Below are 72,089 nucleotides of genomic sequence, written 5' to 3'. Positions count from 1 at the left end.
AAATTATCTGACGTTAAAAAGATAAGCTGCACCCACTTTACCCCCTCGGTGTTCAAAAAAGAGCACATGACCACGTAGACAGCAGATAACGAAGGCTATAAAGATATGTATCGGCATCCCCTTCGAAACGGGACGGCAATAAATAGTCACCTAGCATGCTTGAGGGAATCAGATATTACATACATGCATATATGTCTAGAATTTCACCTCTCTTTCTATGATGTTTTCTGTCTTCATTGGAACCTCTATATCTATGTATCTCTACATAAGAAGCCCTTTGGTAACAGCGCCATTCATTGACAACTAGTGAACGATGCCGCAGAAGAGCATGGGCAGCCCACTGTAGAGCAAATATTTTGTACGAATTTGCCCAATGCCGTGGGACACCAGAACAAGCGGCACTGCTTTTGTTTTTAGCCTTCCTAAGGAGCCCGTCAACTAGCTCCCCACTCTGACGAATAAAGTTGTCTCTCTCTCTCTCTCGTTTCCCTACCAGCCTTTGAACACAGAGCTCCAAGCGTCATTAACGAAATATTCAGAAGCCCAACTATGTGCCGTGAGCACCAATGCTTTTACATGCGGAAAACAATGTGAGCGCAGTCCCACTTTCAGGATATTGCTTCTGCCGGTACTTATACCTGCCATTGCTCAGAAACGAAATGATAGACGGCAAAATTTACCGCGGGGCTAGTTGCTATATGGCAAAGTGAGTTTTGTTGATTTGTACAAGATACATGACAGAGAAAGATTCCTGATTGGTAAAGCAATTTGAATGATGTAGCGCAAAAACCACAGTAATTGTTGGTCATGCTATGCTGAATGTGCAGCTCTGGTCAGATCGTCGAAGCCAGCAGCATTGCGCTCGTCTCCAGCGCTGGTGGAAATACAATTCGTGCTGCGAAACACAATTCAGCCATCCTCCTCCACCTTGAGCCAGACTAGGTGCCTGTTGAAAAAAAAAGTTCCTTCCTCCCCCTTCCCCTTCCCAACCTTTTAAAGTTGCTATTTTGTACCTAGGCTAAATAAGCGAGCCCTGTGTGAGTGTCGCTTTCCGTCGCGTGTTAGTGCGCTGCATCTTACGTGGTTAAATTGTAGCCGATTGTCGCGGTCTAAAAACACTAGACAAACAAGACTCTAGGCTGCATTACAGCCGTCTATGCAAGCGAACAGTTAAGAAATTGAAACAAACCATTTCACTTTGAACACGCACACACATACCTCAAACACACGTGCATAATGAGTCCCCAAAAAACGATAATTTAAATTAGTCAAAGCAATATCAATAGGAGCGTCCCACATGCACCCTCGTTATTTAATAGACGTTTATGTGTGCACTGTGCAATAAACATATTAGTATACGGGAAAGAAATGCTAAATTAATCTTGATATCCAACACCCCATATACGTAGAGTTCAAGAAAACTTATAACACAAATAACATTAATTAGCTTGCTTGCTTTATAAAAATCCCGTCCCGCCTGGATTCCTGTCATGAGTAAGACGCCGGCGGCGCCATAAAAGAAGACAAAGACGATGTGAGCGGAGCGTTCTGAACGGCGCGAGCGCGCGAGGCGCGTGACCCGAGGCGTGATCGAGGGATGAACGGCGTTGTCTGAGCATTATCGACGTGGTTCCGGGCCAGGAAGGTCGCATCGCCAGCTCCGCACTGGCGACGGGAGACTTGGGGGTCTGGCCGAGTCCGTGACGTTGGCCGTCCACGGTGTGGCCGTCGACCTCGGCAAGTTCGGGCGAGGCTCCTGGACGAGCTGCAGCTTCTCACGGCAGGACCAGGCACCCCAGAGAGGCTCCCCCTTCTACGGCAGACCGGCACGCTCGATGATCCCCGGAACGCCACGTCGGCTCTCGGGAAAGGAGCGAGACGGAAGCAGCGGCCGAGGACGTCGCTAGGCCTAACCCGTCACCTCTCCCGGCCACGTCAGCAACAGCGACCGGGTTACCCAGGCTTCCGAGACGAGCCAGTTGAAAGGACCGACTTCTATGCAGCAACGTTGATGCGAAGATCGGCGAAACGGCCACATGGAAAAGGATGTTACGAGATTCCGGCCGGGAAGATACGAGCAACCACAGCTCCGTAAGAACGACTTTCTTGTATCGTCGCTACAGTAGGCCAGTGATGCCAGACTTTGGGGTAGGAAGGGCCTAGGACTAACGGAGGCGAAGTTAAGGATATTTATTGATTCATTAGGTTGTACATTTGTTGGCATTTATTTATTCATTGTGTTTTAGTTCAGTGTGTAGCTTGATTTTCGGTTTGAGGCTTTTTGGTTTTGAGTTCGCGTGTAAATAAAATCTGTTTGCTGTGTCGCCATGCGTCTTCCCTCTCCATCTCTCATAACACCCGCACGCCCCCGAGATCAGTGACACAAAAAACATCACAATTCCTTATTGGCTACGGTGTTGGGCTGCTAAGCACGAGGTCGCGGGACCGAATCCCGGCCACGGCGGCCACATTTCGATGTGGACGAAATGCGAAAACACCCGTGTTATTAGATTTAGGTGCACGTTAAAGAACCCCAGGTGGTCCAAATTATTCCGGAGTCTCCCCCACTACGGCGTGCCTCATAATAAAATCGTCGTTTAGCCAAGTAAAACCCCATAATTATTTTTAAATAAAAATTTCGTGGGAATGTCAAGAAGACGCCGATGAGTGCGGACGGGGGAACTTCGGCTCCAGCTTCTTGAAATGTTTTCGACCGGATATTTTGCACACCGCCTAATAAGTTGGTGTCACTCGACGCCGAACGTTCTCAGGATCACGCCGATACCAAATTTGCCATGGTGGGTGGACTTTTCCCCATTTTCAAGAAGACTGTCAGTGTGACCACGACGCGGGTGCGTTAAGCCTAGCGCTCTCCGGCGGAGGCCTGGCGGATGAGCCTCGCGCGTCGCCGATCGGCCACATCAAGATGGTGACGGCCGTGCAAATCACCGTGGAAGGGGAGGCCATCTCCTCCGATGAGTTTGAAAACAGCGCTGGATGGACTACAGGTGATTAGCAAGCTCAAGTGTGCTACCAAGAGCGCGCCCTGGCAAGGTGACCGAGCCTCGCCCATTCCACGTGGCGAGAAACGAAGCCCTAGTCCGGCTACTGTGAATAAACGTATCACTACTGCATCGAGGCTGCCCCGCTTGCCGAGAGAGCACATTCGTGTCATCGTTCGCTCCCGCGGAGGCCTGGACATCAAGAAGGTGGGACATCTTAGGGTCGCCCAAGCCCTAACCTTCGCCGCCAACCTACAAGCGATTGACGTCACGGAAGACATCATATACCCCAACATGAGGCAAAGTATCATGATAGTGAGCACCCCCTTGAGAAGTAATGCCATGGCGTACACAGGGGTGGAGGCAATCACCATCGTTCAAGCCAACTACGAGCTGAATGCTTACTTCACCGCCCCGAAAACTCATACAAGGGGGTGAGCCATGACGTCGATCCCGCCATAGAGCACGAAGAATTACAGCACTTCATCATACAGCCCAAGAACTCCAGCGCTCTCGAGGTGCGGCGAATTAAGAGCACAAGCACCGTCATCATTCTCTTGGACAGCCTTTAAGTGCCCGATCACATCAAATGCGGCCCAAGACTGATAAAGTGCTCACTCTACAGCCGACAGACCGACATCTGTTACGTATGCGGTAAGCTTGACCATCGAGGCGATGTCGGTCCGGCACCGGAAAATGTCATCTGTGGTAGAGCACTACACGGGCCGATTTTTGCAGCCCGGGCCCGGCCGGGGCCCGTTTTTACGTTTGACTGCCCGCCCGAGCCCGACCAAAAGTTTTATAACCAGACCCGGGCCCGTCCCGAGCCCGGAAATAATCACCGTTACCCGCCCGGCCCGGCTGGCCACCCCTTTACCTTAGGCCCGAGCCCGGTCCGAGCCCGGCCCGAGCCCGGCCCGAGCCCGGCCCAAGCGCGGCCCGACCCCGGCCCGAGCCCGGCCCAAGCCCGGTTCGAAGCCGGGAGACCGAACAAGATCACTGAGCGGCATCAAAAAAATAAAATAAAGAAGAGAATGAAATGAATTTATTCTTAAGGGATAACTAACATCTCATATGCAATTATGAACGCCATTTGAGCGGTCTGAACGCAAATACCAGCGATCGAAGTAGCACGAATGACCCTGCCAAGGAGTATCGCCAGCAGTTTCCAACGGCGCGACCTCGACGCGGCCCAATCCACTTCTATCGCAACGCCGCTACAATCGAAGAACGAACAACGACCTAGCCTGTATCCAGGTTGTAGGTGAGAATGCGCATCCGGACGCCAGCGTCGCTGATGAGCCACGACTACAGCCTAAAATGTTCTCACTGCCGAAAAGCTAATAGCAACGAGGTCTTATGAGGCCGTCGGAAGGCGTCCATCAAGTTTCCGGACAGGTCACTAGCCCTCGTGAAAGAGCTCGGCAACGAAGGCTTCACAGTAAAGTTTCAGATTCCCTCCAACATTGGTATTGCCGGTAACGAAAAAGCTGATGGTCTTGCATATGCAGCGCTCTATCATCCTCCCAAAGTTAGAGCCCCAAAGAGTAATAAAGTAAAAAATCTGACCTTGGACATGACTTCGGGTTGACTTTGGGTTGCACCACGTGTGCCCTGTGTAACGAAGCGACTTCCTCTAGACGAAGCCTCACTTCTATAATGCGCAAGAACAGGGTCTGCTCGTACACCCGCATGGTTATTTAAGACGAGGCGTATCAATTCCCGAACTATACGTCATGCGACGAGGCAGGAGACATTGAACACCTTCTGTGGTCGTGCCCGAAAATTACAAGATGGAAGGGACGCTCTCAAGGAGAATCTGTGAAAAAAAAGGGTCTTCCGCATGCCTGCCTACAACATCCTTTGTTCCCCGAAGGATCAGCTATAGCCCGTAGAGAAACTTCACGTCTCGTTATCGCATTCATAAGAGAGACTGGTTTGATGAACATGTGGTGAAACACCGCCGTGATATTTTAAAAGACGCTCGGGCGGAACAATTTCCGGCCTTGTTCGCCAGGCTGAACCGGCCCGTTGCTACAACCCACCACAACCAAGCTGCAGCAAGACGCTGGCGTCAGTGGAGCCGATGCAACATGCAGGAACATGCGTCGGATATAACGCAAAATGCTGAGCTCGGGCGTAACGAATCATTTCAATGGATTCGGGTATAGAGAACGAATTGCACCAGATATAGTGTAGCCTTTGTAAAGGTTTTAGGTAGACTGTGTGCAGGGGCAAGACGGACACCTACGACTTCCGAGAGGTCTGAGAGCTTCTTCATACAGCATCAGTGTGTTTTTTACGTCTGAGGTGTTTGCACTGGCATACATCCGCTAATTTTTAGAGGTATTTTTTGGTAGAGCCAATATAGGCGACATTTATAGGAAGATACTAGGGTGGTTTCTTATATTTAAAACAAAAAAAAAACGATGTAGGAAAGGGAGAACCGTTTTAGTGCCACGCAGAGAAAAAAACTGTAAATAGTCAAAACGCTTTCTATAGCATCACAAAAAAATGAACAAAATATTACCAAGTATTTTAATTTGGCTAACGAAAATTGCCGCTCTTCTGCATAGTATTAGACTCACATGTCTGAAGACTCATGACAAGAAATTGTCAGGAGTCTGCCTGGATTATGCTATGAACCTTGGAGCTGCAGCTGCGGTTGGCGGTTTCGCGTCCTGGTAAACCTGTTCTTTGTTACCTGGTGTTGTTAGCTGGGCTGCGAAGTATTTCAGGCCGTATCGCGTTTGAAACGTGGCGTTCAGGCGAAGCAACTGCAGGCATCTTTTACAAGGCTAGGTCCGCCTGCACCAAGCAACACCCCTCCTCCTTCTTCACCTTGTGTCTAGGGGTTGTTAGGCGTTTGCGCCAGGAATTGATGTCGCGAATGTAGAGTGCATTGGTGAGACAGTGAAAGCAGCAACAACAAGAAAGCGGGATGCTAGCTGTGCTTCTCACCCAGTTTTATCACCTTCCATCGCAAATTGCGCCAGCGCTTGTTGATCTCTGCATTGCACCGAGTGTATAGCATCATATCAGTGGCGTGTCAGGCAAGGGCCGACCTTGTGTTGAGCCCGAGAGACATGGCGAAGCGCCTCAGGTACAGTCCACTCTGATGATGCGTTCACACGTGCGACAAAAAGAAATGCCCGCATATGATGGTGATGATAATGTACATATAAAGAGGAAGTTCCTAATAAGTGCCGGTAATACTTTTATTTAGTCAACTATAAAAAGCGTCCCATAGCGTCCCATTGCTGGCTCACTGTTCATCTTGTTCTCCGTGTTCTTGTACACCTGTTCCATATGTTTCATCTGTTAAATACCTTGGTGTACTTCTTGACAGTGACTTCACCTGGAATTCTCACCTGGCGTATGTTTGTTCAAGGCTCCGGGCAGTGTCTCGTACATTATACACTATCAGATACTATACGCCACTATCAGTTCGCAAAATGATACTGCAAGCCTTAGGTTATAGTGTTCTTCGGTATGGTATTACGACGTTCGGTCACTGCGCGAATCGTTGGAAAAATAGAATTAACTCTATCCTTCTCTCCATTTTGAAAGTGATTAGTTATGATTTAAGACTGCCCTCAGGAACAGACCTTTTTAAATCATTACGATGCTCTAACTTTGATGCCCTTCTGACTGAGACGGCTGTCCTGAGGCATTTCTGGTCTAACAAGTATAAAGTTCCTTACGTCCCTACACGCTGCCTTCGACCTAAAAACCGTTTTCGGGTGATTCGCTGCTCCACCAGATATGGTCAGCGCACTCGTAGCTACTTTATACCGTCTTGCTTTAATCAACTACCCCCGAGTGTCTTTCGTGCAAAAACAAAATTCAAGCTGAAGCAACTGCTTCGTCGCATTCATCTCTAACTCTTCCGTGATATCTATTCTTTTCCTTCGTTTAATGCCGCTGCGGTATCAAAAACCTTAAGGTAACCATGTATTTCAGGCTGCGCATAGCTGTTGATGTATTAAAGGCATTAGAAATTTTTTCTTTTCCTCGAAAATATGATGGTGATCTATTATTGTATTTTTGCCATTGCATGTACGAATGGTCAACTCATGTAAGGCTGGGTGACGTTATATGTATTACCATCAGTGTTTTTTCTTCTTCATGCACTGCTGTACACGCGCGTCTAATGTCTGCATGTATGCGCGAAAGGAAAAAAAATGTATCTGCACTAGAGTGGTCCTAGGTAAATGAATTCCTGTTGTCTGCTGTCTGTCGGCTCTGCCCTTCAAGCCCAATGAGGCTTTGGCAGGCCAATTTTGTATTTGTTTCTGTACCAAATGTCAATAAAGTATTATTATTATTATTATTATTATTATTATTATTATTATTATTACTATTATTATTATTATTATTATTATTATTATTATTATTATTATTATTATTATTATTATTATTATTATTATTATTATTATTATACATGCATGGCGTCCACCGGCTACATTGATATACGTCATTCAGAGTATTCATAGCAATATATTTAGCGCGAACAATAGACAAGGACAGAGTGAAGGGGGACCAACTGCCAAAAAGTGTACCAACTCGCCCAACTATCATTACCGCTGCAGATCATTCAGAGTATCTTTAAGACAGCTGCAGTTTAGTTTTTTTTCAGTGTTGCTTTTCATAGGTCGCATAGATGTGCAACCCGCGAATCAGTCTTCCTGGAGTTTTTAACACCTTTGGAAACTAGCAGCAACTACCCGAATAATGCACATCCGCAGATCGCCTTTGTTTCGTTGTGTTTTCAATCAATTTTCTGACAAAAAAAAGCAGTGGTCACGTTTGTTTGTATGTAGGCCTTTTTTTCTTTTTTTCTTAGCGCGTTGTGGTGATACTTTTGCATGGTTCATTCCTGGCGACATGTTTAAACGTGACGCGGTTGGAGAAGTGACTCCACTGGACCACTGTCCGAGTTGGAGATATTGAACAGTTCGAATGAAGATAACACATAATTTCTCCTATGTTTTTTTGTGCCTACATTGTCTTTTTCGTTCATATTGCTGCTTCGTATGAATAATGTGGGCCCTTTGGATCCACTTATTACTGGCAAGGCGTGGGTGACGAGGAGGGGGAGTATGCCTCTGGAACGCTTGCTTCTGAGCGCCTACCTTATCATTAAGAAATATGGCCGCGGGTCGCAAGTCAGCACGCCATTTGTTATGCAAATCCATGAACATTCAGCTCTAGAAACACATGAACTTTATGCCAGATATGGTTACGACGATCTGTCGTTTGGGTGGAAATGGTATCTTGCAGTTTCCTTGGAATAAACCATTGCAAGTTCAGCATTTCTCCAGTGGCTTTTATTGTTGCTGTTCTCGTTTTATTTTGGATGCTTTTGTAACGTTAATTAATAACACGAAAACAGAAAAAGTTAAAGAAAAAGATCTTTAATGTAACGCCGATAACTTTGCCGTCATGCACGTGCGCGAGAGGAAATGAATTGCTGACTGCACGACTGGAGGTGGCACTGAATCACACATTATTCCGGCAAAAGCATAGAGATAAAGGGTCCAACGTTTCAGAAAAATGAAGATGCGAGCGCGCAATCTCGCACTTGAGAATAAAACTGCGAGCAAACGGGTAATTAGGTGCTAACGCATCGCGCAATGAGGATATATTCTCGGTAGATCCTCGCAAAATAAAAACGGCAGCAGGGAATTATCAAATCGTTAACGGATATCATTTCTTTAAAAAAAATTCAGATACCTGGCCTGAAGAGTGCCGGCTTACCTAACTAAAAAAATAATAAGTCAGGTATGGCCATTGAATGGTGCAGTGATCTTCAAAAGGAAACCTCATTAGCAAGAGAAAGCCGCATGGTAAAGAATGCAAGCGCGTAGATCAGCACCACGCTTACGCAGCAGTGTAAACTGTAAAACCTGAGCAGCACATTTGTCGGTCTTCCAAGCAAGGGTAGAAGAAGCAACTCCTCGCTCAACAGAGAAATTTAAGACGAGGGTGGCATAAATGCGTTCTCTTTTTTTCTTTTTTTGTATTGACAATGCGAAGAATCTCATTGAAATGAATACAGAATAGGGTCATAAACAAAATGGCATCGGAAAAGAACCGTCTTTGAGTAAAGTTGATCTCTGTTAATTAGAAAGTACATCATAAAGCATAAGAAAATGACCATTACCGAGCACGTTGTCGCAAAATCTACCTTGCGGCTTGCTCAAATAAGGATCTTGCTTGTCTTCCTTGCTGTGGCGGGTTTTAGTACCCTGTCAATTGTATCGGTTTTACGTTCCTAAGTATCGTTAAATTGCGGCCCTCATGTTGCTTTGCGGCGAAAAATCTTGTCCCACGATAAGTTTCACACCTTGATTTCACGCATGCGGTGCACATGTGTTTTGGTAAGCTGACCCGCTTTTAAACCAATATCACTCTTGGGGGTCCGTGTCACTGCCTACACGACAGCAGCAACGAAAAAGATCCGCAGAAAAACACGAGTAACGCCTTCTGTGCTAGCGCTTCCTGCTACGGCTAGTATTTTTACGCCCTTGAAATTTAATTTCGAAAGATGGTTAGAAGAGTTACGGTACTAATGTCCTTGCTGGCTCGAACTGGGGCAAGAATGACAGTGAACACAAAAACTACGAAAAGTCATAAGAAAGCCGAGCAGACCAAATACTACGTTGAGGAAAATACTCTTTGATGGCTCTTACTTGCGTGTTAGCAGGATTAATTTTATTTCATCTCGTTCATCACGACAAACATTTCACGTCGCGTGATGTGTTAGTCTAGTCTCAGCACCACTTCTGCCACTGCAAACCACTTCGACGTCCAACGTCAGCTTTCTGCGGGGCATGCTCGGTGAACTGGACGCTCGGCCCTTTAACAGAGGCAAACATCATTGGTGCATGATCTCACTGATCCTTAACCTGCGCTGCAATGACCTCCCTAAAGCCAACAATCCTGACAAGACGAAGTAGGCACCCTGTGTATACTTCTGTGCCCGTGAACTCTATCTCTCTCTTTCGTTTCCTTTTCCTGCGTTCTTTAAATATGTCATCCCCTCTCTCCAGTACAGGGTAGCAAAGCGGAAGTCCGTCTGATTGAGCCCTCTCGACTTCCTTGCTTTGCCTCTGCCCACTTGATAACTGCACGTAAACTCACAGAAGGGTCTAACAAAAACACCAATAGTATCGGGGGGAGGGGGTGGCATACATGATCAAGGCGGCTGGTTGTAGCCACAATAAACCATAAAACCGGTGCAAAGCCAGGAAAAGGACGGAGTGGCAAAAAAAAGAAGAAGAAAAAACGTGTTGACGGATGGTCTACGCGCAGTAATCGAGTTCGCGTCGGAGCTCCGCTGTTGCGGTGCCGTTTATAAGGCGAAACACGCCAAAGGAACCTGCCACCGAGAATGTCGCCGGCGTCAATTAAATGTCGTTTTTTTTCGCATTGCTATATGCCTTTCTTGCCGGCACTGCTATAAAGGCAACGGAGACTTGTCCGGAGCTTCGAAAACATCAAGAAACGGAAACAGCAGCAGCTCTATACAAGCGTGCCCAAACTCGGCCTCTTCCGCGGCCTTTCAGCCTCCTATACTTACCACTCGATGCTTTCGACAAATGCTTTGTTTTACCCCTGCGGTCATGAATTATTCATGAACTGCGGTGCGCTTTCAATGGAGCCCTCTCGCTACCTGTCACTCAGTGCCTTCCAGGCCTTTTGGTGCGTGCCGGAAAAGCAAGGCGTATCTGTAGGTTATTGTTTTCCAGATCAATGGTGACAGAGAGGACGCTGACAACCAGAAAACTACGTCTTGCTGTGGAAAGATACGTACATCGTTGCCAAGGTTGGACAGTTTCCACCTCATTATGTGGTTTCGTTGATCTACAGAGAATGGGGTTGTTTGCAGACCACGCTCTGTTGTTGCTTAATAGAAGCCAGTAGGTAAACAACCGAAATACTGTTTTTAATGATCAATTTTTCATTTGTGACTTAACATGGAGGTTGCCAGTGGTGTGACTGTATTTCTCACGTTTTGCCGTGTTGCCGAAACTGGCCAGTCTGTCGCAGCATTTCGCTTTATTGGAAAGAAATGGTGATGATGTTGTCAAGCTGGCTCGCAATGTTCTCAAAAATTTCCCAGGAATCTTTGAGAGCTGTTTTCGCCGATCTGGCTGAATAAGGTGGGGCCATCGCATTGGTATATATCGTTATCAAAAGAAAGGCCGTATGTACACCTTGATGGCACATTGTGCATAACACTTTTTCTTATTTTTTCCCATGAGAAGTATTAGTGAGAATGTAAATTGCATAAATATGTATGTATGAGCTTGTGCCTACTTATTTTAGTTTTTTCTTGATATTTTATTCTACCATCTACCTTGCGCATGAGTAACCAGTGTCGACATCTAGGGTATCATCTCTTTTTTCTAACTATAGGGACACTAAAGTAAACGATTGGGTTCAGCTGCATTGTTAAGTTGCATTTCAGCAATATCAAAGATTTTGGCTTTTTTCTTACTACAGGCTTGGTAAACCACGAAAGACGCAAGAAAGGGGAGAAAAAAGATACCAAAGGTGGTTTGCCAAGCCACCTCGAAGTGCCCGCACAACTGCTGGTGACGTCGTGGATTTTGAAAGCATCCGCTCGACGTGCTTAACTGTTTGCCAATGAATCAGTATCGTATGGCTGTGGAAAGAAAACTTGGAGACACCCTGGAAAGTGTTATTATTATTAGCCCCACACAACAACGACCCCAAAACGTGGAAATAGCTTAAAATATGTGACGTCACATTGCCCTATTGATGCCGCGTTCTAGGCACAAAACTCAGAAAGAGGAGTACTAAAGAGAAACTGTCTGTGAAAGCCCTCACGGACTTTGCTGATCTGTCGTGCCGAATATACAAAAAAGATATAAACATGTTGCGGATAGTAGTATCAACTTTCCGTGCCCTGTCCTAGGAGACGATGCTTTAACCATTAGGCTACAATCGCACGTATGCTACTATCGTGGCCAAAGCCAACCAGCTCCCTGAGATGGTCGTCGCGCATGTCTCATTGTGTAGCATGGGCGTGCGAAGACACCATTGCTTGCGTGCCAGCTTCCTTTACACCAAGTACGCAGGAATGAAACGGGCAGCTAGTTTATAGCATTTCATTAACCGCTTCACAAAAGCTTCGCTTCACAGTGATTCTAAAGATGTGCGTTGGATCTGCGAAATTGTTTTTGGCCCTGCATTTTTTTTCGCATTAGCGATGAACCTGCTCGTGGCAAATAGACGCAGATGGAGCCCGAAAAGAATAAATCATTTGTCCGAACATACTTAGCTTTGTTATGTACAGTGTCCCCTCTAAAGCCAGCCTCTTTTTGTCCTCCCCACCAACTGCATTTTCCGCCATTGAGAGCAGTAAGTACAGCTGCAGCGGGGAAAAAAAAAGATTAGCACAAGTGACCGATCACCCGAGCAGATAAATTGCGGCACGCGACGCTGTTGTTTCCTAGCACGCCGAAAACGAGAGTGCCAGGCACACGCTCTTTGAAACATGAATCATGCGGCACTTTGGATACCAGTGCATGCACACGCTAACAAGAGCGCGGGCCTACCACAATTACCCTGCTCCGGCTATCGGCCACTTGTGCTAATCTTTTTCCGCAGCAGCTGTACATGATGCATCGCGGTGAGACAGCGTTGCAAGATTTACTTCTGCACTCGGCAAGCCAAGGGCCCATCTGGCGACGGAGCGCTCCTCCGTGCTGCCGGCGAAAGGAAGATGACGAAGAAACGGAACCGCACTCTCGGCTTGTGACGTAATAAGTGAGCGCCATAGTGGAGCCTTGTGTGGCGGCCACTTTGCGCTAATGGCGCTGCCGTGTCATGTGCTTTTCTGGCCAATCAGGCACCGTAGTGGCTGATTTTCGTCGTTTTCCTTACCCTTTGACAGTTTTTTTTTCTTCTTTCGTGTGTTATAATTTCTTCCTTATGTTCTGTGTATCCCTTGCAGTGCGCTGGGGAGGCAGCTGTTTCACTTTCTCGTTTCCCGCACTCTACTTAGTGAAGCCTACTTATGTACTGTCTTTGCCCCCCCCTTTTTTTATGATAAAAGATTGCACCTGCCGAGCGTTTCGCCAGTACCGAACATGCCAAAAGCATCAACACTGTAATTCAATTTTACACTTATTTCGTATGTAAGGTCGCTCCCAGAAATCTCTATTTGCCCCTATCTTGCCCTTGCTGACTGTATCCGAGGCCTTCGTATTTCAAAATCTCATCACACTCCCTAGTTTTCTGCCGTTTTCGACTGCGCTTCTCTTTCCTTGGTACCCATTTAGAAACTCTTATAAAGGAACGGCTACGTGCTGTACGCATTACACGTCCGGATCGACTCGATTGCATCCTCCTAATCTTAAATAAAATCGTCGGCTACCTCATTAGCTTTTTATCCCCACTGATGGCTTCGTGTTTCTTGAAGTTGTATATATATGCATGTAAATTTTTTTGGTTACGTTGCTTGGCAGGCTTAAAGAGTACGGGGAGGGAAAAGTGAATGCCTTGGCTGAGCAAGCAACAACAAACTTAGAGCCTGGATTTTCGATGACACGTGGGGTCAATTGAATCACCTGGCTGCGATGTCATCATCCTTCTGGAAAAACTCGGCTGTGACGGCATTTACTTTCGACTTACGCCAAATCCTGAGGCCACGCACGCGTGCACGTAAGTGAGCCTTCTTGGAAGCCTTCGTTGCTTCCATAGTCGGATACTGCTTGCGTCAGCGCAGCTTCGGTTGTTCTTCTGCAGAAAATCGGCTTCTCAGTATGCCACTAATTTCACGATCTTGTTTCTTCTTTCTTTTTTGTTGCCTACAGTTCTTCAACTACTACCTACGCACGGCGTTGCAAAAAAAAAAAAAAGTCCATAATTTGTGAGACAGCGCTAGCGTTTATGCGTCGTGCAACTTTTAAGATAGTGAGGAAACCGCAGTACGTCTCCCCATCTACTGCCCTTCTTTCGATGATGAAGGACACACATTGCGTGCCTCTTGAAAGCCTCTTGAAATATTTCGTTTTTCGAGGGTCATCTCTATGCATGGTACGTATCATATGAATGAGAGAACAATTGACAAATTAATGATTGCCAACGTTCACACAACTCCATGCTTGCAGATATGTGTTGTCATCTCTTGGCGTATATTCGGCGTCTGCGATGCAGCTTGGTTCTTCGCGGCGACGGTAGTCTCCGCTGCCTGCATCACCGTGTCCGGATGACGTCATTTGTCGATTTACGTGTGGCTGTTGTTGAAATGTGCCGCTGAAGAAACGTGATGGTGGCCGTGTGTCTTATCTCGCCAACGGCCCCGGCAAGCCTGGCGTAACAGATTATGTTGTGCGGCATGAACATCGTGCGCTGGATGGTTATTATGGCTCTTGCTTGAAGAGGGAATCACTCTGAACGACGTGTGTGGGATGCTGTGGTCATGAGATATGTGGCTCAAGTGAAACTGCTGGTTGTGGTCTTTTCCAATGCGCAAGCGGCGCAAGGGCAACTATAGTGTTGTTACGTGCTGTGCTGGTGGGTACGTGGCGGCCTGCGGCAAGTGTAAATCGGTGTGTATGACTTCGAGACGGGAACGTTGTGGGGCGCGCAAGCCCAGCAGCAACCTTCATGGAAAAAGCCTCTGGATACTGGGTCTGACTGTGTCACGTCTGCAGTAAGTAAACCATAGCAACAATTTTTGTTGTCGTGTGACCATGATGCACTACAGCTTGTCTATCTCGGCGACTGCAGGTAGGCTTCGGGTTAGAAATGATTTGTTTGCTTCCCTTGTCAAGCATAAAAACGGAAAACAAGGTCTGAAGAAGAAAAAGAAAGAGATGAAAAAAAAAGCCCTGGCTTTTTTAACTGCAAAATGTTCGAGGTACTTTGCTATTGTCATGGTGTCAAAGGGCCATCATGTTGAGATTTATTACCTTGAACTCGAAACTTGTTTTGACGTAGCACGTTCACATATAGCGAAAAGTGATGATGGAAATGTTTCGAGGGGTCATCTTTTTTAAAAAAGATTCACTCCAAAAGGACACGAAATACTTTGGCTATGGCGCAATTGTGCCTGCTAATTTTGCGGGTAGGTACTCTGCAGTTTCGATGACATAGTGTTTCCTCGTCAAGATGTAATCATGAAAAAGAAATAAATAAACATACTCCAACAAGCGAGGAACATCAAAAGAAATCTGCGCGAGAAACAGCTCCGTAAGAATTCCGTAGCGAGAGCAAGACTAACACAAAACTTGAATGGCATATTTGCGCATGTGCCTTGACGTGTTAATTTCTAACAGTGGGTTAAATTTTACACGGCGGCAACATGTCTTTCGCTGACGCATCACTTGGTAGTGTGAAAAGAGCCATGAACGCAGCCCGCTTCATTTTTTGGTGCTGCGTATGTTTGTTTTGCATTTAAAAGAAACATTGCGACCCGTAAGTAACACGTGGCGCCTGATGGCACTCATTTCCAAGAATCTTGCATGCGCATTGAGTGCGCGGAACATTCATAAAGAATGCATGGCCTTTTATCGCTGCTTCTCTAGCTGACGCGTCACCCAGGCCAAACTTCTAAACAGGCCTGTTCGCAAGCCGGTCCGTGCTTCCTGCGTACGTAAATGAGGCGGATACATTGACGAATGATAATTTCCCGGCGATAATGCACTGCTGATTACGGAGACGGCCATCATTGATGAAAGGTTACGAAAGTTTCGTATTTCAGCTAAAGGCTGAAATTGGCGGGTGTAGCCGCGGCGCCGAATATAGTACGAACCATCGAAGACCACGAAATTGCGCAAGAATGACTTCCTGAGACCTTTGCGCAATCTTGGTAATAGCACTCGTCGAAACGCAGCTTTTGCATTCCGCACGATCAATTACCACGATGGAAGATTCGATCAGCATGATAAACGGGGGCCGCATTTGCGAAGCGTTTTTGCCACGCGGTGAAGGAATGACCGTTCGAAGTTGACCAGAGGCAGGCATGGTCAACACGGCAGAGTGCATCTCGCGAGCCGTCGACGAAAGGAAAGTATGTCTGTCGCATGCTCGCCCGATGTCACTGCATTCGTTATATGGTCATGTTAATGTGCTAGAAAAAGTGAATGAAGCCGCAGCGTTTGATGATGAAAAGTTGAAGGCCGTTTCTTTTGTTCCTCAAGTGAAGTGGGTAGCAACAACAATCGCTGCCTTCATTAATCTCAGTCCCAAGCTTCTCTCCTAAAGATTAAGTGCGACCCGCGCTAGTTTAGAACATTTGAATATAGACAAAAAACTGGACAAGCTATATTGCGCAAGTTCGAAGAATTTTGCGAAGACATCGGTGAATTAAGTGTTGAGGAATTAATGATCGGTAAAACGACTATCTTCATTGACGCCCTCGCGATGTCATCATACGTATACCGGATTAGCACACTGCACAGCGTTCCATCTTTATTTCAAAATATTCAGGCTCACTTACAGAGAGCGTTTTTTTATCACCTAAAATTTCCAAATGTATGAAAAAAATAACTACGCAAAATTATTGTGCACCTCTTCTTACAAACCCATCTCGTGCGCAGACGACAGGAGATAGTTCTTTCTTAAGAGGAGCATCGCACCTGTAAAATTGATTCACCGAGACAAATTATTATATTAGAAATGTATTTTCATAGCGCAAATCGACAGAAGTAGTTTATTCTAGGGGAGACAAATAATTCTCCATTCTTTCCATCGGCAGCCTCTCGGCCCTAACGGCTGGTATAGGACGCCATGTGCAGTAAACCTGCCCTAAACACTATGGCCGCGTAACGTTTACAAATAAAAATGAGGTCCTACTGTTGAATTATTTCATAAAAATGGGTGTCGTTTCTATAAATGCAATAGAAGCAAAGCATTCCCTTTTGACCAGGACAACGGGATTATCTCGCGCGGAATGCACGACGGCAATTTTCAGATTTTATTTTCAGTACAAATGATTTCGATCTTTCGCGAGCTACTCGCCTGTCAACACGCACGAAGTAATGGGCCGACTTTGGTATTCCTCAAGCTCTTTTATGTCGTCGCCTTAAGTACCAGGAAGCGTACCAACTTCTATTTGTAATATTATGAACATGCAGATATGCTTATTAGACATGGACATCAGAACTGAAGGACGAGACACACACATATCGCATACATTGAGCTGTATATTTTTAACTTGCCGGGAGTACACAGTGAAATGATTTACACCCTTAAATGCCAATAAGGGTTTAAATAAATCTGTAGCTCACATCCTTACACCCAAAAGGGTGTAAGAGTTACAGTTATAGACCGATTGGCACCCTTACTCACTTTTTAGGGTGTAATTTATTTACAGTGTAGTCCAGTGGCTGTGACGGTGTGCCACATAACCAGATCGTGCTGTTGGCATACATAACCCCAGAACCTAATTCATTTATATAAAAATAACTTTTAGGCAAATATATACGAAACAGATATGTGCCACTCAAATATGCTCATTGCACGCCTTTGGCATGCAAAAAACCAAAGTTCCATTTTTTTCAATGTAACGCAAGCCACACCGACACATTTTTCGTTTTCGTCGCATATCGACTTCGCCTCAGGAACAAATCTTGACCATTCCTAGCTAGTGCCAGCAAGTACAGCACATCTATCAAATTGGGAAGTGCAGGGTAGCCAGACGTACGTTGATTTCGATAGTTTTTTTTTTTTTTTTGCTTTATTGCGTTGTTCGCGGACGCGGCCATTCAGGGAACGACCGAATTGCCAATATATGCTTCTGCGAAGAAAACCGCAATATTTTAAACAACTCCGACCGGACATTGAGAAGAACTTTCCCTTATGGCGTACGTTTTGGCGAAATGGCTCTTTCTACCGTGATTCTCTATGCACGCACCTAGATTGGCTTTCTCGAATAAATCTGGGTTATTCGAGGCTTTGGAGAGTGTTCGTCTGCGTTACCGTATATAAAAGTATACTTCCCGAAGCCCCAATCAACCTCACAACACATTCAGAATACAGAAATAAACGTTTTGCTACGTTGGTCGCAACGACCGCGCACTTGTTGAGGTATGGACGAGCAGTGAATCACCCAAACACGTGCGCTGAACTACAACTAGAGGTTTTTCGCTATGCCAGAAACATTTATGTTCATGTTTAAATACAGCGCATGCGTGGGTCAAATGAAGAGGCTGGGGGGGGGGGGGCTAGAGGGGACACATGCCTACAGATAACTGCTTTTCGCTCAGAAATAAACCTTCCGTTGCAGTACAGAGCTTGTGTTTGTGTGATGTAGCGTTCGTTCTTATGTCAAGTGGGCACTGCATTTGGAACGATATAATGGCACACAATTTATCCCACTAATAGCTGCTTTGATTGTTTGATGATGGAGTGGTGAAACGTAACTTCAAGAATGGCATTCTTGAACGAGCAAAAATCCGCCCAAGGTTACAATGTCCACTTAGTTTACCAGCAAAAAGCAGTGTAAATACAGTGTAAATACTCCCGCCTTGTCTCATTTTGCGTAACGATATAACGCCGGACATGATTTCTATGCTTGATTATGTCATTCTTTTCCGTTTATGCGACAGCCACATGTGAAAGGTCTAGGAACGAAAGTTGCCAGCAATTTCAATATCCCCGAGTGACAAAATTTAAACTGACACGGTAACCCGGCTGCCCGGACAAGTGCATGTTGTTCAAGGACGCCAAGTGAATCACCGACCAAGACGGCATTCTACATCATCATCGAGGATGCGAGTGGCAGTTCCATACGTCCCAGGCATAAGTGAAGCTATCGCACATGCGAAGCATAGATACGAAGCAAAAGTTCCGTACGTGCCAACACGGAAGCTAAGGAAAGTTCTAGCAAACGAAAACGACAAGCTGCCGCTTGGAAAAGCCTTCTTGGTGTAGCTTACGCTACCATGCAGTGACTGTTCATACAAGTGCGTCAGCGAAGTAAGGGAGTGCAAGAAATAAGTTCAAAAGCACGAGGACGTGCCGAGAAGGCATGTGCCCTGGCTGAAAATTCCGAATTCACTGGCCAGAGGGTATACTGGGACAACGTGTAATAGCTAAAAACAAAAGCTCACGTCAGGATTGCATTGGGAATCTCTGCATATCCAAACCAGTGGATTGATTGCACTGCTGGCTAAGACGACAGTTTATTCAATATAATAGTGTTGCATTATTGTGCGTCATAGTTTATGTCTAACCAATAATCTTGGCTGATGTGCCACAACGACCGCGATGAAAGCCGTTGTGCCGAAAGTGGGGTGACTAATCTCTCGGACAGCGGATCAGGACCGGTTTGTAATCCTTTTAGCACTGCACGCAGAATGGACGCCACATACACTGCAGGTCATGTAGACTAGCTGCTTTTGTCGCATACCGAAGTATACTAAAGTACCGTGAGCTTGTTTTACTGGTTTTATTATGCGACAGGCTCCTGTAAGGGAAAGGAACCGTCGTTAGGTTCACTACATTTCTTGGTCGGTGCTTCACTTCGCGTAATTGGACGTTTCAAATGTCACCAAATAAATCCAATAAATCTGCAACTTATTTTACTGCGCCACCTGGGTGACGGAGACCAAATATCCTTCCCCTTTTTTACTCATTGTCGTCTTTCCTTAAATATATTATCGATACAAATGGCATGTAGAACGAACAATGAAGAGACCACACCAAGTCCAACTGACCTTTATCGTTGTAGGTTGTCGCAGACTTACAGGAAACTCATAGCGAGAGACAGTCAAAGACGCAGTCGATGTATGGTACGTGCTTATGCGAACTACTTTCACAGGAAATCTCTGACCGACCTCTAATTCATCAATGTCCCCTGCCTTTTTGATGTTTTCCTATACGTTCCGCTGTTCTTCGCCTCACAAATTACGTGGGCTCTCCCAGCAAGAGCCCGTGTTCTTCTCCCACTAGACGGCCTTGCCACGATATGAAGGCACACGGAACCTGGTCTGTCTTGGCAAGAACTCGGTTCTGAGTTTGGTCGCTCGCGAAATCCACACGTTCCTTCTTTCAACCTAACGCAGGCGTCATTTCGCGTCCGACAATTTCGTTCCCAGGTCGTTTCGGTAATCGATATATTCAGTCACTGACGGTCCCACAGCTGACGGTCGAAACTGCATCGAACGTTTGAGCGTCTGGTGAAAGTTCACGTCACTTAATATTTTTCTTACTTTTGAGTGAAGGTAACAGCTGCTGCGAAAACAGACTGGGGTTCCAGAATGGCCGATCTGTTATGGATAGACGCGATCTTTTCTGTGCGAATAGCAAAATGAGATGAAGATTATGCATATATTTCTAGCAATTTAGTGAGCAATATGCGGGCTCGGGAGGACTGTATGAATGATTTTGTACGTTTTGTTGACGATATAGAATCTGTCCATTGATTCTTGCTCGAAACAGTTGTCGGAAACGACGTCCGCTGGATTTTATTCAAGCTCGGCTCATTAATACTGTTTCTCATAAAAAATATCATACAATGCACAGAGAGGAAAATAGGGAAGGTGCAGGCTGGCGAGTGCCACCGAGAGCGGCACAAATGAAAAATATATATATGTAAAAATATTCTTTTGACAGAATTGTGATACAGACCAAGCCGCTTAAAAAATGACTGAGGACTCCCTAAGGAAATATACGTTCTCGTGCCTGGACAGCACCTCCTAAGGGATCAAACGAACCCGTAATCATAGTATGACCCCCCACCCTGCTCCTTCCCTATATATCATTGTTCTTCCATAACTTGCTTTTACGTGTTATGTGGCTCATCCCTGTTGGCACCCCACATCTCAAGTGGCTTCATACAGCTGCGTGCCGCGTTGCTTTCAATTACCGCCTTTTGCCTCATCTATTAACAGTGCACATTCCTCTTATCGGTTGTTGCTTCGGTGCCGGCAATGTGTATGTTCATACCTGCGTGCACCCTCGAACTTCTCGGCTGCAGTTAATTGATGACGTGCGATGAAAGTTTTGGGTTAGCAGCCAGATGCGAAAGTTGACTGATGGATTGCCTGATTGATTGCCTGAGTGAATAAATGTAGCAAAGGAACAAATAAAAACGGAAAAATGAAAGAACCGACTCACTCACTCACTCACTCACTCACTTCACTCACTAACTTACTCGTTTTATATCAATAATTAATTCAACCGCTTGTTCATTCTTGCACGCGCTCGTTCATTCGATAATTTTCTGCCTAGTTACACATCACCGGCTTCGCAAAGCCTGTTTTTACTTTCGCATATTTTGATTACAACGACACAGGCATTAACGAATGACGAAGTGCGCCCATGTCACTGCGTGCCCCGAGTGCCAAATTAGCGGCGCATTGACTTAGCATTTGCTTGCTGCGATGGCGACGATAAAGAGCGCGATTAGCGCCATCCTTCATTTCTGCCGCTCGTGGCCCATTACGTCCTAATGAGCCGAGAGTTTGCACTGCCGCTAAGCCTACAATGGCCTTTGAGCAATTTACGCGGCAATCGAATAAAGCGACGCAACTAGTTGCAGCGAAACGGTGCCAGCTGCCTACTATGGCTTCTTCGTTTTGTTTCTGTTTTTATCTGGCCTACAAAGCGCGTCTCCACTCAAGAAAGAAACTGTCCTCGAATATGAAGGTCCCCTTGGACAGACAACTTCGTTCAGAGGCCTGCCGCTCTGTTGTGATTATACCGTTTAATGAATTGATTACGCTGCTGGCTAAGAAGAAAGTTTATTCAATACAGGCTGTTGCACTTTGGGGCAGAGTCGTTTATGTTCCACCTATAATCTCGGCTGATGTGTTAGTGCACGCGGCTGAAAGCCGCTGCAACGAAAGTGGGGTAATTAATCTCTCGGGAAGGGGGGGGGGGGGGGTCACGACAGCTTTTTAATCCTTTAAACACTGCTCGCGTTTTTTTATTACATTATTGTGCAATGAAGCTTTCAAAATCAATTTGTGGTCAGCTTCGCAGTTCTCATTTCATTTGGGTGTTGAGCGGAGTCGTTCATGTCTCGTGGTAAGCTAGATAGCGCGGTTGCTGTGCGTACGACCTCCAGGAAAATCGTAACTACGGCTGAGTGGCTATGGCTTCGTGTTTCAATCCAAGCGTTCCGTTCCCGACAAGAGAGAGAGAGAAACGGGGTAAAAAAGGCAGGTAGGTTAATCGAAAAGAATTCCGGTTTGCTACCCTGCACTGGGGGAAGGGGAAGGGGAATTATGAAAGGCGGAAAGAATAGGGGAGAGAAAAAGCAGTCAAGAATAAAAATAAAGAAATAAAAAAAATTGAGGACGTTGGAAACGTCTGTGAGAACTATAGTTTGTCAGAAAGTCCACTCGATGGCAAAAACTTCAAGAGTGCCTTGACTGCCTTGTGTGACGACTGTATAGGCCGGCGTTCCAGGGCTGTTTGCTCCGAAAGCGGCCGGTCGTCAAGACGCGTGAGCGCGGTCGCGAGTGACTGCCTATGTGCGCTGTGTTTATCGATGGGGGCGAAATGCGAAAACACCCGTGTACTTAGATTTAGGTGCACGTTAAAGAACCCCAGGTGGTCCAAATTTCCGGAGTCGCCCACTACGGCGTGCCTCATAATCAGATCGCGGTTTTGGAACGTAAAACCCCATAATTGTTGTGTGCGCTGTATCGGGGACAGTGACAAAGCACGTGTTCGATAGTTTACCCTACAAGGGCATATGTAGTTGGAAATGGGGTAACGGGGAAACCAACGGTGCCGTGCATTGAGAGGCTCAGCTGGATATTAAAGGCACTTAAGTTGTCAAGGTTGATTCGTGAAGCGGCTCACCTCATAGCCAAGAGCATTCATTAGTGACGCCAAACCAAGCCATTTAATTTATGCTTTCGTTCAATTGACTTGCGATACCAATTATATTGATGCTGGAGGCGTATAGTTGCAAGCAAGACGCATCCGCGTATAGTTAGAATGACGTCCGAAGAGTTTGAGCGCAACGCTAAAACTTTATGTCGCTGTGAATGCTTTTGCTTTCGGGAAAAGGGCCATTTCTTTTAAAAAAAAAGATTGTGCTGTCCCAAATTAGCCACAGTGTAAGCGGAGCAACGTTTCCATTCTACGCTTAAGCTTATAACTCAACCTTATTTAGTCATAACCAAGGTGCGAGAAGCATCGCAATGTTTGAACCCGTTAGTGTTCTGGTTGTGTATCACGTAACCAGTTCTCAGATGAAAACAAGGTGGAGAGTCGGGCTAGCTGATTAAAGTTCGTGTTGAAGTTGAGGTGCCCGCTCGGTGTTATTGTAAATTCGAATGACGTGCACGGAATTGTCTCACATGGGGAGAGGAAAAAAACTAAATATTAGGCCTCCGGATTGCGACATGGGAGCAGCCAGCGGCGAGCCGGGGGGCCCCAACGGGTCTCCGCCGGCTAGTCCCTCAGGACCTCAATAAAAGTTCATTGTATGTCTGTTAGGCAGATGTAACGCACTGTGGTGATGGATGTCACGCGAAGCATTTGCAGCTGGCTGGGTATCCAGCATCGCATATGGTTTCACAAATCGTTACGAAGCGTACCAATGTCTTTGTGTGAGGCAAGCAGTTGTGTGTATGGCGAGAGAAGCGGGACAATGATCAGGGGGACGACCATCCTATTATAGAAACAGCGTGTCAACTCTGGCCGTTCGACACGACTTTGCGACATATCGATTGTTGGGTTCTACATAGTCGTAGGAAATGAACAGACATAAGCGAGATATATACGGGTTCCTACGTCATCTCCGACTTACGTGTTGCACAATCACACATACTTAATGTCCGTCATGCATGAGGTCTATGCTAAGATAACGTTAGAACGTGTTCGACTAAGGCCAGTCATGAAGGCTGTACAATGCGTACAGCTTCTACGTAGTGTCAGCTGCTAGGAGTAAAGAACTGAGGAATGTAGAGTGCTCAGCGATTGAAACGCTACGCTCATAGTGCGGTGGTTGCATGGCGCTTTTTGCGCCACTGGTGGGCACTGTGGCCACCAAGCTGAGGCAGTTTAGTACCACATGAAAGCGAGAGTATTTGTTATGCACTGTGAATGCATTCGGCCCCTCAGTGATCACCCAGCGCTCACTGGTAACGCTAAAAATTGGACGACGCTTAAGCTTCCCCTTTAAGAGTGGAACGCGATAGCATTCAAAGACCCATGACTGCTTCTCACGCTTCCCGGCAACTACAGCTTATGTAACGGTAATTTTTGCCGGGAAAAGCTGGCGGTGAACGCTATACACGACGGCGAGCTTTCTGATTGAAACGCGGCCGCTTGTGTGGGCTGACCCCGAAGGTATACGGCACATGCGCACCAAGAAAATTACATCGTTTTGAGGTTTATGTTATTGCTTCGCACTTTTAATATTTCAGTCGGAGCAGATTTAACATAAAAGGCATGCGTCGTCGGTGTTCTGTTTCATGATATTTGTTTGTGGGCTGTGATAAGCAATGATAGAATGGTGTGTGGCAATATAACACCCATATACCGCATGTCATATAGCAAGGCATAGCATATACATATACCTAAATATAGTTTTCTCTAAAGGACAACGTCGCCGACACCTAGACCGGATTTTCTGCGACACGGGGCCTTAAATGATATCGCATTAAAATCACTGGCCGCCATGTGAGCCTTGTATTGCGTTTCAGTCGCTGAGCACTGTATACGTGATCGAATCCCGAAGAGTCTCAAAGCGCTAGCTGCCCCGATAGAAGAATGGGAGAAACTGACACGTGTCTCACGCGCCAAATGTCTAAAAGAGGTGTTTGGCGTGGGCATGGGAGTTGTATGCTTGCGAGTGTGGCGCAATAGTTAGAGCACCAGACTTCTGTGCTCGGAAACAGAGGTTCGGCTCCAGCACCGGACACTCTCGTTTCCTTTTTATTGAAGAGGTGGAAACGAGGAGAAACGAGAACCTACCTACGTACTTATTGGAAAGTGCCTGGGCGGAATTAAAGAGTGCTTCGTATTAAAAAGGTAGGGTGGGCTAACCATATGGCGTGGTCGTGATGCCTTCGTGGTCGTTCCATCGTCTTCAATCCAGCTTTGTCATCCAACTCTCGTGATGCCGTCGTTGTTATGCCATTACGGTCCCTCAATGTCGTTATTCTAACTTTTATCATCCGCCTCTTGTCATGCTGTCGTCGTGAGGTTACCGTCATCACAGATTCGTTGTCGTACTGTTGTCGTGATGCCGCCCTCTTCGTTCCATCGACGTCGATACTTCTTCGTCATTCTATTATGATTACGCCACCGTTGTCCTGCCGTCGTCGTCAGATAGTCGCTATCGTGCATACATTGTCATACCGTCGTTGTCGTCATGCCGTCAAGGTTGTGCCATCGGCGTCACTAGAGTGTACTAGATTGGGGGAGTGGGTCCAACGCAGGCTCCTCGCTGAGGCTTTTTAGGGGCGGAACCTCCTTAGGGTCCAGCCTTGTCCCTCGTCGTGCCGTAGTAACCACGCTAGCACTCGCCGCTCCCGCTAGAGGCACAGCTGTGCTCTTTCTCTCTCGTTCCCGACGTGCGTTCTCTCTCTCTCTCGTCCGTAGCTAGGGGCGTTGCGGTGCGCAAGGGCTGTATATGCGCTGTATATACTGTACACATGTACAGTATATATATATATATATTGAGAAGAGGTTTATTGATGCTGTCCTTCAAGGACGCTTCGAGTTCCAAGAACGGCGAGGCAGCGTGGAGCACCGTCTCCAAAAGACACCAGCGACCAACAACGCGAGCAGAGCGGGCCGAGCGTTGGCGATGCCGCTGGACGGAGGCGCGTCTTCTTCGTCACACTATATATATATATATATATATATATATACTATACGTATGCCACTCTCCGGCTTCCGGTTCCGGAGCACGCTTCCGGCGTTTTTCCCGAATGATCCTCCGGCCGGTGCTTCGCCCACTCATCATCATTCACTTCGTGGATGCGCGGTGTTTTTTTTATTGAAAAGTTGGTGGCGCCACTGACACTTTGTACCGAACTAGCGGCCCCGCGCGCCGATCGCATGCTTGCCGCGTCGGAGACCCCACTGGAGCTGCATCGAGCTCTGACAGGTGGATACTCGGTTTGCGGCAGCACTGATATTATTCCCCACTGATTTATTGTAAATAAAACAGAAAAAGAGTGGCGGAACAAATTCAAAAGACGCAAAGTGGCACGATAACAGTGCGGCACGGTTCGCATATAGCCAACGTAACTGAAGTCTCACAATGACCACTACGTAGGCAAAATAGAGTGACTTCAGGAATATGGTGTGTCGGTACATTGCTCGAAAACTTATCGCAGTAGCATCGAAAGTCATCATGAGATGACTTATGTAGCATACATTTTAGAGATAGAACCGTATTTGAGTATACAAATGCTTTCCTTTTCGATTTTACGAAGTCTAAAACCTAAATTGTGGGTGACAGAGAAATAACCTACAAATATATGCAAGGTCTGCCGCACTGAGATAGCCACTTTAAGTCACCTGCTCGGGGACTGTAACGAAAACCCGCACGGTGCTAACTCCGAAACCCTTCCTCCGCTATGGGCCGCTGCCTTGTGCAGCCCCAGCCTCGGCGATCAACTCTGGGCCATCCAGCAGGCCCGCGAGGCGGTGGCGAGGCAATACCTGGACGTCCCCACGTGGGAGACCTAAGGCCCCGTCGGCAAAAGCTCTGCAGGACTATCAATAAAGTTGTTACCAAGCAAGAGAAATTCTCCTTCTTTATTAGCACCACTTTAGGAGCCGAACACTACTTGCGCTGCAAATAAACAGTTTAGCTACTTAAGAATGTTTTACTAATTAAATTTATGATCGTTAAGCCCAGAGCAGATTTAGAGACAGCGTAATTTAGGAGGGAAGTATGCAGAAGTCAAGTCCACTTCCCCAGAAATTTTCGGAGCACAACCCGTTTCAAGATATTCATGCCCAAAGTGTCATGTCAGCGTTTGCCCTTAGTCCCTCCCCAAGTGTAGAGTAGCCAAACGGGCACGTCCTTGGTTAACCTACCTGCCGCTCCCTCTTCGATTCTCTCTCTCTCTTTCTCAACGACAGGCATCCTGAACTATACCAGAAATATAAACAGAGGTTAGGGCTCTTGATTGAGCAATGAAATGCGCTATATATCTAGTGAATTAAATACAGTGCTGTGTCACAAAAAATGTCGCAGTTTTACTCGAAAGGCGAAGCATCAATTGTGATAGCAAATTAGTAGAGAGCTATACGGTGTAAGGACAGTAGTTTTACCAGCTGCATAAACCTGGACATGCAGCAGCCCCAGCAACGGGCAGCCCCCGCAGGGGTGTCTGCGTCAGCAGGCGTTTGGTGTGTTGCGACACCACGGACCCGAGCACATGGGGGTTGGCCCCTCCGCGTGTAGCCGTGCGCGGCTTAGCCGGGTCCGGGGAAAAGAGGATCCTGGGGGTTGAGCCGATGCCGGGTGTTCGGACCTTTATGGCCCCTCGGCGGAGGCAACACGCCTCTTTGGCCTCCGCTTCACGTAGACGGCACCCCCGGACTGACCCACCCGGGGGAAATCGGTGGTCGCCTTTTCCTGTCCCCCTCTCCGATCTTTCTCTGCTCTATTTTTCTGTCTTCACTGTCCTGTCATCTCTTCTCTTCTGTTACTTCCTAAATTTCCATAGGCGGCTTGGGTTAACCTTGTGTTGGTGCCCTCCCTTGGGTTTATATATAAGGTTATAGCGGCAATGTACGGCTGGCGCCTGCAGCCTTACACGTTAAGTGCTGCAGCGTCCCCTTGTTGGACTCCGTGGTGGGTGGCTGCCATTGCTGCCGAAATACACCAAACTGCTATGGGAACACCCGCTTTTCCCCGACTTCTTGATCGTCTCCCTCAGAAGAGGGGACGCACCGATGATATTCTGAACTTGTTCACCAGACCAAAACACATTTTCCCTCGATTCCAAGTAGTACATAGTCAAAGAACCGAAAAACTAGCAAGAACCATATCCCCATTTGTAGTTGCAAAAAGCTTGACCAACACGCTAGGCCCTGGCTACAAGGTCACCATAATGCCAAGCGGGTACCTTCTTCTTGAACTACGTGATAAAGAACAACACAATAGACTCGGAAAACTTGTTACTTTTGGTGATGTCCCAGTTACCGTTTCAGCGCATCGGTCCATGAACACAGTACGGGGGGTAGTATCAGAAGCAGACCTCATCGACCTATCTGAAACTGAACTGTTGGAAGGATGGAAGGAGCAAAACGTCACGAATGTGCAGCGCATTGTTATGAGACGGGACAACAAAGAAATCCCCACGAAACATCTGATACTTACCTTTGAATTGAGCGAATTGCCACAAACCATTGAAACAGGCTACACAAAGATAGCTGTAAGACCTTACATACCAAACCCTAGGCGTTACTACCAATGTCAAAGATTCGGCCATGGCTCGCAGAGCTGCCGTGGTCGACTCACCTGTGCTAAGTGTGGAGTACAAGGTCATGCCTCAGACAATTGCGAGGCCACACCTCACTGCGTTAATTGCGATGGTGAGCATCCAGCGTACTCCCGGTCTTGTCCAAGTTGGAAAAAAGAGAAGGAAATTATAACACTGAAAGTCCGTGAAAACATATCGTTCAGGGAAGCACGCAAAAGGTGCTCACCATTCCACACGACTACTTATGCTGATGTGGCGCGTCAAGGGGCAGCGTCGCAGCGGCTAATGCCACCTGCACAGCCCGCACGCAGCGAGCTGTCGCTTGTGGCTTCTGCCCCCAGGGTGGAAGGCGCTAAGCCTACTCCACCCAACCAGCAAACAGGCCCGGTTACCCTAGGGTTGCCGGCACAACAACAGTCCTCGGTGGCAGCCTGCGCTTCGCGTAGCGAACCCGCAGGCCCGCCAGCAGCTCCCACGGTGGGTGCAGTCAAGGCTGCCTCACCCTCATCGGCCCCTGCTGGCGCTAGCAACAGCCGGCGCAGCTCAGGCCCAAAGGCAGCACCATCGACCTCAGGGCTGGTGGGCGCGAATGCCTCGTCCTTCGAGGGGAGACTTTCCCGCGAAACTTCTCGCTCGCAAGAGCGCGTGTCCGGCGCTTCACAAGAAGCAATGGACACCACACCCATCCCGACGGCGCACCAAGCGCCTAAGGAGCGGCGAGGTTCCCTCGACCGCTTCAGAAAGGACAAATCCCGCGTTACAGGGCCTGGAAAGGGCTCTGTCATCTAAAGCAACATTTCCTTTTTTAGTACACACAGCACCAATTTACTTTAATTATGGATACACAAATCATTCAATGGAACGTCAGAGGCTTTCTTAGGAACCTCGACGATGTCCAAGAACTTATTTACCAACACAATCCAAAAGTGCTGTGTGTACAGGAAACGCACTTAAAATCGAAACATACCAATTTTCTCCGACAGTATGATACGTTTCGTAAAGATCGCGATGATGCTCTCGCATCATCAGGCGGTGTTGCCATTGTAATTCACAAAAGCATAGCATGTCAACGTTTGCAGCTACAAACGCCCCTTGAAGCAGTGGCAGTTCGACTTGTTCTTCTAAACAAGCTCATCACCATCTGCTCACTTTACATACCCCCCCCCCCATTACCACTTACATAAACATGAATATCAGTCCCTTATAGATGAATTGCCAGAACCCTATCTTGTTCTTGGCGATTTCAATGCGCACAGTAGTCTGTGGGGCGACTCTGGTATCGATGCGCGAGGTCGTCTTGTTGAACAATTTCTTTTCTCCTCTGGCGCGTGTCTCCTGAACAAGAAGGAACCTGCATTTTACTGTCTCGCAAACAGAACCTTTTCTTCTATTGATCTTAGCATAGCTTCCCCGTCTCTATTATCTGAACTTAAATGGGAAGTTACCAAAAATCCGTACGGGAGCGATCACTTCCCAATACTACTGCGAACAACCAAAACTGAGCCGTCACCACAAGCCCCTCGATGGAAGATTGACACAGCCGATTGGGAGAAATTTCGAAATCATACTAGTAGCATCTCCTGGGCCAACATGTCTTCGTTAGGAACTGATGCTGCTGTGGAATATTTTACTTCCCTCATAATTGATGCCGCTTCTAAATGCATATCCGAAATAAGTGGTGCGGCATGCAAACGCCGTGTCCCATGGTGGAACGACAAATGTAGGAACGTTCGTAGAAAACAGAACAAAGCGTGGGGGTTGCTACGCGATTCTCCTACTGCGGAGAATCTTATCAATTTTAAGAAGGTAAAGTCCGAAGGCAGGAGAACGCGCCGACAGGCCAGAAGAGAGAGCTGGCAGAAGTTTTTATCAGGTATACACTCGTATACAGATGAGGCCAAAGTCTGGAACAGGGTTAACAAGGTGAGAGGAGGACAAACATATTTACTCCCTGTGGTAAACACACAGGGCGACAGCTTGGAAGACCAAGCAAACCACCTGGGTGCACACTTTGAACATGTGTCCAGTTCATTGCACTATTCCCCAGAATTTACAAAACACAAAGCAGCAATAGAAAAACAAAAACTAGACCGAAAGAGCACCGGGAACGAGCCTTATAACTTGCCTTTCTCTTTAGCAGAGCTTCAGGCATCACTCGCCTGTTGCAACCAATCTGCCCCAGGCCCTGACCGCATATTATATGAAATGTTGAAGAACCTGCCCTCTGAAACGAAGGAAACCCTTCTCTGTCTGTATAACTCTATATGGATTTCCGGCGAGATCCCCTCTGCCTGGAAAGAGGCCATAGTGATCCCTATCCTGAAGCAGGGGAAGGATCCATCGTCTGTATCGAGTTATCGGCCGATAGCGCTAACAAGCTGTCTCTGCAAAGTCTTCGAAAAAATGATAAACCGTCGCCTATTACATTTCCTTGAATCAAACAAACTGCTTGACCCATACCAGTGCGGCTTTCGCGAGGGTCGGTCCACCACTGACCATTTGATACGTATCGAGGCGCAGATACGCGAAGCTTTTGTTCACAAACAGTTCTTTCTGTCTGTATTCCTAGACATGGAAAAGGCCTATGACACCACATGGCGGTTTGGAATACTGAGAGACCTCTCCCACTTTGGTATACGTGGTAATATGTTAAATATGATTGAAAGTTATCTGCTGAATCGCACATTCCGTGTTCGAGTTGGCAATGTTCTATCACGACCTTTTGTGCAGGAAACTGGTGTACCCCAGGGAGGCGTGCTCAGCTGCACACTCTTTATCGTTAAAATGAACACGCTTCGTGCTTCGTTACCACCCGCTATTTTTTATTCCATCTATGTGGACGATATACAAATAGGATTCAAGTCCTGTAACCTCGCAGTGTGCGAGAGACAGGTACAGCAGGGGTTGAACAAAGTGTCAAAGTGGGCAGACGAAAACGGGTTCAAAATTAACCCCCACAAAAGTTATTGTGTTCTTTTCACCAGGAAGAAAGGTCTCGTTGCAGATCCCACTATCGAAATGTATGGACAACAAATACCTATAAATAAAGATCACAAATTTTTAGGCATCATACTTGACTGTAAGCTTACTTTCATCAACCACATAAAACATCTCAAGGCGAAATGCCTAAGAACAATGAACTTACTGAAAATTTTATCTCACACATCCTGGGGCACCGACAGGAAGTGTTTAATGAATCTTCACAAGAGCCTCATTCGGTCACGATTGGACTATGGTGCCGTAGTATATCACTCTGCCGCCCCTAGCGCGCTAAAAATGCTAGATCCTGTCCACCATCTAGGTATCCGCCTGGCCACTGGCGCATTCAGAACAAGCCCCGTCGAAAGTTTATACGTGGAATCGAATGAGTGGTCACTCCACCTCCAGAGAACATACATCAGCTTCACCTATTTTCTCAAAGTGCACTCCGATCGGGAACATCCTTGTTTACAACCCTTAATGATTTGAAGTGTTCAACGCTTTTCTATAATCGACCCTCTATGAGGCGGCCTTTCTCACTGCGTGTAAGAGAACTTAGCGAAGAGATGGATATCCCACTTCTAGAACATCGCCTAATGCCTCCAGCTAAGCTGTCACCGCCCTGGGAGTGGCAGGTGATAGAATGTGATCTATCCTTTGTAGAGGTCACAAAGCATGCTCCCGACCTCGAAATTGCAATGCATTTCCGCGAACTTCAATCGAAGTACTCGTGCTCGGAATTCTATACCGACGCATCCAAGTCCCATGCTGGCGTATCTTACGCCGCGGTTGGCCCCTCTTTTTCTAAATCCGACGTATTGAACCCCCTAACAAGCATTTTCACCGCAGAAGCCTATGCAGTACTGTCTGCCGTGAAGCATATAGAGAAATTGAAACTACAAAAGGCAATAATATTCACCGACTCGTTGAGTCTTGTAAAAGCGCTAACATCTTTACAAAAGCATAAGAATCCTGTTGTTATCGAGCTTTACTCACTCTTGTGTAACATTTACCAATCTCGTAGACATGTAATAATATGCTGGGTGCCTGGCCATAGAGGCATCGAGGGCAATGTGCTAGCAGACCAGTTGGACACATCAACTACATCGCAAGCTATTAATCCTGCCGCTGCTATTTCCTCCACAGATCTGAAGCCTTTTTTGCGAAGGAAACTGCGAGGCCACTGGCAGCGTCTGTGGGACGCTGAAACAACTAATAAGCTCCACTTGATTAAGCCACAGTTAGGGTTCTGGCCCTGTACAACTAAAACACGACGAACTGATGTCCTATTCTGTCGTCTCAGAATAGGACACACATATGGTACTCACAATTTTCTATTGAATGGAAATGATCCTCCAACATGTGGTAGATGTGGCGACAGGCTCACCGTCCTCCACGTCCTCTTGGAGTGTCGGGAAGCCGAAAGAGAAAGAAAGAAACATTTTCCTCTCGCATATCGCTATTGTGTCCCTCTGCATCCCGCTATGTTTCTCGGTAAAGAACCACTTTTTAGCATCAACGCAGTCCTTGCTTTCTTGAAAGATGTTGTGTTACATGTTATTAGCCCAATAAGTTCGTAGTGCATCCTCTCTCTAGAGGATGTTGCTGCGATAGTTTTTTAACTGCACATGCCTCCAGGCCCTTGTGTTTCAAGGGCTCTGTTTAGGCACTTGTGCTTCTGGTCAATTCTTGTATCTTTAATATTTTGTAAGTCGTATCATTCCTTCGCAATGCATTGTTCATGTCCATAGTACACATAATCAGTCATTGCCATAATTTTATTACTTATAGATTTTACGCACTTTACAGCGACTGATTTTAGGCCTCTTTACAGCCATGCCACATCTAATGATCATATAATTCCTTATTCATCTACCACTAACAAGCCATTACCATCGTCTTGGCGCTCTTTGGCCACATCTGGCCCTTCCGCCAATAAACCACAATAATCAATCAAGCAACGGGCAGAACTGTTTTTGACGCCATCGGCGTTCTGCCCGCGTTCACTCCGAAAGCGGGCGGCGTTGGTGACTGGTGCCGGTGCCTCTGGGGGCGGCTCGGAGGTTTTCGACGAGATCAGAACAGGACACTCCTCGAGCAACGTCAGAAGTCTTTACCACCTTCTCGCCTCGCAACCTTTTAACACGAAGGTGTTTTATGCCGGGGTCCACCAAGACTTCACTGACGTATTTCCGTCACGGAAATACGTCACGGAAATACGTCACGGAAATACGTCATAGAACATTATACAAAGAAAGAAACCAGAAGAAAAAGTTCCACAAACATGCAAAATTTGGAAATCGAACCCACGACCTCTCGGTCCGCGACGATAGATCGCCGAGCGTTTAACCCATTGCGCCACAAACGCATTTGCAGAGAGCTACACAGACGCGCCTTATATATCTAACACTCCTCCGTGTACCCGCGCTCTTGCTCGGGGCGGTGCCGCCGCCTACGAGCAGAAAAGAGAAGTACTGCATTATGACACTAAAGCCCGGCCCACATTCAGCGTTTTCACCAGCGTTTCCTGCCGTTGCGTCTCTCGGCGTCGTTGCATCAACGGCGCCGGAGAGGTCACCCAGCCACATAAGACGCACGCAAACAGCGCCAGTCCAGCGTCGCACAATGTGACCAGACAGATTTAACCAGAAGCAGTGTGCAATGTCATTCAAGTGAACTATGAGTAATATTCCCGATTAAGGTTTTTAAGCCCTGTTTATAGTTCTGCGGCACACACACACAAATACATTCACGGCAACGCGCTCGAAGGTACGAGCGGCTGCTTTCTCAGACGGCGCCGCCTCGCCGACGAGACACTGGCGCCACATGGTGGCACGCACGCGAAATGGTTGCTGCGGAAGTCGCTTGCAAAAGCTGCCAGCAGCGCGGCCGCGGCCACGCGCTGATTGGTCGGCGCCACGTCGGCGCTCATCGAGCCGCTTCCGGCGGCGGCGCCGGCGCCGAGATAGCCGAGATTTCTGGTGTGCCTTGAGTATGACGTTACGGCTTGGCGCCTCCCTCAGCGTCGACGCTGAGCGGTGCCGGGTGACGAAACGCCAGGAAACGCCGGGAAAACGCCGAATGTGGTCGGGCCTTGACGCGCACCGACAGTGAACGCTTCGGTGGTCTCAGCATTACGACGCCTCGATGCCAGCATTCGAAGGGACGCTGGCATAAAGAAGCACTACCAACGCCACCTAGGTGGCGTTCACCGTACTCAGCACAGCGGAGCGTGGCCTCCGCAATTAGCTCTGAAAATGTTTCTGAAGTTGATCGCGGAGGCTGCAATTACGACGCGCTGTACGCGCTGATTTGACTCGGTGATGATTCAGTTACGTGCTTTGTCTTGCGCGTTGTATTAGTGTGTCAGTTACGTGCTTCGTCTTTCGCGTTGTGCTAGCGTGTGCAGCGTAGTGCAGCTTCCATATGCACGACGGTTGCTCATGGTCATCGACGTTGGTAGTCGTGATGGAGGAGACGTGCCACCAGGCGTCAGCGTGGGTGCATCAACGCCTAAGGGCGCTTTAGCCACAAAACACCAATAGACATTATATATCAATGTGCAATAAACATTACACTACTTCTGTGAAGACACGTTTCACTTTCGTGTTCTATACCGATTCCTATATAAGAGGGATCAACCACATTTTTTTATATAAATACGCATTTGGTGCTGCAACTAAACTTCACCTCCCCTCCCTCCCTCCCATCCCCCACTGCCAAAGGAGGGGAGAGCACGGCGCAGAACGCGCGTTTGCTCTCCGCCGTGCGTTTGCTCCCCGTGAAAGCGCGCGTCCCTCGCGCGCTTTCACTCGCATATACAGCATACGGCGGGCGGCGAAGGCGACGCCGACGGCATAAATGCGCTTTGAGCGTCCATATAATGGCTATCGCAATAAAAAACAGAGGACTTACGATTCAAGGCTGGCGAAATAGGCAGCGGTATACACTTACCCGCAAGGTTAGGGGCAAATATGAATTTGAAAAGCGTTGGTTATTGGATGGCTACGTTGATGACCGAGAGCCACACGGTTGGCTTGAACGGAGTTTTGGCAGCCCACCAAATGCCCCCCTTATTTCCCAACGGCTTGAATTATGGTCATTACACTAACTGTCTTTTTTACGCTTGTTTTTGATCTTATTGCTTTGCTCCCAATGCTTGGATTAATGACCTGTCTGCTTTCACCATTCGCACGTCTCACATGTTGGTTTTCCTCGCACATTTTTTCACCCAGCCCAGAAAAAAAAGTTTTCTCTGTGTCGAAATATGCGTCGGGCCAGCGAAACGTGTTACGTCTGTGAACGACTTCGACAAGAGGAAGCTAGAATTTTTCGAGCATCGTAGTAATAAGTTTCGGGATTGCCTAAGCAGTCTAACGAAATTTCCCAAGCATTTGCGACACCGCTGAAAGTAGTGAGCATTCAGCTAGAGCACGAGAAGCTAAGTTAGGAGCACATCTTCGGTGTTGCAATGGCTCATATAAAATACTCGCCACCGTGCGTAACAGCAACAGGCCGTGCGAGCTTGCCAGTAAGGTTGATCCTCACGGGCCCGTGTCGTAATGGACGGCAAGCTGCAAAGTAAGAAAGCCCGCACGCGTCTTGCTAGACGAAAGGCGAATCCTGCTGGCAGGTTTTTGGGGAACGTAAGATGGATGGAAGGAATGGGATGGGATGAGTGGAATAGACGTAATGTATGGATGAATGCATTAGTGAAATGGATGAATGCAACGCACGCGCCCGCACACGCGCACGCACGCGCGCAAACACACACACGTGCCCACACACACACGTGCCCACACACACACGTGCCCACACACACACGTGCCCACACACGCGCGCGCTCACACACGCGCGCACACACGCAACACACACACACACGCAACACACACACACACGCAACACACACACACACGCAACACACACAGACCCGAGCGTATATAGCAAGCACGACACACTTTAATTTCACATGTGCATGACATATTCGCAAGTACAGGGACATATAAATTGAATCTGCTCTTTAGGTAACGATGCCTCATGTGCTCACGTCGTGCGTAACACGTACGCCTGAGCCAATAGGATATAGCAATAAAAGAAAAAAAATGTAGTTAGAAAACCGACTGAGAAACGAAGGTTTCCAGAAGCAGAGAAGATCGAAATACCAGCCACGGCATCGATCCCCTAGATTAGACGCTCTGCGCTAGAGCCCTCAGCGTCGCCGTTGTCAAGCAAGCAGCCTCTCCTAGAAGGTCGGCGGTGTCCGTGACCCCGACAGCAGGCTGCTTGTCAAACGAGCTGGCTTTTCAAGGAAGGTCCGCTTGATGTTTGCGTGCCCTCGAAAGGATTCAGCGCCACTCGGGTACGGAAAGGGGATTTGAGCGTCGGGGACGCGAAGGAGGTGCGTGCAAGCTTCAGAGCGGATTGGCTTTCATCTCAAGGTACATTCACATGAATCCAATAAATATGGGTCGAGTCGAAAATCAATCTTCAGATTAATATTGTGACGGAGGGAAGAAGCAACACCGGAAAATATATTTACAATATTTACACGATTGACAATGATGGACACAACCAGTCAGACACTGAAGCGTCGTCTTCTTCAGCCCTCAAGCTCGTGCTCCTCTTCCTCGATATTGTGCAGAGCAGTGTACCATATGTCCGCCCGGCGTGGAAGTGCCGTCTCGGTGCTTCCTAGGTAGAAGAGGACTGGTAGCGTTTCAGGCGGCTGACATGAACGATGTCATGGGAAGTCTGGAGGGAGCGAGTAGTAGGTGTGACCGGAGAGATCGCGTAGGTCACGTCGGTCACCTGGCGAAGGACCCGGTAAGGACCGGAGTAGCGAGACATTAGTTTTTCAGAGAGGCCGACGCGGCGGGTTGGAGACCATAGAAGGACAAGATCCCCGAGAGCATAGTCAGCGTCACGGTGACGACTGTCATAAATGCTTTTCTGTTTCATCTGGGAAGCACAAAGGCGATGGTGAGCAACTTGGCGTGCTTCTTCGGCTCGGGCAATGACGTCGCGGGCCTACTCAGACACGGGCTCTTGAGGGGTAGGCAGTATTGTGTCAAAAGGCAATACGGGATCGCGGCCGTACAACAAATAAAAAGGCGAATAATAAATGGCAACAAATAAATATTAACGCTGGGCGATGCGGCCGATTGAGCGTGGAGGCCAGTTCTATCAACCGTTCTGCAAGGAACGGGCGACCGACCTCAACCCCCTTGGCAGGAGGTATTTAAACGCGGTTTTGTCGGGCTGGGTCAGCTCGATTTGTTACTTGACCCACCCCTGCATTGTTCATGCAAACGAAGCTTCTGTAAAATTTTAAAATACGCATATCATGGGTATGCTGCAACTGTCCTGAGGCGAAGAGTATTACAACAGCGCAGATGCAGTGAAATCCATCGTTGAAGGCGCTGTTGTTCAATACACGTGCTGGTATATCAATACGTGCTGGTATATCAACATGGCTGTCTTACGAACTGATTTATGCTCTCTTTCATACAAAGCAGGCGACGCTTCGGAGGCTAGGAAAATCTTGCTCACTGTTCGCACTTGCGATAAAAAAAATAGTGAATGTCATATGAAAGAACGATATAGGTATGCGTCATACAAATCGATAGAAGGTTAAGTCACATATTTGTGCTCCGAAATGAGACATGATTATTACGTGAAAGGTGTCACAGGTCTTAGCCTATTTAGCCACTGACCGGGCGTAGTGGCACGCTTGTGCGACGAGCGGCCACAGCGCATCTTTCGAGGTGACGAGCAAAAACATGGTACGTTTTATGTCTGCCGGCAGTGCCTGTCTGCCAAGCACTGCCGTTCAAGCCCACTGCGGCTTAGGCAGACCCGATTCTCGCATTGTATTATACTCAACTCATCTATAAAGTATTATTATTATTATTATTATTATTATTATTATTATTATTATTATTATTATTATTATTATTATTATTATTATTATTATTATTATTATTATTATACTGCAAACTAGTGTAAGGGAGCACCGATGATGCGTAAGTTGGCATCACCTGAAGCACACAGAGTGTAGTTTTCATTTTAGGTGAAACTTACGGTAAATCAGTTGCAGAATGAATGCACACCCAGTGAGGAAGTCGCGGTTTTCTATGACCGCGCTACTTGCGTTGCCTAATCCTGTATGCAACTCGTTACTGGAATACGATCATGCCTGAACATCATGACCTTGTGTGATCGCTTATAGTCATCGATCCTGCAGATCGCACTTCTTCCTTTTTTCCTCTGTCTATTCCTCCTAAGGCGCTCATCTAGTTGACCTCCCTGCCTTTCCGCTTCTTTCTTTCCCCCTCTCTGGACATCATAAAGGAAAACAGCATAAACTTCACACAGCAAATGCAGAAATGCCCGCGTGTGCTTGCGTTGTAGTGCACGTTCAAGAACCCCAGGTGGTCAAAATTAATCCGGAGCCCTCCACTACGGCGTGCCTCGTAATCAGAACTGGTTTTGGCATGTAAACCATCAGAAAGAAGAAAGAAGACCCATAAGTGAGCTAGAATCGATGGCAGCAGCTTTTTTGCGGCTTGCGAGCACAAAGAGCACCGATACACGTGAAGGTACTGTGATAAATCTCTTCACGATGTCAAGGGTTCAGTGGTTTCTGACTCGAAGTAAAGGAAAGCGGCAGCTGCTTTAAATTTTCTCCATTAGTAAGCAAACTATTCTTCCGAAAAACATAAATGCGAAGTCATTTCCTTTGGTAACCTACTGGCACATACTAATTTGGCCTTTTCCAGAATCCTTTCAGAGGCGGTCATTACCAAGTGTGATTGCTGTACGGTAGTGCCAGAGTTATTATGTACATAACTTATGAGCAGCCCGAGTGACCTCCATGGAGGTAACACCAACTTTATAGCACTAGAATCCCTCCGAGGACACCATATGAGCCGAGCTAAACAGTCAAGCCTGTAAGCAAGAAAGATAAATTCTGGAGCCTGGTTACCCCGAATGCATAACTTTTCACTACTGAAGTATATATCAATCACAAGATTGCAAAAAAAAAAGAGGCAGCTCTTGTCCAATGAATGCTTTTGCGAGCGGCAGAGATTGTTAACTCTGTCATTAAGTGAAGAGGGCTCGCCTATCCTGTAAGTTTCAGAACCCATTAAATGGGCGCGCGAAGGTGCTTTTCAAAGAACAAAATTTTCTGACATCGTATTATTAGACGCCCATTTACTCATACATAGCGTTCATGAAGGAAGAGCTTCGTTGCGTAACCATTGCGTAACCCCTATCTGTTAACGCGCAAGTGGTGCTTCATCAAATTTGCAAGGCCCGATGATTGTTCCAGTAAAGGCGCGCACGCACGCGCACTCACACACACAATTTGAAAGTGTGTCAACGCCCTTGCACATTTTCTGCTATTAGCATGACGTGTTGCGCTTTTGTTGTTTGATTTTCTTTTGTAAAACATATAGTCAAGTATGCCGTTAATATCAGGCTTTAGTAATGATAGGAGAGAAAATTCTTATAAGGGGCTCTGATAAGGTTGTATGGTCTAATTCATATGATTTGAATGTCATATGACATTCTACCTTCCTTTTAAGGCGCATCTGAACCTAAAATAAGTTTTCATTCCCATGCTAAAACTGCCTATATTACATGTTCCGCTATCTTGATATTGTAAATCATGCGATGATGGAGGTGAAATGAAAAAAAAAAGAAAACTGCTCGTGTACTTATATATATGCGCACGTTAAGGAACCCTAGGTGGTTAAACGCATTACCGAGTCTTTCACAACAGCGTTTCTCGCAGGACCGGTGCGTCTTAATAAGGGCGTTAAGCCGCAGGAATGAATCATCCTATGCAATTGCGAACAAAAAAAATATATATTTATAGATAGATAGATAGATACATAGATAGATAGATACTAACTGGGGCTCATCGATCGGTAAACCACTAAACGAACGCAACGCAAAAGTAATATGAGCTGCAGTGTATTTCATCCGTTGCAGAAATATTAGTGCATGTTTATGTGTTTCTGTTTTACGCTGTATTTATGTGCATATATGTGATTTTCGTTCGTGTTTTGTGGCCGCTATTCTGTTTAGTGCTACATGACTTCATTTAACCTCTTTCACATGACACAACATAAATAAATGAAGACAGGTGTTCTTGAGCCCGCTTAACAAAATACAAATGAGCGTATGGATGTATAAATAACGTACGTCGTTAGTGCGACTTTCCAAACACGACACTCACGACCACAAACCTTATTTCCCTGCCCTATCATCGTTGTACACCCTCCACTCCCTTACCTTTCTAGTGTAGTGCAGCTAATCATTTTCTGGTTAACTTGCCTGCCAACCTTTTATGACATTTTATCCCTTTTATTCTTGGACTATCCCAAGTTTTGGTAACGAATCGGCAGCAAACGGGAAAACGTCCCTGCCTTTACCACAAATCCTATCGGTCTCTAAAACAGAGAATTACAAGCGGCCATCTTGCTGTTGAGGTCACAAATAGGAGCGTGGCTAGCTGCGGGCGATCAATACAGAGCCGTGCCTTTCTTATACATTCGTTCACGCAGAATCTCGTCCTGCTGCGGGTCGTCAGAACGCCGGAAGTAGCGCAATTCTCCTTACTCGCTCCTTCCTTGATAACACCGCGGCTAGCGAACATTCACGACCCCGTAACCACGACGACGCGAGATGAAGTGAGCGCTCGCGCTCAGTAAGAACGCTACGAGTCTACACCGACCTCTCAAACGAGCGTATGATCATCTGCTTCCGGCTTGCTCGTGGAAACTCACCGCCCATTTCATAGCGAGAAAACATGAACATATGCCTATGGTGCCGTAGTGAGCGGGTACGTTTCTCGTGAGCTCAGTGGATGCTGAAAACGAAGTGCGTCGAAATGTAGCACGGAAGGTCTATCACATCGTAATAACAGCTTTACGAGCACAAGAAGTGCTCGTAAGGCGCGTCACACTGCTCTCCTCCATGTCATACTTGGACGAACCGCAGTACAGAACGTTAAAATGGGCGAGGCGCTTCTTAATGGGTGTTCTGGCAACAACGCCTCTTGCTTATAGCATACCATTTGCCTGTGTGTGTGTGTGGGGGGGGGGGGGGGGGGGGGGCATTTTCGAGCAGATCTTTTTTTCTAATGGCACGAAGGATAAAGAACTATTCGTCCTTTCCAGGTGGATTAAACGAAGGGACAGATATTACTTGCTCTACAAATCGCAATGACCTGGTGGTGCCTAAATTAAAAAGAAAATACTAATTCAGTTGCTTTCATTCTTCAATTTAGCACCCGTTCTGATATTCCTTAAAAGTAATTGCAGCACTAGTGAAATCATAATGATCTTCTCGGGAATCATTCAAACTGTAGCACAACGTTCGCCAAATCTGTCATTTGAGATGCGTTAGTAATGCTTTCGCGTTCCAGTTTTTCAGCGCTTTACCAGAGCCTTGCTCTGGCCATTTATCAGCGACCTTAACTGCAACGTGAATGCATTTTTTCGGCAACTCACATTCGGCAGGCAACTCAAAAGTGCGACAGACTTGGAATTTCTGCTAAAGAGACGTTCCTTTAATACTTCCCGGTTTCAGCTTGCAATTAAGACGTGTATGAAACTGAATATGTAAAGGGTAATAACAAATGCTTTTTAATAATCTACCTCAACATTGCGCTTTTACATGCGCGAATTTTGCTCCTCATCCAGAAAAACGTTTAAAAATTAAGACGCAAGACAGAGCTACTTTTCCCAGACGACATTGAAAAAGTTGTTTGAAATAAAAAAGAAATCTAATGGTATATTTCATCGTACACATCGACCCTGTTTAAGGTCATATGTACGTAAATAATTATTGAAAGCTTCTTACATCATATATGCAGGGACTGCGGTCTAGAATAAAAAAAATTAGCTTCGGGTGGGAAGCATAAGGAAAGCCAATACTCTCTGCAAGTACAACGCGAAACACCATACCTCTTCTTCCTATTCTGCAATTATTATGTAGACCAGCTTGCAGACAAAAATACCGTAACATTCATAATGACATGATGTAGCGCAAATGCACAACTATACAAAGAAAACATACAGAACACGTCAAGGTTCACCCAAAAAGCCTTCACCCGATGAGTTCCTGTGGACATGACGCCTCCGGCAGAAAGTATGTTCCACATCCGCCGCCAAGGTCATGAGTGGTGGTGCTGGCTAACACTCCCAGGAGATAAACATAAATACCCCAAAAAGTGGATGGGACAACGGCACCGCGGGAGCTCAGTTGGTAATAACGTCACCCGTGTAATGCGAAGATGTGGTTTCGTATCTCACCTGCGACCAGTTGTTTGTCATACACATTCATTTCCATTTATTTATCATTTCATTCTTTTTCATTTAGGAACTGCAGTTTTTCCCCTAGGCTGTCCTTGGTGTCATTGTTTGTTGTCTTCTTCTGATATGACTATATCCTCCTTAACCCCGCTATAGGGATTTGTCCAATATCGTAATCAGCAGCAGCAGCCTATATTTATTTCCACTGCACTACTATGTCTAGCAGTACGAATGCCTCTCCCTGCGATCTCCAATTACCATTGTATTCCGCTAGCTGATTGAAACTTGCTCCTGCAAATTTCCTAACTTCATCCCCCACTTAGTTTTCTGCCGTCCTCGACTGCACTTCCCTTCTCTTGGTATTCATTCTGTACCTCGAAGGATTCACCGGTTATCCATCCTACGAATTACATGCCTGCCCAGCTCCATTTTTCCAAAGTCAACTAGAATATCGGCTATTCCCGTTTGCTATCTGATTCACACCGCTGTCTCCTGTCTCCTAACGTTAGGCCTAATATGTTGTCCTATATACTGGACACTAAATAACGAGATAGTACTCCTATGACAAGGCATTCATTCTCATAAAACCCCGCTGTCCAATGTATTGGACACCTGCTGGCACCATCTATGTCGCATTGATGAAAATATATCTGTCAAATTCATGTCAAAATAGTTCTAGAATGGTGGCATTCAGCGGCACGGCGTTTTATGGCACCTGATGGAGAAGAAAAAGCTGTTTCTCGTATTTCTACTCACTTTCAGGGCGTATCTTTCACGTTACATTAAAGCTATTATAACAACGAACGCGCAGAACATGAACTTTAAACTGTTCAAAACGCATCTTTGATCCCGCGTGTCCATTACATTGGACGCTGGGACTCAACCCGGTTATGTTGAATCGCGTCCCTTTTTTTCTGTAGGAGACCGGCTGACACGATTTTGCGAAGTATTGCCTAAGGGAACACGTTGGTCATGTATTGTGGTTAAAGTATTGTGGAAGCGTCATCTACTATACTTGGCGGCGCATAGACGCCAATGAGAAAGAGGTTCGCAAGAGCGCGCGTGTCACGTGCAATGCAGAGCCGGGAATCGTAAGAAGTAAATAATCTCTGAATGCTATCGCCTTCCACACACGTGAAAGGCATGGAGGAAAGAAACGAAATCGGAGAGGACATGACGTCACGTTTTTGAAGCCGGAATTGCAGCCATGTTTGTGTGCCATCCACCTTCGCGTCTCCAATCAGGGGTTGTGAAGCTCGCCGGAGCAGATGGGCGCGAACTTTGAACTTGCATTGTTACGAGCCGCCGGAAGTGTGTGCTCCTGACGTGCGTCAAAACAAAGCATACAAAACTTCTGTAGCAGTTTTAGGGAAACAGACGCGCTCCTGTGTTTTTCCGTGGCATGTTGAAGAAGACAACGAAGACCCGCGTCGTGATTGCTTGAGTGTATCTGTTGCTGGCCGACACTCACACTCAGACGTAAAACACACATTTCAAGCTGACACACCATACTCCAAAGTCAGCTTTTCTCGCGAACAAAAGGTGCTGCGGGAAAGACACCGGCGGAAAAATCTTATCTCACTTTTCAGAGACCGAGAGCAGCAGCGAAAGCTTCAGGAGCTCGGTTGCCATGGCAACGTTGACATTTGGGGTACCCGTCCCAGTGAAGCCGGAATTGCAGCCATGTTTGTGTGCCATCCACCTTCGCGTCTCCAATCAGGGGTTGTGAAGCTCGCCGGAGCAGATGGGCGCGAACTTTAAACTTGCATTGTTACGAGCCGCCGGAAGTGTGTGTTGCCGACGCGCGTCAATACAAAGCATACGATACTTCTGTATGAGCCTTACTGAAGCAGACGCGCTCCTGTGTTTTTCCGTGGTACCTTGATGAAGACAAGGAAGACCCGCGCCGTGATTGCTTGAGTGTATCTGTTGCTGGCTGACACTCACACTCACAGACCCAAAACACAACTGTCAAGCTTACACACCACACTCCAAAGTCCACCTTTCTCGCGAACGAGAGATGCTGCGAGAAAGACACTGGCACAAAAATCTTCTCACTTTCGCGAGAGCGACAGCAGCAGCGAAAGCTTCAGGAGCGCGGTTGCTATGACAACGTTGACATTTAGGGTACTCGTCCCAGTGCTCCTCTGCGAAAAACAGTACGTGACTTCCACCACACTTTTTCCAATACCGCCGTGCTAACCGGAGTCTCTCCTGGGTTTCCTTCCTTCATGCGTGTTAGGCAACAACAACAACAACCACTCTTAAAGGTGATGCATAAGCGTTCTCCAATTTCTTGTGGTTATCATTCCTGCCATTAGTTGGTTATTTTAATGCGATTAGCATTCGCACGATATTTCATGCACTTTCTGGTGTCTATCTGCATGTCTTTATCTCTGTGTCTGTAATCATTTTCCTGCCAACTTGGGTCACTGGTTAGTGCACGTGGTCTACGGCGTAGCGCAATGGGCTACAGTGCTGAGGGCAGCCGGTTCGAAACCAACTGGTGGACTGGGTATGCTATCCTCTACAGCAGTGTTGCTGTTTTCGTGGTTTTACCTTTCGAATTGTGAAAACATTTTTTCACACGAGTTTGAGCCCAATATCTGCAGGTCGTCGGCACGTCATTACATGCGCATTGGGTAGAAATAGACCGGGTAGAATCCCAGTGTATAATTTACTGGACATTGCGCTGAGCTGAAACTATCAGGGCTATTGAAAAAATATTCAGCACTTTTCACCTTCATAACCGTACTGGCTTTGAGCGTTTAAGAAAAATGTGTGAATTCCGGGTCTTAGGAGCATATATATGAATAGACACACTCAATGTACCTGAAGTGCGCAAAGAATGCTTCGCATGAAAAACCCTAAACTGAAGAGGAAAAAATGGCATTGAAAGGGTTAAAGTACATTCAGCAGTTATCGAAACCGAAGAGGCCGGATACGCTTGGTTACTACCGATAAATTTTGGCGTGACCACAGCGGTGGCAGTGATGAAATCTAGAATTGAGAGGCCACCAGACATCGCTCTTGCAGACCTTGTAGCCTCAGGTTGAAGGCACATCCACAGTGCGCCTCTTAAAAAAAAAAAAAAAAAAAAAAATTCGCCGCCAGCAAGCCCGGCGATCGTGAATGTCGAGGGAAGCTGTATGAAACACCATACATGGTAGAACATTGTATTTACACTGTTCTTTTGGTGTCTTTAATTTCCGTCGTCTACCCAAGGCAGTCTTAGAATGAACAGAATAAGTTTCTAGATGAGTCTCCCTTTCATATATAAAGACGGGGTGACGTCACGATATATATATATATATATATATATATATATATATATATATAATTTGCTCTATCCTGATTGCGTAGAAAAATATGCCGTTTGCCTTCCGTTGTTAACCTGGAGTCTGGTGTTTACGTCACGAAATTTGCCCGCCAACGAGAGGTATACAGCTTCGCTGTACACTTCATCTAAGTCAACTTTGGCGAACATGGTCTGAAGCTGCGTGATGTGAATGCGCAAGGCATGGCGCAAGATCGTTCGAGTGTTGTCGTTAAAACCATGCTACCGTTTCACATTTTGACCGGACTATCATTCAGCGAATAGATCAACTGCTGATGTTACTCTGGAAACGTATTTGAGCTCACATCTCTCTTCAAATAAAGCTTTGCATTCAAGTCTTCTTCAGCATTTTTTTTTCGCTGATTCGACGGCAAAAAAAGCTGGTACGACACATGATACACTCCCTCTGGCGTACACACAGCAAAATTGAGAAAGGTAAGCCGATAGGAATGCGGCAGTGCTGGACGAATTCGAAGATAAGAGTTCAGGTCATGGATATTTCATGAACACTGGCATAAAGGCGACAGCCCGCGTCGACAGGGGAAAGCGCGTCGAATATAAAGAGCGAGACATCGGGGACAGCATTCTGCCGACTTCACACACGTGTCTAAGCCTGAAGGCGTGAGTGTTATTGCTGTTTGAGATTCGAGATGTCTCGAATCGGACGGGAAAATGCGAATTCAACGAGCGCGGTAAGTGCGAAGGAGCAGGTTGAGGCTGCCTAAGAACTGCGTGCATTTTCATCTTTTCTACATCAGAAGGCGATGAGCAACGCGAGAGCAAGGTGAGAGCAGGAGCCAACGTTTCGACAAGTGCACTTGTCTTCTTCGAGGCGACATATGCTCTCCGTATATACTGTGCCGAGGAGAGCATGTGTCGCCTTGAAGAAGACAAGTCCACTTGTCGAAACGTTGGCTCCTGCTCTCACCTTGTTCTCGCGTTGCTCATCGATCTTGAATTGCCATCTCCCGCATTCGCCGTGTTTTCCCTACATCAGAAGGGATGTATTCATTCCATTTATTTATGGATTTTTTTATCTATGGTGCAATTGCTATCGTGAATTTTAACAGGGTGGTAAATACATATGCAGGGTGTCCCAACTATGATACAACAAAATTTAAAAATATGCAAATGCAACGTAGCTGGACAGAGCCAAGGTAATGTTGTTTGCCGTCGCTTGCATATACTCAGATTATATTTTTTTGCATTCCGCCTAATTACATAATTAGCCTTCATTAATTCATAAACTTCCCAATCATTATAACTCGATGAAAAGTGTCAAAGAGAAAATTGTAGTGCAACATGAAAAACTCCCGACAAGCTTTCGGTTGCTCAATACGTGCTACATAAAAATGTATTTCTGAGCGTGAAAGAAGCCCGGAATACAGGTAAAATTGCCGCGCGACTGACCGCACGAGGCACTTTGAAAAATTCGACGCGCAGGCAGATTTAAAATTCGACACGCAGGCCATTCGTAGAACGAGTAGACGCGTATTCCACCACTACATTTATGAGTGCAGTGTACAAATTTTCGTTCACTCGTCAGAGAGTATGACGCAGGGCAAAATATTTTTTTTCTGTAGTATTCATAACCTATAAAGTTTGCTCCTCTTTTCTTTCCTGTAGTTTCCTCTTTTTATTCTGTCATCCTTTTACATCTTGAAGCTTTTCGTGCCATACAAAGTGTATATCCTCACATCCTACGTTGGTCGGCCGTGGGCACGTGCCAATGCTGGTGAGGAAACAGCAACGCCAGCAAGTTGACGGCGATGGATTCCCCTCGAGCTACAAGGCTTGAACACTCCACGTTGGTGTCGTCAGGGAGAGAACGTGCACTGATGCGAATTTAATGAGCCGGCCGCCCCGATGCCATCTTGCTCTTCTGCTTCTTGACTACGGCCTGGCACCCTCGCCCTTTATCTCCTTGAACTATCTATCCTTGTGGTGTGCGCGCGGTCTTGTCCGTAGTTATGTATAGTTAGTAAACCCGACTTCCTATACTGTGCCCTGGGAGACATTGCATTTTTTTTCGCATTCTGGGATAGGTTATGTTACCGGCGTTAATTCTCTAGCGGACAAACACAGTACCACATGAAGGAAAATTAGAAATATAATTGTGTCGTTTATTTCTATCCATGTTAAGTACACTTGCAGAAAGAGAACAATAAAAGTTGTGAAAGCTTTGAGGTGTGACATTTCACTACTAGCGTAATTAGTACAGTAATTCTGGCTTGCTGAACTATGCAAAGATTGGAGCACCCTTGTCGGCGATTTAAAAAGGCTACTACAGACATCTGGTTTGCCGTGATTACTTCAGAATTTTGTGGTACAAAAACAGCGTGACTTATCTGATATGTCGAGCATTACAGTGTTAAAGAAGAACCAGACAAAAATTTTGTTACCAGGCATAAATTCAGGCTGAAGGAAAGGAACAAGAATGTCATAGCTGCGCGAAAATGACTATCAGAAAGAAAAAAAAAACCGCCCAAGTACTCCGTACAGATGGTTAACCAGCGAAGCTGAAACGTGCGGCCCCGGAGTTTAGCAGTGGGTCAATCCCGACGCTGTATTGAAGCGTTTCTCAATTATTGGTTACATGTTTGTTTCTAGTGGAACGCAAGCGCCAATAGCGGGCGGATGCTGCTAACTACGACGCCAAGCTAACTCAAGATATTGAACGCATGCGACAACGGCGAGCCGATGAGGCGGCGTTGCGGGCAGACCAGCGTCAACGGGGCAATGGCGGGAACGCGTTCGCCGGGGCCAACGCCCGCATTTGCCGGGAGTTTCTCGAACGGCACTTTGGCTTCGGCTGCGACGAAACGTCCACGTTGAAATCGCGAAGTGGAACGCAAGCGTCAATGGCGGGCGAACGCTGCTAACCACGACGCCGAGCCAATTCGAGATATCGAACGGATGCGACAAAGGCGAGCCGAGGAGCCGGCGTTGCAGGCAGAGCAGGTACGACGCAGAGAACGACGTCACTAAGAGCGCTGCCAATGGGGCGCGCGCTTAGGTGCGACGTAGAGAACGACGTAACTGATGGCGCAGCCGATGGAGACGTTTAGAGAAACATGGGACGAATGGTTTTAACAATGAAGCTGTTTAAGCCAGCCGTAATTTGTGGTGCGTAGCCGGGGTAGCCATGACCACCCGGAGACGGAGGAGGAGAAGACCGCGTGCATGCGCACGCGGTCTCCTTTTCGCCAGTTTCCTGCCTTTCCGACCCCTGCCTCTCTTCTCTCCGCGGCGCGCTGAGCCAGGAGAAAAGAAAATGCGAAAGCTTGTACTAGGCCGCGCAAAGCTCAAGACACAGCGAAGCTGGTTGATTGATATCGAGCGGCTAGTCTCCAGCGCGTTCGGCGTCGGCAAGCAGCAGCGTTATTGGCACTGTGCCAACCTTGGTTAGCCTGCGTTTGTGACATGCCAGCAATGCTGTCGCTTGTGCGCCGACACGTCCAGCGCTAGTCACACTAAATGTCGCCAACGCGTTCGGCACCGGCAAGCGACAGCGTTCTTGGCACTGTACCAAACTTGGTTAGCCTGCCTGCGTTTGTGGCATGCCAGGAGCGCTGTCGCTCGTAGGCGCCCACGCGTCCAGCGCTAGTCACGCGAAATGTCGCGACAGGGAAGGTACCTCCGAAAATCACCGCTCGAGAATACCTTCCTACATGCGTAGTTAAGTTAAACCAAGTTAAGACCTAGAAGCAACCAAGTTCATACCTAGCTGTATAGCAGCCAGTAAGCTTCGCTGTGCCTAAGCTTTGCGCGACCGAGTGCAAACTCGCCTGATTTTTTTCGTTTCGCCTAGCCATATACAGCTTTCGCTTCAAAAGTCGAACGTTTTCGGTATTCTTGTCAAACAAAAAACGACACCGCTGCGGAATGCTCGGGATTCTGCGGTGTAGCGGCGTCATAGTTCCGTCCGAGCTCTTGGCGACAGCATTCGTGCACCGCTGGAGGAACTTCGTTACGCTATTTGCACGGCCTTTTATGTGTGTGAGCTTGGCACACGTGTGTCAGCGATACAGAACATTGGTCTCAAGGGACATGTCATCGCTATCCCAGTATAAACTTATTTACGTTGTTTGTTGTACGCTGCTCATTACCCTAATTACCTGGGCAATGTGAAAACCAAGTGGTTCATGGTTCAGTGCTTTATTTTTATCGTCCGACTACCGAATATTTTCGTAAGCGTACCGCAAGGGTCGCTGCTTGCAAAATTTCTGGCCAACGTACGTATGCTGCTGCACTTTTTCGCGAACTGGCAACAGCGCAAGCCGAAAAAAAGGTAACTAAGCTTCATGGCCTTATCATTCTAGCGCAACAATGTCTATACCTAATCTCACTGAAGCAATACTGTTGCTAATATGTCAGCCTGTATGGTGACAATATTTACTGTGAATATAAATATGAGGTCAGACAGCACGGATGTGGAATCCTGAGAAAGTGTCTGGACATATAGCCTGATATTTCAATACGGGTATAACGAATGTGTGCCAAGAGAAACTCAACCCAGCTTAGAACGGTGAAAGAGAAGTTGGTATAGTGAAACACACAAAATTTGCAGAGAAAAGATGGATCTGGTTGACGCAAGGCAATTACTTCTGGGAAGTGACTGGCAATGGTCACATAGTGCACTGATGATAGTGATAAGGATGACGTTGATGATGATCATAGTGATGACGACATCTCGATTGTTCTGTGTGTAAGGAGTTATACGCATGCTCTTTTTGCCGCGACATGTTTGCGTCGATGTATCAACGGTGATTTATTTTAGAAAACTCTTCGTGCCATTCAGGGCTCCACTCATTTTCCAGATATTCGCCTTGTTATTTTGCTGGGACACCCGTAAGTAATCTTTTATTTATTCTCGCACGAACATATTAGGGCCAACCAACATTTCTGAATTTGAGGTGAAACCATCTCGACGTGTATAATATTTTTCATGCAATTAGCATTCTTAGGGTACTTCACGAATTTTGCTGGGGCTGTCTTTCTGTATGTCTATCTATCGATGTTTCTGTGTATCTATCTATAAGTATCTCTAACTACTTTCCTGCCTAAATGGACCACGTAGTGGGTAGTCCACGGGCATAGCCCATCCCGCGGATGTTCGTATGTGCCGCATGTTCAATGCACTTCTTTGATGCTGACTTGGAGCCCCGGGTGCGTTCCACTTGGTCTGGGCGCTTCTTGAATGAACCTCTTTGACGTTAAATTGGGTGACTGGATATGTGCCCTTAGGTAAGTGTCGCTCTTCAATGAACGTCCTTGATGCTAACTTGAGTGACTCTGCATGTGTCACATACGTGACCATAAAAGATCTCTCAGAGTTTCCCCGGAGCTCAGCGGAATCGAATCCACACCACACGCAGAGTTCGCGGTGGCGCCGCTGGTTGGCGCAACGTGTGCACCGTGTGAGAAATCCGGTTAAATATACATTGCCGCATTCGCTATATAATGCGTAGGTACATTCCTTCAATACGAATTACACGAACGTCGGCATTTATGGTGAGATTGGTTCTCCGGTATTGTTTTGCTTGCGAATGCTTGTTGCAGTTATAGTGGTATTCTTTTCGTTTTCCAAATGACAGGGAATTGAAGTAGGCTGTGGCTCCGATACGTATCATTGCTTTTAATGTTTTTTTCTTTTTTTACGAATATCACACTGAATTGCACAAGGCGCCGTTTTTATTTATGCAAAGCACTGGTCATTGAAGTTCTTTTTCTTCTGTTACTTCAAAGAAAAGGCCAACTGCAGATTACCGTTTGACGCACAATGAGTTTCAAATGCCCGTTATAGAAGTGTTGTATACTCAAAGTAATGCATAATGAAGCATTAACTGCCAGTGTATATGTGATATTAAAAATACAGGAGTAAATTAGGCCAGGCCAATTATGTTTATTACCTAAGCGACCGATGAAAACAAGATCCAGATAAACACTGGTTTTCATTCACTCAGCACAGAATCTAACCCGGCCACTCAGAAAGCGAACAGGCGTAATCTGCCGCGGGCGCTCTCCAGCGTTCAACACCAAGCAGAGTTTGGTCCATAGAATGTCAGGAACGTAGTCATTAAGAGGCGTCAGATCGAGAACCCGGCTTGCAGTCCGCGGGAGGAGCGCCAAGAGACAGGTGCCAGTTTCGGATGCCCCACACTCCGCCTCACCAATTCCACGCAGTTCAGCGCATAGGCTGGGGCTGTCTGTAAGAAAATCAGCAGCGCGTGCCAGCTGGCTGTTTCAGAGAAGGAAGGAACGCTTCAACCGTACTCTTTGCTGCTAACACTTCTGCAAAGCTTGCATTCATTCGGCGCCGCGCGGAGGGCGACCAGTGGCGGACACGTGGAGGAGCCCATCCTTCTTATTCTCGCTCGTTCCTGCTGGCGGACAAAACGCATGGCCGCGAGATTGAGCGCATGATTCTGCCGGCCTTTCTTTGTGTGAAGCGGCTGCAGTCCTTTGTGTGTCTCAGATTCGTGTCTGCCACGTTTATCTCGCCATGTTCCAGGGTGCTGTATGTGCCTCTGTGTCTTCGCTGCACCCGCTTTCACTATTTACTATCACCCGCATTTTTTTTTTGCTACGATCGTTCGCTTCTCCTCCAACTCTTACTCCCAAACTGCATCAGCGCTGAAGCTGCAAGATCCGTCACTGTTGGAAGATCAATCCCCCCGTAGCCCAGCTCCAAGAGGCACTTTTGTAACACCACTTTCTCAGCCTACTTACACTCATTATGCCGTTCTTATTTTTCTATGGCCCCATAGCGTAGAAAGGGCGCCTCGCATTTTAAAGATGTTTTCTTCCGTGACGGAGCTGGAATTTTCGCCTCACTGCTCGGACCCGACGGTTGGAGCGGGGACCACCCATTATGAGCCAACACAAACACCCACAGGAACGCGTTCAAAAGCTCTTGGAGAATATGTGGGAAGGGCGTTCAAATAGTATGACACAGCGAGCGTAATATCGGTAACGAGGAGAAATTGCGTGTACAACACCCACTTTTTGTTTAACGACGATGCGTCCTTTTCTTCTTATTTGGGAGCCGTTTATGAACAGAGTGTTTGCCTTTGTTTGGATGCAATATTGTTTTCTTAGAGCCAGAACGAAATCACCTAAAATCACCTAACATATAAATAATGGGGTTAACTAAGATATGATTTAGGCATGCCGAAGCTTGCCTCATAACCAATTAGTTCTTACCGCCCGGGATCTTTAACGTGCACTCAATGCATGGTACACGGTCGGTTTTTCATGACGCCTCCATGGAAATGCGTCCGCCGTGGCCGGGATTCGATCCCGCGACCTTGTTCTTAGCGGCGTATCGCCAAAGCCGCTAAGCAACCACGGTGGGTCCTAAGCATGCTAATAGCAATAAAAAGAAAGATCACCATTAATTTCATCCTGACATGTTTTCTTATTTAGCGCCAACGAATGGCTGCCAAAGTAAGCAACTTGCTTGCTAATAATGAACAATCATAAACTTCTTACGCGATAGTACAGACTCACAGCCTTGCCCTCTGCATCCTTGTATTTCGATTGAAAAGGAAACTAGACATACTACTATTACTGAAATGCAACTGCCGTACAATATTACGCACTGTTGACAGCGTTTCAATTTTAGAAGTGCTGCCCTTGGCCGCCATGGTAAACAAAAGCGCAGTCAGGGCACCTCTCCTGCTCAAGGACCACGTTGAACAACAAATAAAAGTGAATGTTTTGCCCAAAAGCTATTCGTGCTTCATCAACCGCATATGAACACAATATGCCAGAAGGCTCGGACACATTCGTTTCACCATTCCACTCGAATACGCATACATAATGGCCTCCGCTGTGAAATTGCTCCACCTGGAAAGGAAGCAAATACCGAAATATCTCGGTGTAATGGGGCCACAGCTGGCAAGTCAAATATCTCGGAGAGACAACCTCGCCAACATTGGAGAAAGGGAGGGCGCGCTGCTTCGGGTGTGCCACTCTGCTGGAACGCTGAACGGGGCTCGCGTGAGATTTATGGTGGCAATCGAGCACACATGCCTCCGTGCTCTGTGGCCATATGCGAAGAGTCTGCAAGAAGCCTTTTTACGTAGGCCTCAAACCCCAGGCCAACGCGTTTTTTTTAATGCTTCAGGGTTGTTCCGGGATGCGAGTCTGCCTGCACGGCTTGCTCGCTCCTTCGGTTTTTTCCGTCTCCATCAACGTTTCCTGGGCTTTTTGTTCTGTTTTTGATCCCTACGTTATGTCACCCATGAACAGTACATTTCTGTGCAAACTGTACATATGGCGTTGTGTGCTGGCGACTGTGATACATCATGGCTGGCAAGGCCGCGTACAGTGTCTTATTTATAGAAGAGCTTGGGTTGCCTCACAGGAGAAAATTTGTTTGCAAACGACAGACAATTCGCGCGTTTTTGGGTGGCGATAGTAGTTTCAATTTTGTTTTCTGAATTAGGGAAAAACCTAAAAGCTTATAAACATCCAGCGAATTATTAACAGGTTTTTCTCAGTACAATACACCGGCACTAGTGTAAGCACAACACACCGCTGTCTGCATTCACTTGGGGTGACAATAATTTGGCAAATCACGAATTTCTCTAAAATTGCACAATGCAATACATTCAGAAGGGATTTTTCCTGGTACTAAGGCGCAATACTAAAATCTGCATTGTCACGCAGCAAGTTCTAATGACAGATAACTTGGCTGACAATTTTTCAAACAGTAGCGACGTTCGCAAACAAGAGGACGATGTTTAGCCCTTTCAGTCATGGTGTCTCCATGTGGAGGTGCAACTCTGAAATGTTCCGCGCACTGAAGACAAGAGAAAAGATCTCGGACCTGGCGCTGAACGAAAACGTAATGGTATGGTAGTCAAAAAAATGTCACAAGTCACTTAACAACGGAGAGTACTGCAGAACGAGGGTAATTCAGGAGCGGAGATATAAGGTTTGACGACAGTGTTCTATTCTAATATGGAGCTCTACATCAGTGCTGTTATTTTGTGTTGTTTCACGATACCAGAAGACCCTGCTACTGAATAATAACTTGTCCTCTTTTCTCTGTGTCCCTCGTCCTGCTTCGTGCTGCACCACACAGCCTCATGGGAAACCAACTAGCCCAAACCGTCACCCTTCTGAAAAATAACCTCCGCATCTACTAGGCCAAGTATTTCTTCTTTTTCATGATATAGAACGTCTGTTCTTCGAGGTGAATGCGCGTAATGAACAAAATTTTCTAATTATGATTGGCCGGAAGTGATCTCGGTACTCATGCTACAGGCCCCACTTTTTCTGGTAGGTTCACGCCATATTTCGAAAGAAAAAAAAACAAAGCATGCAGGTTTGGACGTCTTAAATACACGCAGTCACAATTCGTGAATAAAGGGGCGAATGAAGAGAAATTCTGTCGTTAGCAAATCACTCCTACGATAGCTGAAATGGAATAATATCGAGTCGAGCTGACATTACTGCGAGGTCTTCTTCTAGTTATGCTGATTCGAAGCTATGCTTAACATACCGAAAAGGTAGGGAGAGCTAAGGTAAATGAAATAATTTGTGGCACTGAACAGTGTTTTAAGTCTCCAGCTAATTTCACAGGGGATATAACCACCAGTATTCGTCTCGAGATGTACCAATGCCTCATCACATACGCGTCATTATTACGCAGCATATTCTTGACAATTCAAAGTCTAACCTGCCTTTGACACGATCTGTCATGCTACCATGTTGCAGAGGACCTGTAGCACACGTTGTGTGCGCACAGAAAGGCATACTAGATGTCTCTCTCGATCACTAAGGTCATGGAATACCGAAAATTATAAAAAAGCCCTGAAGCGTCGTTTAAAGACAGCTCTGGTCAGCAGCTCACTGGCTTCCTGAATATTAACAGCGACTGAGCATAAACAGAATCATGTCACGTAAAAGTATTACGCTGCTCTTTTAGGCATGATTTGTTTTTTTTTATCCTTCCAACTTTTCTCACCGCAGTCAGGTATACAGGCGCAGGAGGCATGGGTTCCCCGAACAACTTGAATCTGCATGCAGTTCATGCCCGCATCAAGGGAAAACCTTGCAACATTGTTTTTCGTATACAGTAGCGCATACTGAAAATGCGAATAGCTGGAAGCGCACACTAACTATGGAAATAACCAGTTTTCTCATTGATTCAGCAGTCAGTTAACTTTTGATGCCGACTACACGACAGTTTCAAATTGGGCTATGGTTGGTACACTGATATCAACAAAACAGCGCAAGGAATATTGACATAAAGGAAGAAATTAAGTAACGCTAGAAGCAAGGACATTATCAGCCCAATGATTAAGTCAGTATGGCGCAATGTACGGTATATATGACCCCATGGGAGACTATATTGGCCCTGGGTTTATTGAAAAGTGTATAATCCTTGTATGTGTTCCCTGCAATGTTTCCTCGCTAACAGAGGTAGTCTGGTATTGAACAAATCAGAAAGCTAAAAAATAACACACCAAGGAGGAAAAGGGTTTTGTATGCATTCAACCTGAAATCAGGTGAAAAGAAAGCAGTAAGCGTAGGATTCCTGCTCCTTCTTTAACTGCCACATTGAGCCTACAAAGCATTTTAACTGGAATCAACAAGAAAAACAAATGATAAAGAAAAATTTGGCAGATGTCCCCTATTATATGACCCAATCTCACGTGTGAGCGCATTAGGAAGATGAAAAGCTAGCAATGTAGAACAGCTTGTAGCGGTTTGACCAGAACGGCGCTGAAAAAGTGCTTCCAGTTAAAACTGTAATTTTATTGAAATGACTTCCCCCATTTCTGGCGCCCAGAAGGCGCCATGAAATCGAAACAAGGAGCACCGACAAAAATACAGTTAGTGTACGTACGTCAGTCTTTCAGACACACTTCTTGAAAGGCGGGAATATTTGTTTTGTTTTGTCCACTGACTTCCCGGCTTATTTCTGTTTTGTTCATTCGTAGTAGCCTGCTACAAAAAGAGTAATGACAAAATAAAAATATGTTTGTAGACGTTAGGTTTCTGTCGCTCGCAATGATCTCTGAGGTCAAAGGTTCTGATTTGTATCCGGCGCTTTCATCTCTGCGCCCTCACGAACTTCTGGTTCGCCGGCAATCTTGTCTGACTTGTTCTCACTCATTTTTTCCTATATTGTGTAGCCTTTTACAATGAGATTGCCGTGAAAGCATCAAGGACAAATCCTGCGTATATTATTTCCTATCTCTTGATTGATAAAGCTGAGCAGAAATTGACTAGTTGCAAGAAAGGATTGGACAGTTGAACTGAAAACACTGGACTGCACAGTGCTCGAGTTGATTGATTTACACATTTATTGATTGATTCAATGACTTCACGGCCCCTAGCAACTCTGGGGCTGAGGGAGACGCCATAAGGGATGGCTCTGAATAAAAATTGCCGGTGCTGTGTTTTCGTTATTCTGACCGTAAAATCTCCGTACATTAGCGTACTTGCGTTTCGTCGACTTTCAAATGTGGCCTTCGTCTTTAAGAAACCTTTTTATTGACATTCAGGACATTCAGGAACAGTTTTGAAAAGACAAACAATCATTGTTTCTCAGGAGAGGTTCGAGAACACTCTGATCTCCAGTGGTACAATCAACTTCATGTCAAGTGAAGGCAAGGCATTAGAGGAAGAAAACCCACGGTAGGACGTCGGTTTTCCTTCCTCTGATGCTATGCGGCTAATTCACTTTAAATGGCATGTGCCAACTAGCCCAACCAGAAATCATGTTATGGTACAATCCAGTTCACAATAGGAACCAAAATGGGCCTCTTTTTGAGTGCGTTCTTTTTTCTTTCCTGATTTCTCTTGTTTCCTTCTTCGAGAAAATTACCATAGCTTCAAATATGAACGGAGGTTCTGTGGCGGTGCTTACTGGAACACAGGATAGAAACATGAGGTCGTCTTGCGCTGATAAAGTGATTTTATTTATTTTTCTTTGAGGGGGGGGGGGGGGCAGTATGCCCCGCGGTATCAACGAAACAAGAATATGCAGGTCTCTCTTCTTGATAAAGTCCAGGAGTGGCCTGTGCGGAGCACCATAAGTCCAGCGCGTTAGGTCAGGTGGTCAACCTGGGTGGTAGTCAAGGCCGCACTGGTGGCGAATGTGAGTATCATGAGGGCCCAGAAAGGAGGATTCCAAGATACGATCCAGCGTCGCCTCTGTCGCTGGGGGCAGTGCACAAGGAAGAGGGCTGTGGGAGACTATACGCCGGACGTCCTATAGGTCGGATCGCAGGAGTCAAGGCGGTTCCCATGCGGATCGTCGTAAACGCAACGATTTCATTTTTTTGAAAACTTTATTTTATTTCTCTGTCATATACTGGATATTAGAAGAGACCGTACCGGTCTAAATTTCATTTTATTGAACATTATGCTGAAAGCCTGTGCCACAACATTCTGTTCCCATCGGGGCTATGGGCACTGCCCTGCAGGCCTTTCGATGCGCTGCTCGAATTGGAGGAGGGCGTCGACTTCTCCGCCCGCGTCTACCTCCACATGCTCATAGACCCACCCTAACTTACGCTGCTTCACGAACCTTAAGCTTTCACGCCCAGTATGTTCGCTGCCGTGAAACAGGACACGCGCCGCAGTTTCTCGTACTCTTCTGCTTTTACTCTTCTCTTCTTCTTTCCTCGTTTTCATCCCCCAGTGCCGCGGTTGAAAGTATACGAGGGTGCGAGACAATTACAATGGTTTTCCTATTTTCATAGCCAGTTCCTGCGAAGTGTGACGCCTCGAATTTCAAAGTGATTTTTTTTAAATAGGCATTTTGTGCCACAGCTAAACGTCGCCTCCCTTCCCTCCCCCCCCCCCCTCCCCCACGGCCTCTCGAGCGTCGGAAGAAGGCGCGTTTGCTCTACATATATGGTGATTGTAAAGGAGGAAAGAGACGCCTACTTCTGCAGCCCTTAAGGGAGTACGGCGCAGAAAGCGCGTTTGTTCTCCGCCGTGCGTTCATTCCCCGTAAAAGCGCGCGCCCCTCGCGCTCTTTCACTCGCACATGCAGCGTTCGGCGCCGATTTCATCTCCATTGACCTCATACGGAACCTCACGGCGACGGCGACGGCGACGGCAGAAATCTGCTTTTGAGTGTCCATATAATTGCTATCGCAATAAAAGAGAAGTACTGCATTATGACACTAACGCGCACCGACAGTGAACGCTTCGGTGGTCTCAGCACTACGACGCCTCGATGCCAGCATTCGAAGGGACGCTGGCATCAAGAAGCACTACCAACGCCACCTAGGTGGCGTTCACCGTACTCAGCACAGCGGAGCGTGGCCTCCGCAATTAGCTCTGAAAATGTTTCTGAAGTTGATCGCGGAGGCTGCAATTACGACGCGCTGTGCGCGCTGATTTGACTCGGTGACGATTCAGTTACGTGCTTTGTCTTGCGCGTTGTATTAGTGTGTCAGTTACGTGCTTCGTCTTTCGCGTTGTGCTAGCGTGTGCAGCGTAGTGCAGCTTCCATATGCACGACGGTTGCTCATGGTCATCGACGTTGGTAGTCGTGATGGAGGAGACGTGCCACCAGGCGTCAGCGTGGGTGCATCAACGCCTAAGGGCGCTTTAGCCAATTTCAAAGTGATTTTTTTTAATATTTCCGCCTTCGTGGCTAACTAAATGACCTTGCTTATTTCAGTCATTAGCTCATTGAAAATACGATGTAACTCATACTAACAAAAGTTAAGCAGGCCATAGCAGCCAACACAAGATACATGGTGTCATGGAGAGATAGCGCGGGAACTTCAAGCATTATCGCGACTCGTCTCTGTCTTGGCGCCAATTTTTTGCCTTACTAAGACAGTTTTCACGATAAGAGTAAATTTCTTTGTATTGTAGTAGTGTAGGTAATTCACGGATGGAGCCCAAATGCTGTGTTCTCTTTAGTGTTCCTTTAAATCTTAGAACAATGATATTATCCCAAATGCGCGACCAATGCGACAAAGAAGATGCTGGTCATTGTGTGGAAGAGAATTATGAGTGCCAAGATTGTCATTTCCGCCATCTTGGCTGTGTTGCAGGTCGCATTAGAGAGCTTAATGTAAATATATATTCATTTAAATCATGGCAGTACCGAGGAAAGATTTCGTTGCATGAACAAAGATCTAAGCGTGTTGTCCTCACAGATCGCACATAACACCGATGCCAACAAGTTGTAACAAAAATGCAATGAAAAAGAAAACAAAGAAAACGTGACGGCAAAGTAATGTTGAACAATGCCTGAAAAAGCTTTGCTTTTGTTTCCCACCAGCGCACTTCTGTTGCGAAATAAGAAATACTCTCGTCCTTTTTGTGATAATCGGTTTGTGTTAGGAAAGTATACTACACGCCCTCGTGGCCTTCTGCATGCTATCTATGTAATATTAATCAAACCACGCGCAGAAACTTTCTGCTGTGCACGATCCTAAAATACTGAGGCAGAACGTAAAGAAATGTTTAATTTTATCTCCTTTATGGAGCTTTCAATACCCTCATAATGTTTCCGCTGTGTACCTTTTTTTTCTCGGCGTAGCTCTTTTTAAAGCACTGTATTCGCTGCTGCGAATACGTCTTCCGGCTCAGAACAACTACTGCGAAACTCGCATCTTTTCATTCAGCAGAGACCTTGGTGAAATTATGCGTATTAGGGCAAACCGAGGTCAACCTGGTTAACTTATACGTTGTTTAACCTACCTGTCCTTCCTTCATTCCCTCTTCTCGGCGCGAGAGCAGATGCAAAATGTGACATAAAATTAAATTTTTGAGTAAACGGGAGTCAAATACAATGTCATATGCGGGAAATGGTTTACGCCTGTAGTTTGGTAATCAACAAATGCTGAAAGTAGCAATGAAAGTGCTCGAAAGAAACAGTCCTTGGGGAAACTTGGTTGTGGTCTTGGAAGGCCGCACAAGTTTCATACTTTCCTTGATTTGATTGCTTAACATTGACTTCCTTGACTTACTTTCTTAAGAGGTTGAAAAGATTGGCACCAGAAACACTGAATAAAGCAAAAAATAAACTGTCGTGCGATATCTTTCTGTAATTTGGACTTCCGTCTCTCAGACCTTTCAATTTTTTTTGTCAACCACCTCCAACTCAACTGGAGTACTTTCATTTAACATTAAAATTTCTGTCCCATAATTTCTTCCTAAGCTTAGTAAACTCGCAGGAAGTAACATGCCGTGAACCTAAGACAGTCTCATAATATATTTTGACTTTCTCTTATCATTTTTTTACCTCTGGCATTTTCATATTACTTAGGTCCTGCTAATCCAGAGTGTTTGATTTAGCTTAGTTCAATATTTCTAGATTTTCTTTCTTCAGCAATTTATTAGATTCTTTACAAGTTACAAGACAGGAATCTATAAGAATGCATCCTTCTTCCGTCTTCCTGCGTTCACTCTTTCCGTCTACCCGACGTTTCAAGTTTTCTCGCTCTATATGTCAATTTTTTTTTACCATGTGGATCCATTCAGCTCTATAGCATGAACAAATGCAATCGCAAAATTTCGCAACACATCCTAAGCACGCAAGACAAAAACATGCAATGAGTTGGGGATTCGAAGGTACCCTTCAGTCGCCAAGCGCTACTGCGTCACAAATGTCCTGTGTTGTTTTCGCTTGCATACTTTAACATATGGGTTTCCTCGGTTACTTCGTTATTGCTCCTGAAATCTACGCACCCTGAAACCTGTTTATAAGCACCCTCTTTTATGCAACGGAGTCATGTTCATGAGGGTGCGAAACTTCCCTCTGTTACACCTGGCACAAATGTGGTTGCGAAATGGTTGCCTGAATAGAAATAGTCTTTTTTTTTCATAGCCTGCACCCGGACTGTGTCGACGAAGCTCTCTATATAACACGATGCCTGCAGAGTGCAACAAACTTAAAAGGTCACAGGCCTGCGCCGCACATGCAGCACAGTCACAGCGTAAGCTGATTGAGCGGCGCAAGAGTAGCTCCAATTTCGGCACCACGCACAACAAGGTCTTTGCGGCAAAGTGTCTTCGCCTCACTTTTGACGAGAACGATCTGAACTGTCCGCCCGGCGTCGGTGTCGACGGCGAGCTGCGGCTTCTAATGCTCTTTGCACAGCAGAATGCTGAGCCCGATGATGCCTGGTTGTAGCCGCGCACGTAGCTCTACGATTCGCTTCTTCAACAGCGGTTCGTACCTTGCGAGGAGACGCCATGACCTGTACCGAAGAGGTACCCAGAATACGTGGCGCACATCTAACATCGGGATAGCGTTGATTGCGCGCCTCGTCTGAATCGCACCGCGTCTGAATCGCATCTCGCCGGACGCGGCGGTTGCAGGCACGTTAACTAGATGGCGCCACCATACTGGCGGAGACTCGGGTCGTCTGCGCCTGCGCGCCTGCCTAGGGCGCGTTTATAGGGCCATTTTCTGACGCTGATAGCAAGCGTTTGCGTGGCTCAGTGGTAAAGTATCAGACTCCCACGCTGCGGGCCTGGGTTCGATCACGGCGGAGAGCGGGTACTTTTTTTCGCATTTACCGGCGATAGTGGCTACGGGGCGGCGGCGGCATCATCGCGACCAGAAACGGCTTTTGGAATGAGCCCATAACAGCTTACGCTGTAAAATGACCCGGGAATAGGAGCTCCAGTTCTTGTGATCATGGTCATGCATTCAGTGACATCGACCGCCATTGCGTAACCCAGCGGCGATATCAAAACCAAATAAGCTGGCCTCGAATGCAGCTGGAGTAGTTTCTTTTCCTATAGAATTTTTGTTACTTTATGCGGAGAAGCTTTATTTCATCTCCCTAACCGGGGAAGACCCATGGATGTCGCTATGATGATGGCAGAATCTTTATCTTTCGTTCTTCTTGCTATTTTATTTTCTTGACTACGACCGCTTATCAGTAACTAATAACATGTCATTTTACGGATGTCCCAAATCTAGCAATAATGCGGAGATTAGCATAGTTCAGGTAAAGAAGTGGTTGCGCCGCAATCACAAAATGATGCTTTGAGCCTCCTAAGATAGAGAGTAGCACATCGACTTTGCGGGATGTTTTAAGCGTGACAAATGGACGGGTGCAGCCGCTTGTAGAAGGGACGCTAAACGTGTAAAATCACCCAGTCTTTGTTCTTGCGCAAAACAGGAATTAATAGAAAGAAAACCAAGAGAGTTTGGGAGAGTCGGCAGGATTGGAGAATGGGGGGGGGGGGGGGGGGATTTGGTATCACGTGTACGGTCATAAATGAGGTAGCCACCAGGAAGCTTTCAAAATAATGAGCCTATTGAAATAAACAGTATGGAGTTTAGCGCATGAAGAATCACTGCCTGATAAAGCTGACTTACTGTATATATATATATATATATATATATATATATATATAGTGTCGCGAGAATTGGCGAATTATTCTTATTCAGCAGAAACTACGAGCAACAGAGTGCATGCCACCAATACACGATACGTTTTGCAGCAGCCTTCATGCTTTGGGACACGTAGAACACCTTTACATCATGGAGCCTTAAGAGCACTTTCGGCGAACTCTGCCTTCTCCACCGACATGATTCGTCACTTTCCCTGGGAATACGACGTGATCACGCGCATGGGTGTCGGCTGCGTAAGTGGACATATGTGAACGTAATGTTCAGTGCTCCACAAATGTTATTTAGCCGTTGCATGGACTGGCTTAATTTATTTCTACCACCGATTGCATTTGGTAATATTCCGTGCATTCTGGATACTTCGTGATGCCTTGTAAAGGTGCAAAGTGCCCAAGTTACCGCGCAAGCCAGTCCTCCGAATTCAGTACAATCTGTGCCCCCATACAACGCTGACGCCTGATGTGTCAGTGCACGGTGCTATTTCGCCTCCTGATCATCGTCAGTTCAAAGTCACTGAAGGTAATGGCCAGCCTTTCATTTTCATAAAATTTCCTCTACTTTGCATATTTGCACACGAAATATTTTCGTATAGAAAAAATGTGCAGAAATGCAGTGTCTATATTTCATGCCTCCGGGCCTATAAGAGAAAAATAAACGAAATGAAATAAAGCACAACTGGTAGTAATCTTGACTTTGTAAGGCTCCGCAGGTCAAGCGGAGTCTTTCGTACGAAAGACAAACACAATAGAAGCGCTTCCTGTGAAGACAAACACACTACAAGGGATGACGGGGGACAAGAACAAAAAAAAAATATTCGGTGGCGGACACATCGTTAAGGTCCCAAAGGCAATACACGCCTCTTATGCTAAGCACCCTAACATCCTTGCTTCCTCTGGTGCGATCAGAACCGGTTCACCTAACTTAATTACTTTGCACACAAGATCAACTGTCACAGAAGCAACGTTATTGCGTTTCCCAGCAGGACATGCAGACAGTGAGGAGGGTAAGCTGGGGAAAGACATGACGTCACTTTTTGATACTGAGGAAACGCCACGCCCTGTAGTGTTTCCTCTAATGAGAGTGAGCGCGTCACACGCTCATCCTTGGCCTTCGTTGTAATTATTGTTTAAGCGAAGCGTTCACTCGAACCAGGCAGGGGAGATTGGCAATCAGGAAGGCAGCCTTTGGAGCCCACCTATTGGCGTAGAGTGTTACGAAATACCTAATGCGCAAGCAATGGGCACAGCAGAGTGCGCGTACCCTGCAGTGAGAACAGAAGGTGGTTGGTAACCCTCAAGCTGAAGCAGTCACTGTTTTCTCAAAAATAAGTTGAACAAATCGAAGAGTATTTCTTTCTTTCACATATATCATTTCTTTCATAGGTTAGTTTTAAAATAATAAGACGAACAATATCAACTCAGAAAAAACTTGGCGAAAACTTTTCACGTGTGAGGCCTGTCGCAGGTGATCTTGGCATTATATTTCGAACCTAATTGTTATTCAAGTAAAGAAAATTATGCGCGAAAACGAGATTTAATTATGAGGCGCACCCTGGTGGGGTACTCCGGAATAATGTTGACAAACAGGGGATCTTTACCGTGCTGCCAACGAACGGGTGTTTTCGCATTTCGCCTCCATCTAAATGCGGCCGCCGCGGCAAGGGATTCTATCCCGCAACCTTGGGCTTACAAACGTCAGCACCGAAGCCACTACACCACCATGCGGGTAATTGATTACTTGCGTTCATTTTGAACGTGCGCTATCGAGTGAAACCTTCCGATACCATCTACATCCGCTGCAGTTGCTGAAGACAATAAACGGGCTTTATAAAGCTTTTATGAAAAGCTTTGACAGCATAAGCTGTTATGGATTCATTCCAATAGCCGTTTCGGTTGGCGATGGTGTCCGCCACCGGGCCAGTGTCCTGTCGCAGCTATCGCCTCGAATGAGAAAAGAAAACCCTGTTCCCGCCGGGATCGAACCCGGGCACTCTGCGTGGGAGTATACTCTACCACTGTACCACGTCAGGCCTTGCTAGCTGCAGCGCAAACATGCCCTGTACACGCGTCCTAGAGAGTGAGCTAACACGCGATTTCACATGTGCGCCGCGTAGCGTCTATAGGTGCACACGTTTCGCAGTCCTGGCAGCTATCGCCAGGAATTAGAAAATAATTGAGCCCTTTACACGCTTGTGAAATCTGCTGAAACATCGGAGCTCTGAAAGCGTGGGTGTATAGCGTAGTTGATATGACGCTCGCGTTCGGACTGTGGGTACCCGCGTTCAAATCTCGCCTTGCCACGAAAGTTTATATTATTTTTTCTCTCTTTCTCTCTCAGTCTCTCTCTCTTTCTGTCTATTTCTTTGTCTCTGTGTCTCGCTTTCTTTCTTTCTCTCTCTTTCTCTCTATCTCTCTTATTTTCTCTTTCTCTCACCCATAGCAAGTTGTGTTACAATCGTCTGGGTATAATGCAATCATATGGTTACCATAAATGCATGTTCTACAAGCATGGGTATCAAAAATAATTAGCGCAGTGGTTATGACGCTCGCCTTCGGACCGTGGGTACCCGGGCTCAAATCCCGCCTCGCCAAATAAGTTCATTGTGTTTTATTAATTTATTTGTTTCTCTCGCTCTCTCTCTGTCTCTCTTTCGTTCTATCTCTGCACCTCCTCTCCTCCTATGCTCTGCTTTCACTCTCTCCCACTCGGCGATGCTGCGCACGACAACGAGACCAACCTAGTGGTTGGTCTCATTGTTAATGCCTAGTGTTAAACCTAGTTTTAAAGCCTAGTGAGGCTTTAACAGCTCCGCTGTAAAAATATCCCGTCTCGGCATGGATCAAACCCGGCCAGTCTGCGTGGTAGTCAGCTACCCTATACTACTGTGCCGCTGCCAGCCCTTGCTATAGCTGCTGCGGAAACATGCCTTATACACGCGTCCTAGCGCGAGCAGTCACGCAATTTGAGAGGCATGCCAGGTAGTGTCGGTACGTGCAAACTTTGCATTGCGTTTGCATATTATTTTACCAGGTGGCACGCCATGTCACAGTTGCAGCAGCAGCAGCAGCAACGTCATCGTCGTCGTCGTCGTATCTGACATGTGCGCCGCGTACAGCAGACAGCTGCGAAGAGAGCCTCACAAGCGGCATCTCACCGTCGACGCCAGGCGGACAGTTCAGTTCGTTCTCGTGAAAACGACGCAAGGAGACTTGCGGCGAATACCCTCTATTGCGTGCTGCGGAAAATGGTGCTCCCGTGGAGCCACTGCCCCAGCTTACAGCTGTGACTGTGCTGCGTGTGCCGCGCAGGCCTGTGACTTTCTTCAACAGGCCCTTGTCTGCAAGAAAAAAAGGAACATAAAAAACAGAAACAGAAAAACATGCTAATTTTAATGATAAATGTTTTAATAGATAGGATAACTAAATGCTTGATTGCCTAGTTTATTTATTTATTCATTGTGTTTTGTTCGTCAAGTTAGGGGAAACACGCCTTACAACTCTAAATACGACAGAAATTTGAAGCCATCGCTTTAAGTTTCTGGCCGGCAAGTAAGATTTTCGTACACACGGTTAAGAGGCGTTGTGAAAATGACATTCAGAATGACAAATAAAAGTGGCAAGCGCTTTCTGGGCAGCGACACAACTTGCTGCTTTTAATGCAGCATAGCCGAGAACCACGATCTACTTTCGCCCGTCACCATTCAATCTTCATCGAATCGTCATCTTCCTTTTTCTTACCCATTGACTCATGGACTTGAAGGAGGAGGGCTCATTTTGGGGCAGCACCTTTCACATTTTCTTGCGGCGAAAGAGCCAGGTATGTCCGAATAATCAACGAGCGCTGATTAAGGAGCTCGCGACGCGTATACGTCCTTGGTGGTCGCTCTTCATTTTCCGCCCTGCATAAAAGTTTAACTTAGGGTTCAATGTGTATTGTATGCACTATGTGTATGCCAGAGATACGAAATAAGCTCATAGGGTCGTATCACTTCACACACGAACCCGTTGGTGTTTCTGCGTGCGCCCATTTAATCTAATGGCGTGTTTGATGCTTGAGCCGGCAGAGTCAATCCTAAGGCTTGATGCTCACGAGAGAGCACATTTCCTGCTTAGAACGCAGACTAGGGTGACGCGGCTTAGGTGAAATGACTCTCACCACAACTCGGTTTTCCGCCATGGCCCAAATGTGTGAAACGTGATACTGCAGTGATGTTGTTTAGGTCATGCTCGTCTGCGGACTTAATTAGCAATCGTGGCTGTGGTGCGAATTCCGCCCAAGCTACATTCAGCAAGTATGCTTTTCTATGTAGCATTCGTGTGTACTAGGCGCGTATCGGTCATTTTCCGCATCATTCTTGTGACGTTCAGTAGCACGCAAGGTTTATGACGATAAAAAACCTCCAGCGGGCATCGAACTAAGCAGTTCTCATTATACATGCTCCGAAGTCGTATCAAAAATTGACTAACAATACATATTACTGCGAACAGCAGTTAAGACTTAAGAAACAAGCCGGTCGTGTTCTCTCGTTCATTTACTCATCCTGCTTTGTTTCAAGCAATGCGAAATTTAATCAAAGACATTAACGAAGCAGTTAACGGCCCGACAACAATACCACGGCCACAAGGATGGGTATAAAAATGCGGTATGATGACGGTTACAGAAGGACAATGACATGGCAGCCACTATGACAAGGATGACGACGGGCACAGCTATACGGCGTGTTGGCGGCGATTCGAATAAAAATCAAGTTCTCCTTGTATTCTCTTCGGGTGCTTTGCTTACGCCTATCTTTGCGCCTCTTTCACTTCCGCAGTATTTCGTATTCGCTGCTCATTCTGTGCTTTCAGGTTGAACCCTTATCAAAACAGGCGCTTCAGCCATTTTTAGTAGCTCACTTGCTTCATAGGTCTCTCGTGTACCATGGCACGCTTCGAGTCCCAATCTCTTTCAGCAGCTTAAGCCTAAACAACGCGAAGAGAAGTCGTGAAAAGCTCGTCACCGGCGGTGGTAGAAGAACAGTGACTGTACTTTGTGTGCATGTTTCTTGTCATTTACGTGCGCATGAGTCGGTTCGTGTGTGCGCCTGTGTGTGTGTGCGTTCCTGCCTGCTTCGCGCGCTCGATCAAGTTGACCCTACTTACCAGAAGAAATCTTCTCGTGTCGGGAGTTGTTAGGTTTGTTTCGGCTATGCTCATCCTTGTTAGTGTGACTAAGTGGGGCGTGAATTCCGAAAGGAAATCTACAAGGGTGATATGAAGTTTAGGTCCAGACCATCTCCAAGCGGAAGCGATCTCTAATGAGGAGCACAAGTGAAGAAACGAAATACAAATGACCCATTTCTTGTCAAAAATTCAAGCGTGGAACGGGAAGTACAACGGCGGAGGATCACCGGAAGGCACATAGACCTGAGGTGGTCCCTTACATCCATAAACTTTCCCATAATCTTAAAAAGGTGGCAAGTAGGCACGGCGTGCCAATTTGTTTTTCTGCCCCAAATAAGCTGGGACAGTTGTGGCCACATATCTGCAACACCAGTAAACGTGGATGCCAGAAGAACCACCAATTGCCGTTCGTCAAATGTTCCACTGGAGTGGTTTATTGCATTCCTATGTCATGTGGGAAGGTCTACGTCGGCGAAACTGGTCGCTGCGTCAATGACCGTTTAGGGGAACACGCTCAAAAACTTAAAAAACGAGATGACAAATACGCACATATAGTTGCGCACGTTAGCATGTGTACTGATTGTGAGGCCCGGTTAAAAGAGACAAAGATTCTAGGAAAGAGCAGTGACACGACCGCGCGCATCAGTTTGGAAGCCTATCACATTAGGAAGTTCGGTAGCAAGTGCTTCAGCCCCCCTTCACTTGCTCTCTTTGATGCTGAATTTGATCTTCTCGATGCCGCTATCGGGGTTTCAGATTAGAAATAATTGTTTGCGTACTTGTGGCGCTTGGTTGGCTGCTTGCGCTTGCGTTGTTGGCACGAGTTTACCCTTGTTATGTTCCCCTTTCCCTTGCTTCAACCTGGCATATATAAGGTGCGCTATCCTTGCCAATAAAACCAGTTGTTAGTCAGCGCTTGTGTGTACGTGTATCCCTTCTTGTTGTCGTCTGTTTGCGCTGTTGCCCAAAGTTTCAAGACGTACCAACTCGCCCAAAAAGAAGTATTGTTGTTTTCCCTCTAACAATACGGGAACCCGCTGCAAGACCTCGATCGTCTTCTCCACCGTAGGGTATCTGTTACTGCTTATTCTGTGCATCGAAATAAAACTATTGGTCCTTGCCCTTTTTTTATTGTGTATGTGCGGCGTTTTTTTCTTTTGTGCCTATCTTTTGTAGGATTTCTAGAAGAGTAGTTTTCGGATGGATGGTGAACTGCTGGCTGAAAAACAACAGCTGCCCTGCCGAGTTCCCTCGCATATGTGAACACATTTCATATTTCGCCTTTAACTTTTCAGCTTATTATTCTTTCCATGCGTTATATTCGTTTCCTGTGCTGCGTTGCACGAACGCCACTCAATTTCTTGAAAACAAACACTGGAAGGAGTATGAGCAGTTGGGGCGATACCTAAACCACGATTCTATTCTCTCTTCTGGCCGAGCTGAGTGTTTTGACTCGGTCCCAACTATTTTGGCACGCCCTGAAAAACACTCACGCCAGACACGCATTCATAAGTTTTTATGACCACGTCGCTTTTCTTCAAGCAAGAACAGAATGATAAAATTGACGCTTTTTTTACCGTTGACTCGCTTCCCAGGCAACGTCATTCTGGGTAACCCGTACCGCGGAAAGATTCGGGTGCAGCTGAGATGGTAACTGCGGTAAAGTTAGGTTACGACGCCGACCTCGACCTCTTGCACGTCGGTGTCATTTTCCCAGCTTAAGAAGAAAACAGCACAAAAAAAAAACTGGTTTCTCTCTTTATTTCTGTGCGTGTTTCAATCTCTCCCCTTCTTTTTTCCCCCCGCAACCTTACATTTCCATTCTCTTTTAATACTAATCTTCCTTCGAAGCCTTCGTCAGGTTGGTTGTTTAGATCGTGGAATGGCTGAACCCACTAGCGATAGGCATCGATTGAAAAGTGGAAGAGTTGAGGAACACAAAACGCCTTTCGCAGAATGTAATATGAAACCAAAGAAAGTAAAAGTAATGTGTTATTCTATTTCCTCAACTTGTTCTCCTTTTGTCCATTGTCTTGGGGAGGCAGGGAACAGCCTTAAAGCATTGCGGGTCGACATGCAATATACAAAGCCTGTCCTAAAAGTAATACCGCGCCCATTTCGCTTTTGCCTATTTGAAAACTTTGTCTTTAACACGCACTAAATTTGCTGCGCAACAACTTGCTCATCTACTGCAGACATATTATTATTCAGCGCAGTGAACCATTGGTAATCCGGTTTTAAGTTAGCGTTAAACATTGGCATGAAATCCGACATTTCCTTTAGGAGATGGCGTAGAGACAATGAATCCGTACGCCACTGTATGAACCATGCTCTGACCTCCAAACATTGCTCCCTGCTGTGCGTTCTTGAGACGCCGAGAGGGGTGGAAGTGTGGAGCACCGTATCAGTGCTATGCGTTGGGCATTGAAGGTTGGTTCACCACAATTTTGAGATGTCTTGTACCCTGCGCATGCAAGACTTCTGGGAGAATAGCAATTTCCCTGCTTCAGTAGAGTGTCATCTGCAATATTATAGCCTACACGTGCAAAGCCACTTGTAGAGGCTCGATTTTTAAAGCGGCTTAGCGCGTAGATCAGAAATCTAAATCTAATCCCTGAGAAACCTTTCTTAGATTTCTATACAGAATAATCTCTCTTTTTATTTCTGCCTTACCATAACTTAAATCACGGCGCTATCTGTATGACAAGTTGTATACAGTCATAAGAATTTCATATGCTTCTTAGTACTATGCAGTATTGCGTACTGGGTGTAAAAATGTACATACATTTTCCAAACGCCAGTGGCCCGATGTGTAAATTTTGATGTTATAGCTGCAGTGAAACATCACAAGATTTACGACACTATCAATTTTGTACAGCTTTCGTACATTTGGCAAGAAATCACTAGAAATATGCTGGTGAAATTTTTTTTCAACTGAAATGCCTAATCATGGTATTTATTTCTTTTTGTTGCTTGCGATTGCTCAATTTGTTTCCTTCGTTAAACGTTTTGTTGATAACCTAATTTGGCAGTGCATCTATGTGCGTCCGCTCCTGCATTGTCTTGCGCAGTCTGTAAACACTTTAGATAGCCGCGCCTACGTAAGTCACCTCAAGTTTTGTTGTTCTTTACTTGAGACTGTTTGAAACGTGCACCGGATTAACTATAGCGCACACAATTCTCGATCATATATAACAGACCAATGGGAATTAGGTCACCTGGTTTTATGTATGACACATATCCGGTGTAAACTAGTGTTTGCCGAAGAAACCTGATAACCTCGGTTCCGGAACTACAGATCACCCCTTATCTTCTTTTCTCTCCTGTCATTTACATCTTGCTAATAGTTTTATTTTAACATTTATTTCACCCCGGTCATGAATTAGTATTGCCTCGTGCATCGTAGGGCACACCCTAAATCACCGCTCAAAAGACACGCCATGACGTCCGATTGAAGAACAATGAATCTGCCTGATGACTACCATCCACGGCAGCGTTGGATAATCTGTGAAGACTGCAGTTATCA

Source organism: Dermacentor silvarum, chromosome 5 (assembly GCF_013339745.2).
Source record: "Dermacentor silvarum isolate Dsil-2018 chromosome 5, BIME_Dsil_1.4, whole genome shotgun sequence".
NCBI lineage: Eukaryota > Metazoa > Arthropoda > Arachnida > Ixodida > Ixodidae > Dermacentor > Dermacentor silvarum.
This window is presented reverse-complemented; position numbering follows the sequence as displayed.